Consider the following 72089-nt stretch of genomic DNA (forward strand, 5'->3'; position numbering starts at 1 on the left):
TACTGCTGGTGTATGAATCTCTCCGCAATAAGATTATACACAACTTAAGTAATTAACTTTACACGGATTGACTCGCTACGTGATCACACCCGATTCCCTGCAGTAAATGAGTTTTCCTCTTTGTTTTGCAAAGCATACCCATAGCTGATTCCATAAATGTCTAATCTATCCCCATCTTTTAGCTCATGAGTTACACGAGGGGTGTGCAATAACTTAGAACAGCCAAGTCGAAAAAAGTACTCAGGGTATGCATTTGCAGACACTGGTGATTGCTATCGTGCCCAATCTAAAACTTTGCACCGGGCAAATAATGCATTATTGACAGACGTTGTGGATTGGCTAAGTTTGGCCAAAATGTGGGCCAATACCCTACGTCAAAATAAGTATGGGAAAGGTTGCAATGATAAACTGACTGTGTCAGATCCGAGTAATGGTGATTTCGACATTAATCAACACATGAGAGGTGTCACGGCCACTTAACAACTTCATTTATTATTATTATTTTATATTTCATCAATGTTTGTTGAATTACATACTCTTAATCTAGAAATCCTCAAGTACGATATTTGACAGATGTGAAAGACAGCTGTTTAAATGTCTTTTACATGCTAATAGCATTTATAATATTTAAATCAGAGGGACATGTCAATGGTTACAAAACCAACATTAGTTATTAAAGTCGGTCAAATAGTACACACAACAACAGATACGTGAACTAAAAGATTGATAGCAGTTTGATTTGAAATAAATGGTTGTTTTTATTTTTAATGACCTTTCCGAACTTTGGAATGTTTTCTCAAAATCTAATGAGTTTTGTTACTCTTGCAACAAAAAATACACATATTCTACCATTCTCGTGAAAAGAAAAATGACAATAATTGACACACTCTAAGCATTATATTGGAATATTTTCAATGTCTTCTGGTTTCTATTTCTATTGCATTGGAATTACAAAGTCTAAAAGGGTACATGTAGATTTCTGTGGAGCTGATTGGCCAATCCATCACCTTTACCTTCACCCCGGCAGTGGCCAATTCGACCTACACAACATCTCCATGCAAGGGAAAGGACCACAGAAATAATGGTAACCTAATGATTTATCGTTGATCATCGACATTTATCCGTTTTTGCTATGAGGAAGTATTATGAAGTTTAACTACTATTTAAGATAATAATCTCTTTAGTCGTACATAACCAACGTTGAAAAACATATCCTGGAAAGATAGAGTGATAAGCACGTAGATAACTGCTTCAAATATTTACAATATATGTCTTCATTGACCCTGCCAATACAACTTTTTCATCAAAAGCAAATACCAATGAAATGGATGTACACGTCCCCTTCATCACGGCACCTTTTGGCGCATATCATCATCATCAAAATCTTCATGAGATCTTCCCTTGCATGACCGAGTGTCGCTCTGTTGTTGGTTTCTCGTACATTCTTTACGTTGGAAGCTGATAGAATGGACAGAATTGAAACAACATTATTAATAACAAGCGAAAAGAAACCACAGACAAGTAGTGAAAGTATCTAGAGGTATAATTGTTCTGGACAGTACCTTAATCTACAGTTCGATTTTCATCATATTACGTTAAAATAAAGTAATAAACAATGGTATATGTATAATAATTCATTGCAGATTATCGATATTTATCGGTTTTCGCTTAACACCAATAAAGAATACAACTGTCTTTCCTGAGAGATTGATGCACATCTGACAATAGAGAAACTACAGAGTTGACAGAACCAAGTGTTGCAGGACTGTCGATTCTTTTTGTTCAGTTTCAAAGGAAGGGCATAGGAACGAACACGTCACAAGATTGCGGACTGTTCCATTTTCAATTAAATTTATATGATTCAAAAGAACTTGATAGTGCACTTCAAGATTTCACCGTCTGTATCTGGTAATCTCTACTGTAACATACTACGAAAACAGATAATCTTCAATTTACTGAAAGCTGAATTCAAAATTGCCGTCATCCATTGCTTAACCTTATCAAAAATATTTTTAATTAAAAAATTTAAGCCAATGCACTAGGTACTCCACGAGGTTGAAATGAGCCCCAGAAGTTGAAAACCAAATTAATTCGGTTTTTTCAGTCAAAGTGTCTATCATGGAGGCGCTTTCTCAGGTGACGGGTAAGAAAACATGCTCGTTTCATAGAAAGCAAACATTATAAATATGGGAGTCTGTAGCCCTTGGGAATATCTTGGAAAGATGACTCAAAGTTGGCGATACTGGTTATAAGTAGTCTTATTATACTATTTGAGCTTCTTAAGGAAATCTAAAATAAGGTACATACCTGCAGACTATGTTGTTGTTGTTTCAAAGTCAGCTACAGGATCCGATACTGTAAAACATGAAGAAGGTTCACATAGAATAATGCTGCGAATCGGTGAGGCAAAGAGGATTGTGTTATGATATCAAGCTTAAATGCAACTGAAAGCAATTCCAGTAACATTACGTATGAAACACATTATTCTCTTTACTGTGTAAGTCTGTAAGCGGCACTGGTAGAGTGCAAAGAATATCTTCATGTGAATTTTTTTTTAAGTTGACTCGGCTAAAATTTTATTGAAAGTTTAATGATAGCACTTTTTATCAAAATGAACCGAAAACGACTATGTATACAAGCTTGCAATATATTTACTCTGATTATCGGCATTTTTTGTGAAAGACAAGCCAGATAATATTCTGTCAATAAGAATAAAAAAACTTACGGTGAAACATCTTTTTATCTTAGTTTTCCAACTCTCAGTTTTTCTCTTCATAACAAACATGTATCCCGTGTTTGCATTCATGTTTATTACTATTTAAGTGATACACAATATTAAAACCTGTGCATTGTGATGTGAAGTACATGGTAAGATAAAGGCTTGAACAAAACGTTTATTATTCAGATCAAACTTAAGGGGACATAAGCTGTAACTTGTGGCAAGTTTTTCAGTATTCTGCTTCTGTATACCAACTACCGTGTCTGACCCTAATCCGTTTGTCATGCTGAGATTTCGAGTATTCTTTTTGTCAACACAGCTTGTATGTGTGCAGTAATCATTGTTTATTATTTACAAATGAATTCTCGTCAGGACTTGAATACAATTTTCAACAATAACAATGTAGATTATACTCATATAGGTTGTGTTGATATGCTAAATACTTGGCATTAAATTACAGTTTAAGGATTCAATGCAGAAAGTGTAGGGAAATCACAAAACAAAAGTTCTGAAAAAAAATAGCCAAAAGATACAGCTTATGGAGCTTTAATAAAATGAGAAAAATAATTACCATCTTTGCCGGAGAAACCAATAGTTGTGGTTGACTGAGCTGAACGTCCCACTGAATTTTCACTCTGAATTTCAATTTCATATGCTTGGAATGTTGGTGTATTCTCTACAACGAACATTCTCTCCTGCCAGTCACTAATGACTTCAGTTTTCCAGTCAGATTCACCAGCCTTGCGATATCTTAGATTGTATCTGAAATCTGGACCATTGTGATCCTCTTCAGGTACAGGCTACAAGGTAAAATATTGAAATAATAACACAGGCCAGCAAGGGCAAGATCACGGTTTGTTGCCCGCCCATGGGATATGATGCCCGAGCCGAAGGCGAGGGTATCATCAATATTACCGTCATGAGCACCAGCCCGAGGGCAAGCAACAAATCGTGATCTTGCCCGTGCTAGCGTGTGTTATTAATTTTATTACACCGAACAAACACTTGCTTTCGAAACTTTGCTTAGAATGCAGTCAAGTGTCGATCGAGACTCGCCATAGTGAACCGTTCTATTTTTTGCTCGATCGCAATGCTATATGAAGTTGAATTAACGTCATAAAAACGAAGACAGCAGTGTTGTTCAAGCTTTTCTCGTTTAATGTACTAAACATCGTCATGTACTTCAAGTCGAGCTAATTTCTTGTACCTTTTCAAAAGCCATTGCTTTACAACAAATACCAAGCAAATGTACGCGATGATGTGGTACGCGCAGAAAAAATGCGCGGTATTCCAGAACGTGGTAGCGGGCTATATCACAGCACGCGACAGGGTTATATCACAGCACGCGACAGGGCTATATCACCTTAGCCATGTTCTATCACTTTTTGTTCTATATCACGTGAGTGAGGCTCAGCCAATCACAGTACCTGAATAATACTTGAGGTGTAATAAACAAAGAAATAGAAGTCCCTACAGTGCTACGGCCTTGGAGGTGGTACGGAAGACATAAAGAGAAGCAGCTTTCCGCCTTTCTACATTTTGAGGGATATAGCATTCCTCGGGAAAACTGATTATACCTAGGAATGTCATACGGTTTCGTGAAGAACATCGCACCAACATTTCTGGAAAAAATCATTCATTGTTTGTCCTTGATATCTTTTCCGATAAACAAATACATAAATGCCTCCCAGGATACTGTTAAATTGTCGAGCACTTAGCATAGGTTAATGTCACGCAGGTATGCCACATAATGTTAACATGCACACAAACGTTCGATGTAAAGTAGCACTCGTGATCTGCCTACTTATAAAGAATATGATTAGCCGATTGATCCATAGTAACTTTACAGTGATTTCTAATGTCTGTTTTCCGAAATATGCATTTATGACGTCAATATATCTGCTCTATTCGAGTAGGTTTGGGTTTCCGGGCTATTTTCAAGACCGTGAGCTGCATATCACTGAATGTGGCAACGTCAAACTCTCTCTTTTCTGATATACTACTAGAATGTTATCTCTTCAATGTAATAGCCTTTTAATTGGAATATGACAACATCCGAAAGGGCATGCAAATTTGACATTTTCTTTTTCATTGTAAATTTCCTGCTATTTAAAGAAGGGTCATAATATGGACTTCAAAATTCAAGACACGACTGGGACATATAGAGCAATGCTGGTACGGTAGATGGCAACATGCATGTCAAACCTCTTCAGTGATTTGTTAAAGGTATACTGTCACCTGTTCCAATTTTGCCACAGTTACCATGGAAAGAGAAAATCTAACCAATCACAGATTTTAACCGGGTGGCCGCTTTTTAAAAACAGCGCCCTCATTTGGGCATTTTGAATACCAAGGAACGCCCCTTTGACCATATGTGGGCATATTAAGATTACAGGTGACTGTATACCTTTAAGGTGGCAATATTTAAATTCGACAACCACCTTTTATTCAAGAGATCAAATTTTACACACACATAAAGTCTGCTGCTACTTTAATAATACTTGTATACACCCCTTAAAACACTATTCATGCACTAATTTGGCTTTGGCAGTAAAATCAAGCAAACAATGCCAGCAGTTGCAGTGAAACGGCATTCAATGATAGTCATCAATATTTGATCATTTTAAACTTACTAGCAATGTTACGTCCCTGTATTTAACATGCGAATAGCAAATAAACTAGTTATAAGTACAAAACAACTTATCACAGATAATATAATGTTCTTAATGCCTCCCGTATTGATATCAGTCTGCTACATTTTATCTTGGATACTGTGAACTGAACTGAACTGAACTTAAATATGAAGTATTTGAATTACAAATACAACATTAACAACCTTGTCTATACTCACATCCCATGTGATAATCATATTTGATGGCAAATCTCCCGTTCCACGTAAACGTGTAGGATTACGCTCCGGAATGGCTGGCTGAGTACTGTACTCCCCGACCTCTTCACTGGGGGCAGAGTTGCCGATTCTTCACTGGCAGATGCCAATCCATACGTGCAATCACACGGAATTTGTAGGTACCCATGGGGAGAGGTACACTGTGGTTTTATTTTGGTCACCTCGTTCCTCCATTAATGTCTTCCACTCTGTAAAGTTAGTGAAAGCAGTGGCATACTGGATGATATATACTTTTATTGGTGAGTTATTTGGTTCAGATGGTGACCAGATGAGATCCAGCTCGCTATCTGTAGCATTTTCTATCTTGACATTCAATGGTGCTGATGGTACATCTGAAAGCAAAACAAAGGCCAATGGTCATTTTCATTAAATTAAAGTACTAAGGGTTAGTTGAATTTGATTTAGGCGTATTTTGTTCTTAATTTGACTTGTAATAAAATAAGTCTTTGGGCAAGCATCCAAATCAACATCAGTGTTTTACATTTTCTAAACAAAGTATCATGTTTAAAATGCTTTTTTGCGGAAGAGAAACATAACAGACACTACTGAGAGCAATATGTTCACTTTTTAGAATGAAAACAAAATCATCGTGACCCCACACAACAATACTGGATTATCTATGACCATTCCATCACAAAGGACCTGCTACAGTGACTTTGGCCCAACTGGTGGAAAGAGGAACACCAACAAAGGTACAGAATTTTGTTGCAAAGAGCGAGTGTTTAAATTTTCTTTTTTTATTTCGAACAGTACAACATACCTTTGGCTCTGACTCTTACTGTCACACAGGCTCCATCTCGACCAAAGTGATTTTTAGTTGTGCATGTATATTGACCGCCATCACTTGTGTCTATGTTACTGATGATCAGCGTGCCGCTCGACAAAATTTGGTATCGATCGTCTGAAAGATCCTGCAAAAGAAAAAAGGTGAACTTTAACGATGTTACACAAAAACAGTTTTTACCATTACCTGTAAACCTTAATATGGCAAATCCAAAAGACGAGCAGAAAAATGTAAGGTAATTATTCAAGTAATTATTTCATATCTCAAAAAAGCCTTATTAACTTTAAGCTGAGATGCATAATGATGGATTTTTATTTCATTTCTTTACATTTCGTTTTTTACTTATCGAACTGGCGAACCAAATTACAGCAAGATGTAACCATAACCCACTACCCTATAGAGCAATAAGGAGAGGTGTCATGCCAGAGTCTCGAACTCACCATCCTCTGACGGAAAGTCCGTTACTCTTGACCAACTGGTTTTCGAAGTCACCATCCTCCGATATGGAGTCAGGTACCTTGCCCACTGCCGGCCCTTATGGTACCTCCTCAAAGTGACTAGTTAATTACGTTATTAATACTGTGTGTACTGATTTTGCATGTCTGAAACTCAGGTCTTTTAAGCCTTGGAAAACAATTGTCAGGAATATTGTCAAAGGCTGTAAGTCCCTGCTAAAGTCCACTTACCCGACCATCAAAGGTCCATGTTATGGTAGGTTCTGGAAGACCAAAGGACTTGCAATCTATACTGACGCTCTTGCCTGTAACACCGTAGATGATTGTTGGTGGTAGTGGCCTTATTTCAGCAGGGATAGCTGGGGATAGGAATAAAAAAAACTGATTTTCAAACCATTTTATGACACAGCTGACAAGAAAATGTTACAACAGAACCAAAAAGCACACACTAAGGCATTGATGTTCCATAGGAAGCGTGTGTAAAAAACTTTGTTTTCTCGGGCCAATCTAAAAATTAATTTATCTAGCCAAGCTTCTATCCTAAGCAAACCATTGAAATAAAGTCACGAAATTTTGACAAGTCAGAGAATGACCTCCTCAGATGGTTATCAATTGTTTCCAAAAGCACGTCATTTGTAGTAACTGCAAACCTTGACTTTGTAATTTTTCTGAAACTCCCACTGTAGTGTATATATGTACTTGGATCAGCAATCAAAAGCATTAATACCCTTCGTATCATTAATACCATGAAGAAAAGATAGGAAATCTTCAAGGGTCTGAATAGAAGAGACTTGTAGGTAATTCGTGGTGCTATGCTTCTTTTAAAGTATGAATTCTGCATCTGCTTTTATAAGCGTATCGTGAAGAATATATTTAAACTTTGTGTCAGGTTTAAAATTGTCTTTTAATTGTAATAGTAAAAATCAGAGGCAATCTTTCAAATTTTAAGAACATATATACTACCGATATCTGAAACTCAAAATTGCTGCTATCCCTGCTTTATCTCTTTGCTGAACAATAAGTCTTTTAAATGAGAAATATAAGCATGCAAAACTTTCAAAGAAAATTATTTCTATTGAAAGTGACAAACTCACAATGAACGTAAAGGTACAGGCTTGTCATTATTTCCCCGTGGATGTTCTCAGCTATGCACTGGTACACACTGGTGTCACTGACCATAGCTTCGATGAAAGTGATCTGATTGCCCTTGACATTTCTCCTTTGGTTAGTGTCTGTTTAGTATTTTTATAACAAAGGCAGAGCAGATTTAAATCATTACAATACATCTAGCATTGGCAACAATGAAATTAACATGTCATAATAAAGCAGTTTGGAAAGCGCGTTGTGAAAAATTGACTGTTTTAAAACAAGCCAAGCCTAGCGCTTTCAGGCAGATTCAAGAGACCCATTGGACGCACTAGGCAAAATGTTTGATATACAACAATAAACACATAGGCTGACTATCTACATGTCTCAAATGCGTTAAGTATACAAGTCAGTATACTAATCGCTTGCAAAGATCTGCATTACGTATACTCTTGTTCTGTATAGATACATGCTTTATGTATCAACTTACTGGTATGTTTCATATACAGAGATATACGTAACTTATGCAACTGCGTTTTTGTTCAATATACGTCAATATACTGCAATATACCGGATGTATATCAAGCATTTTGCCCAGTGACGATTGCCAAAATATATTTACACATGTACTAGCATAGGCTATTAGAAGTGTCTGAAAGAGAGCATTTGATTCTTGATTATAAATCGCATAACAAAAACGCATAACGCCAGGCATCGCCTTCGCATTGCGTCGAAAAAACCCTGTGCTAAAGTCATCATAAATAATAACTACGCTCATATTATAGAAATATATAGCAAAAATATAGACTAGAAATGTTCTTGTTTTAATTTTTTGATGTTTTTAGATTATGTTAATGACTGGTGACTTGTGTTAAAGACATTTTGAGTAAAAAACATAGATAACAAAGGGTAGCATTTTCTCTTCATAAATTCTTTTTTATGATATTATTTTTCAGTAATGCTACCAAAGAAAATTACAAAAATTGAAAAACGAAGCGAAAAAGTAAAAAGAATGTCGTCAAATGTCTCGAAAGGTATGAACAACATATTGAATGCTGTCAAAATATCTGAATGTTGTAGCGGTATACACTATCTGTCCTCAGTTTTCACTGACAAACAAGACGATGCTAGAGTTATGCAACACATACCCGGAACAGGTATTTCATTGCCATTCTCTAACCATTTGATATTCGGTGGAGGGATTCCTCCAGCATTACACTCCATTGTATAGTTGCTCCATGGGGGTATGGTCTTGTCCCTCGGTGTCTCTTCCCAGTAGGGGGCGGCTGTATCACATTTAGAAAGATAAAAGCATATTATTAATGTTTGTTGTCAGTTTAAAGTCATCATGTGTACAATACTGTAACTAATCCGACACATATTATGGCCACATTTGGGGGATTTGAAATCAAAATACAGAAGTTCTGTTTGGACGAAAACAGCAACATGCAACGTATTAATTTCCCTTTAACTCCAGGCCTTGGTATATCTCAATTGCAGTCGATAAATGGGACAGAATAACACATATCGAAATATTGTGAACGGGTTCATATTATTTAGATGTGAATTCCCGGGCAGACATTTACTATTGAGACCAAAATCCGGACTGCCAGGCTCAACATAATAATCTGTGTTCTATATATTTTATTAGTTTCACTTGAGTTATTAGTGGTCCTAGCAGAACTGGCAATGGCCCTAGTTTGTATCATTCGAAGACTAAGTCTTCTTTATGTTATTCTTCTATTCCTGTTTCTGCAAGTGAAGGTCGATTGTAGAACTGTAGGGGTTTTCAGATCATATGTGACCCTTTAAAATGCTGTCAGTGATCAGGCAGAAATCTTAAATATGGTCTAAACATTAAAATGTCTTCTTTATCAAAGCAATATAATGTACATTGACGTAGACAAATTTTGTGGAAGTTTTTTTTTTAGTTAAACTTCTTTTGATATTGCAAATAAGACAACAACATAGCCAGGTATTTTTGCTGACATATTCATTTTAACTCAAAGGTAAGAGCCACTGTGAACGAAACAAAAGTAACTACTATTTCAATGACAACGCACCCGAGCAATGATGGTCATATCCATGTTATGCCATGCAACGATGGCAACAATATAGCAAATATGCAATGTACATATATCACCTTCACTATCACTGTTTGTGTCTTTGTTTGTTTGTCTCACAAAAGTGGCCATAGCTGGAAATAAGGAATGAAATTATAAACCCATCTTTCCAAGAACAATGAACCATGTTAAACATTGGCAGAGGTTATCTACTCAACAAAAAGATAGAAGAAGAATCACCTTATTCCCCCGCAATAATAGCTGCGCCCTTAAAAACGAACAGAACAAGGACTTTAGGAAAAGTATCTACTGTCAAGTGTTCATATTTCAAATATAGTTTTAAAAAAATTGTAAATCTGATCCTAGCAATGATAAGCATACCCTTAGCAAAGGCAAAGCAAAAGCATTTTGATAAAGTGAATATGGCAACAAACTCCCACTGTTGACAATGACTAGAAATGTCTTCCTTGGCAACAATGATTATGCAAATAGCAACAGGCGAATGGTAACGACAATATATCTAATTTTACTGAATGACCTGTGAAACTGCGACAAATACAAAAGGCCCCACAACCTGTGCTACCTACAGTTCTTATGCAAAACCGTGGTAAGCAGGTTATATGCACTACTTGTTTTCTTTGTTTTCATTCAAATTTGATTTTGTAAAATATTAAGAAATCATGTCTTTTCGAAGACAGCGAGGTATATACACTTTAATTGTTTATGTAGAGTGCTACCACTGAAAATACTAAAATTTGCGAATAAAATCGAGAGCCAATCACGTAAGCTTTGCCGTAATATCGACTGTTCGGAAAAGGCAATAATATTATAAAAATAATCTTCCCTTCGTCAAATGAACGGTTTGAACTAAAATGATGTTCATTTAACCTCTTGTGAGAGTGTGTACAAATTTGCAAGCGGCTTTAAAATTTGTTGCACGTGAGCAACTTGCACTTGGAGGTCGTTTTTGGTTGTATATTAACAGGCAGGCGACAAAAGGTACTGGTATAGTATTAATTGATATATGACACCTACTCGAGATAATCACTTTGGATTGTACACATCATTGATCACGTGCAATGCCCAATTAAAGACTGTCACATAGAGTTATACAACTTATTTCTGCTTCCGTATTTAGCAGATCAAAAATATGGGCGCTGACAATATGGACTAAAAAATGCTTGGGCCCCAGCAATGCGTCCTGCAGCTTTAATTCATCTCCCATTCTTCTTCGACCCATTCCTTTGCCAACCTTGATTTAGATAACACCTGCATGTAAACTTCTGAAAATTTATACAGGCCTAAGGCCTATGAGAATCTGTGCACCTGACCTAGCAATAAAGTGGGTCGTATTACCTTTCATAAATGGACAATGTTTCCTGAAATCTTCAAATAGCTACTTCTCCTAAACCCTAAAACCACCAAACTTAAAAATCTGTATATGCGAAGTACGCAACACTTTCTCTAGAGTTTGCAGATAACAATGCAAGCGGGAACAAGTCCTAGGCCGTCATATTGGAGTCCCTGAAAATCTTCATGTTATCTACGAAAATCTTATATCCCATAGCCAACTGGTCATGAGACCCTAAATATTGTCATATTGGTCCAAATGTTACGCAAGCACGTTTAAATATAAAATGACAATATTACATAGGACTCAGCTCTTGGTGTTCCTAAGATTATAAATTTTATTTCCGTCAGAAGATGCATAATCGACGTTTGCATGGTCAATAACAGCATTGATTCATGACTAGTAATAAGACAGAATAAAATAGATCTCAATTAATTGTTACTTGCCATAGTCATTGCGTAAAACAATAAATTCAATCACCCAGTTTACCCTCTGATAAAAACAGTACACGCGCGCATATTATGTCAGACCCGGGCAAGTGTTGATTTAGTGTTTAATCTGTCAAAGTGTTGGCCATAAATTGGCAATTTTACCATGATAATAGCCAAGACATTTAAGAAGGGATGTATTGTGCCATCATTATCGTTACAATAGCAACTGCACTACCTTGCTTTCAATCCAGACTGAAAACCAGTGTTCCTTCTAAAAACTGGCAATTTTCGCGTATTGGTATTGACACAAGTTGTACATTTCTAAATGTAAACTCCGATCATCTTCACATTCAATTCAAACCCTCTTTCTGTGTGTCCTCGTTCATATGCTCGACGTTTTTCTCTCCTTTTCTATATTTTAGGACTGATGGTAACGATATTTTGTATCAACAAAGTGGTGGAGAATAACACTTACAGGCTAATGGCAGTGTTATTCATTATAACTGGCCCGTTAAAACAATACTTTACATGTTCTATCTTTTATTTTCTTTACTAGCGCTCAAAACACATGATGGCGTCCATGAAAATAATAGGGAACAATTCTGGTCACTCTAAGGTATATTGAAGCTTCGCATGTTGAGTCACTCAGTCGCTCGCGAGACTTTTAAAAATCGTCTTCATCTGAAACAACAGAACTTTTCAGTAAAAATCGACAAAAACCGCACTGAGATTTTTTGACCATTGTTTGAGGTTGGATAACCTGTGACCTTCTTTCATATATCAAAGAAACTACAAGGAGCTTTGGTTTTTTCTTGGCCATTGACTGATATGGCATAAAATTGATCCTAACAGGTTTAACAGGAAAACGTCTACTTACTTACATTTATCTAAGCTATTATTGGTACAGGTATGACTTCTTTGGCAGCAATTTTTTATCACATATTTTGGATGACATTGAAAACCCTTGACTTACTTTCACGTATTCAAGCAAATGTATCGGCTACAGAGTTGCTCGAATTCGTGAAATGTGGAACACTACTTATATGCTAACATGTCGAATTACCTTGGACTACCTTTCACGTCCAGTGACATGTCTCAGTTACAATTTCGTAGTGTTAATTTTTGGGTTAATTATGTTCATATGTATCGGTTAACACCTTCACCGGAAATGTTCACGTGACTTTCACCTGTTTTCTGAATCAAGATGGATTTATCAAGAGGCCACTCTAATTTTTAACTTGATTAAAAGGAAAGAGGCTGTAACCAAAATAGACGGAAATCTATTAAGTTGATGCAATCGCTGGGGAGAAACAAGAGTCGTTTGCACAGCCAACATTGAGACACTTGCAATATTGTATATGAGTTCTTATTGTAGCCACGGCTCGGTTTTGTCGTATTGGCATCTAAAACATCACAACATTAAAAATGCTTCTTCTTAAAAATGCCTCTTCTATAATTATTGTGCCGTTTGGTTATACTATGGTTTGATATTTCAGCTCACATAACTAGTGTTGAAACACTACTGTGCGGATAGAGATTTCTTGTAGGAGTGAGATTAACCTTTTTGTGTTATTCCACCTACTACCTAAAGTTAAATCTAATGTTAAACCTAACCTAATGTTAAATACACAGCTTTGTATCCAGCTTTTACCGTACATAATATTAATTAGTAAAATCCTAGGCCCTAGAATATCTTCAGAAGCCTTAACTAGCACAGCTGTGCACATTAAATGGATGGCCTAGATAAGGAAATCGTACCTTCAACTCTGACCCTAACAAGCCACCAAACTCCAGGATTGATCCCATTTTCTGCAGAGCAGTTGTATAAACCTTCATCAGAAAAGTCAACTTTCTCCACGACTAGTGTCTGACCAAATGATTCTGTAGATGCTCTGTCTACCGGCATTTCTTCATCAACACGCTCCCAGTTGATTTTTGGAGTCGGACTGCATATGAAAGAAGAAAATATGACATGCCTCTTTTAAGCAGCGTAAGTAACATCAGTTAATACAAATGTCCTTAACACCTACCGTGTGAGTTTTCCCATGGACAGTGGACACAGAACTGCCAGCGGCAGTTCTTTTTTTGGCAGCGCTGTACACTTTTATCAAATCAATATTTGTTATCAAAAATGACATGAAACCCTCTCATACTATATATTTTGAAAAACATCTAAAGAATTTAAAGACATATTTGGGTTAGAAAACCGCAATTTAGACATATTGAAAAAAAATAGGTAAGTCAAGCAAGTGATACATACTAATGAAATTTAATATACCATTGGATACACTTGTCGGCTATCTATTCCGATTCTTAAATGGCGAGGGATTGAAGGACTAATATTATGAAATTTATTTATATTTATTATAATCATGGTACGCGCAGAATTGGAATGACCCTTATTCAAAAATAAAAGAACCTTATTGCTGAAAAAAAAAGTTTTGTTATATTGTCAATAAGGAGATCAATGTGAAAATTTCACAAAATTTGACCCAGACAGATTGGAGTTAACTTTTCCAAACATGATGTAGACGGAAGATTATGAAGCTAGGAAATTCGATAATTGCGTACATTTGCATAATTGTACACTTTTTCTCACCCAAATTACGACACCATGTCAAGCAAAAAGGTTACTCCAACATATTTTTTTATCTCGTGTTAACATTTTAATACAAATTGAAAGATTGAAAAAAATAATTTTCAGCGTCACGAACAGCGTCACCTGAAGTCATAGTCTTACCATTATGAAGATTGTTCATCTCACAAAAAGTTCCTGGCGTTATTTCTTCTGCGGAGTCCCTTTCCACAAAAGTGTTCATGATTAAGAATTATACTGTCAATGGTCTTGCAGTCGTGTAAACGTGAATATAAGGGATATCTATTTGTATGCTACCATCTAGTGAATTCTCTATTTCAGCATTGCAGTAGGTTGACAACAGCTATCCCTCCGAGGAAATTATAATTTGACCCTTCTGACAATAGCATGAATGTTTAACTCAAAAATCACCTTTTTGCAAATAATCATTCAATTTTAATTAATTTGTTAACCCTAGATTAAAATATTGGTTAGGTTAACCTTTCAGCTTGTTAGAGTAAGCAACATAAGCAAGCGATGTAATCTTTGTATATCAGAAAAGCTGCACATTTTCAATGCTGGCAAATCTACGCTTTAAACAAACGCTCGGAGTTCGTTTCAAAATATCTTCACCAAAACAAATATTACCTACCAAATTTAAACACCACCTACAAATAGAATGGTACGTCCAGATCATACATAGAGTGTTGAGCTAGTATTACTTTAACTTAATCTGTCTGATGATTGCAGGATGCATGAAACTTAAGTAACAGATACCATGACTTTGAACTTGAAGTAATTTTGTGTTATTACTTTATGTCGCATATTAACCAGAGATTTGACAACTCTAAAATGTGCCCCAGTTTTGATATACCATCCAGACTAAGAGGTCATCGTGTTGAAGGGCATAACAATGAAGTTGAAATGCTTAGCCCATGCCTAGCGACTATGTCTATATGTTACTTTCGAAGAGAGAGGCATAAAAAGAGGAAGACGGCCTATTTCAGAGGTCCAGCGTGCCAGACGAATCAAGTCAATCTAGTATCGTTTAGTATCGATATTAGATTCCCGCAAATTAGGGGTAAATATCGGCGATTTTAAAGACCCGGCGTGTCGAGGCACAATGCCGGTTATTCTTGTATCGTCTAGTATCGATATGATCCAGAAATCGCGGAAAAATAGAGGGAACAGTCGCTGTTCCCACAACAGACAAGGCAAACTTCTTTGTGTCTTATCTTCTTGACTGTCAATCTTTGCTACTGTAATGATTCAAACAAAACGGAGATTGCCCAGTGTCATGCCTTTAGGTAGTGAAAGTACAACTAACAGTAAAATATAGATATACTCACTAGGCATCAGCCAAGCATTTCAACTTCATTGTCTTGCCCATCAGCACGGTAACCACTTGTTCTGGATGGTATATCAGAACTGGGGCACGCTGTTCGACTGGGATCTCTGTAAAACAGAGGGCAAATCTTGATGACATTCTTCAACATTTCAACCGATGCAACTTCACCGATGCTGACTCACTGTGCATAAAACCCCAGTCGGAATTTTGGGTTTAGTTAATATGCTAAGACCGTCGTAGGGTGTGAAGCACGTTGAAAATTATAAAACAAAATAAAAGTACTCAAACTGGAATAGCATACTACTTGTGCTCACATGCAAATATACGCTGTGTTGGGTGCAGCGCCCCCTAAAATAAAGAGCATGTTGCAAGAGTACTGTAAGCCACATAACTTTAACGTCACAAAACCCAAATAGTTACTAAATTGTTGAGCATAGGGACTGATGAACAATATATTTCATTCAATGTAATAACGTTTCGACTTGCTCACCACAATATTCATCTGGTTGTCCAATATCACAAAATTCCCGACGAATAGAAGAATCTGTCGTGTAGCACCAAGCTTTGTTCTCTCCGTCAGGGTTACGACAGTAATTGTGTTCTCCAAGGCCGGCGTTTGGATAATTCTCTGGAGTCCTGCTATGCGACTGTGGACTCTGTTCTGTCCATTCTTGACATGTATTCATATTATCAGTCATCGAAACATTGCCACGATAATCGGACCCGTCGACAGCATGATAACATTCACCGGCTGGTAAAAACACAAACATTAACAATATTAATTTTTACATGAAAATTTAATTAATCTGATTACTGCTGATAGCATAAGTCGAGCAAATGAATTACTGGAAAATCCAGTCGGGGTATCAACAGTATGCGTCATGACGATGCCATATATTCTTGAAACCCCTCCGCCTCAGGGACAATCATGTTTTTTTGAGATATTTTCAATCGGAAAGCTAGGCAGTTCAAAATCGTCGTCGGTGTAAATATATCGATTATCGATGAGAACGCTTAATTTTGAAATCTGACAGGCTTAAGGTTTATTTTAATATGAATATATTAGGAAAGGTGATCGAAAAACGAATATTTGTGATCTACTAATAGCTATCAATCGAACGCTTTGGTGACCCTGATAGTAATCTCCATAATAAATACCTAATGCGGTTAAGTGTTGAATCTTTTATGAGATCAAATAACTGTAAAGTGGTGTTAAGTTATAATAGATGGGGTTTGGCCGGCACAGTCCTCTTGCACCTTATCCAATAACAAAACCTAGTGGACTCTAACCATCAACATCTGATGAACCCTATAAAGGATAATAAAAATTTGGAGACCCCGCTATTGCCAGAGAAATTTTGATATTTTGATATCTAAATAGTTTTGCTCTTCGTGTAAAGGTTACAGTAACTCTAACTTTTGATAGGTTTATGTTCTTTTGTTGTTTGTATCAACTACAGTTTCTCGATCTACATTCTACAGCATTTTGGAACACCAAGTTTCGTTAATGAAACTCGTCACTGTGTCATATGTACTAAACTTTATGGATGAAAACAAAAATTGAAATCTTAACCTGAACTTTATTATCAACACTAACATAACACGATACAGATATACAGTCATGTCAACATTCAAGCTGATACCTTGGGTTTTCAATTTTCCGTGGGAAGCACACAAATAATCTGTCGCTGACATATCTAAGAAAACCTTGAAAAACGATTGCCAATAGTTGCAGTTACTAGGCACTTAATTACACAAATTTGGCAATGAGCACTGCTTGGTTTGGAATAACTGTCTGAGGATATATTCATATACAGTACTTAATTCATGAATTAAATCCAATTAATTGTAATATAATGGCCACTATCTATACATATACAAAAATCATTTGCATTGACAAGAGTATCAAGAAATTTGTATATTTTGTGCAGTATTGGCAGATTTATCAGTAAGCCTGCATGAAATAGCTTATTTGTTGTTAAATATTTATTGTGAGTTTGTTTACTTTGAACCTTCAAATAATATATTTTAGTAAATGTCCACTGTGGAGTAAACATAATTTGAATCAACTGTAAATGCTTTGCTATTGGAACTTTAATTAATATTATGTAATGCATTGTTTATTGTAAATAGATATTACTCTGATGTAGATCAACCAACCAACCTCATCAAAATACAAACACATCACTCGAATACGACACAATGTCGACAAAACGTGGTTGTAATAACCGCTAAGGAACCGATCAGTTTCTTTCGGCCTACTTCAACCTTCGAAAACAGGTTGACCCCTATTCCAACTTTCGGATGACAGGGTCACCCGTGAGACAAAGGTAAAACAAAATATTTTAAAAATTTAGTCATTCTGCCATGGTTAAGGAAGTATGCACTTCGAAAATTAAAGACTTAAACTTTTGCTCAAACTTTTGTTAATGAAACTTTCAACCATTCTCTTACTAAATCAAGAATAAAAATCGGGGGTCACCATGCAAATTTTGGTACTAGATAAACAAATAACCCAAGGTTTATCGATATTTAAAATTCAAAATGGCCGCCATCCCTGTGTTAAGTCTATGGAGAAAAAATAAAATTTTCGATTTTCGAAAAACTAAGCCAATGAAAAGTTTTCTTACACGAAGAGCTTTAAAATGAACCCTAATGAGTGGTATATCAGAAGAGAATTGTAAAAATTTAAGCGTCCGAATATCTGTCCCCGAGGCACGATCTACCTAGTAGTATATGAATTTCAAATTTTTATTTCAAAGTGGCAATGTATTTCACACGTTCTGTGTAAAACCAAATTTCCAGAACTGTTGTATATAAATCGATGCCAATCACTAATATCAAAGAGAGAACAGCAGTAAAGCAAAAACTTCAATAGATGTAATTAGTCTGTGGCCAGCCATCTATGAACCCATGTTTGGCTCACCGAAAGTCAGTCTTTTCGGTCATTTGTGGGTAAAGCTCTACATGTTGAAAGGAAATTTAGCTGTATATTTTGACAATCATTCTGTATATTAACGACAGAAATTCCTACACTATTTTTGTCAACGTAGCATAAATATGAATAAAAATATATATATATATATATATATATATATATATATATATATATATATATATATAAGATTTTGCAGCGCTGTCAGATACTGTAAACGTCAGCAGCTGCCTCGAAAACGAGGCTTAATGTAAAATCATGTAAAATACAAAGATCGTGCTTATAAAGCACGATCTTTGTATTTTCCGTTAAACAGTACACCTGAAGAAGCTCCAGTTTTGGAGCGAAACGTTGTGTTACAAGTTCATTAAAATACGTTCGGACCAAACAACTGGATGTGGTAGTGTGTATCAATCAAGTTTTCTATATCGTTCCACTCCACTCTCCACTGGGGATCAACTGCCCACGTTCTATTGATACTATATATATATATATATATATATATATATATATATATATATATATATATATATATATATATATATAGTATATATATATTCCATCTTTTTATCTCTAAAGTAAGCTTAATTGTGTAAATTATTTTTTTTACATTTGGCGCCAGGTAAGGAGTAATAAGTAGTGACATTGTAAAACAAAAAGCTACAAATAATCTGTCTTCCTTTAGTGTGATCTCACGGAGTTGACCAGTTCGTGCCATTTTGAACATTTCGCTGCTGAACCTCATAGCATTGCGAGTAACAATGATAGCGTCGGGTGAGATCAAAAGCGTAACGGGCTTGAACGATAGCGTCGCGGGCCGCGACGCTGCTTTGGGCTTGGGAGAACCCTGTTAGAGCCTCGTACATGTATACAAATATCTTCGGCAAAACTTATAATAATGTTATAAAACCCATCTTCAAAATGCGATCGCTCTCCGAAACGTCACAATATCTAAGCTCTTGAACGATGACGCACAGTCGCCGGTCGCTATGCTTGAATAATCGCAAAGCAAAAATTCAACATGTCCGCCATAACAAGTCTAAACCATACGGAAGGCGTATAACGTTGTACGGCGAGTATTTAGAGAAAAATAAAAAGCAAGAAGCAACGAAAAACAAAGGGAAAGACAGCTAGAATTATTAATAGCTGAACGCAATATGATATTTGTGCAATGCAAAATAAAAATAAAGAAATAAGCGTCATAAGCGTGTCGCAATGCATTCTGGGTTAAGAAGGTAAAATTTGTGTATAGCATGTTCTATGGTAGTAATACCGGAAATAGAGAAAGAAAGAAAGAAAGAAGGAAAGTGAGCAAAAACTAAGAGTTCCAGAGCTGGTCTCTGGAACAAAATGTTAATTTTCACTGACAAAGCATCATTTTAGTTCTCTGAACTATGCATTAATATTTGTTCTTAAACTAGCTTCCATGGTATTGAATATGAATTTGGGTGTTCCCTGTAACCTTTCGTGACAGGTTCAAAATAGATCTTCATGAAGAAATCACCATCAGTAGTATTAACAAAGTACCACCACACCTTTGCCTATTGAATGGACAGAAGCACAGAAAAATGGGAATTTTTGCTTGTTAAAATTACATCCCCTGAGAAGCCTGGAGAACTAAATTTTGTAAGTTGAAACCAAATCCCATGTGCACAATATCTGTGAGGACCTTTACTGTTACCGTTTAAACCATAACGCACAGCTAATGATGACAACAAATTGCCTTTTGTTCATTAAAACTTCGCCGATGCTGACTCGCCATGTATGTAATCCTGATATTAGTTAATATGCTAAGCCAGTCGTAGAATATTAATGAAGTTGATAAAGATAATACCAAATCAATGTACTCGAACAGGATTAGCATATTAATCATGCTCACATGCTATTTCTTTGAAATCGCCGATATTTACCCAACGTTATAAGCAATTTTGAGAATCTAATATGATCCTAGACGATACTAGAATGACTTAACTTGTGCCTCGGCACACTGGGTCTCTGAAATCGCCAGACTTCCTCAAACTGACTATTACTTCTATAGCAGAGGATATGCAAATGTCAAATCGCGGGTAAATGTCCTCTCTATATTTGAAATTCCACCTCCTTGTAGATCGGCCAAGCCCGACTTTGTTTTGTCTGCCTCTCTTTTCGATATAAGTCCATTTTAGAGTTCTCATATCTCAGGTGTATATATATATAAATTGTGTATATATATAAATATAAATAAATAAATAAATAAACAGATTACTTCAAGTACAAAATAATGAAATCTATCATTTAAGTTTCATGCATCTTGCAATCCTCAGATAGAGTGAAAGGATTAATAGCTTCATCAGAAACACAATTAAAGTGAGTTATAGCTCTATGAAGAATATGGCAAGTATAATCAAATCGCACAATAAGAGGGTAATCTCCGGAGAACAGCGTAAGGACCAACGAGCTGATTGCAATTGCAGAGTTAAGTCGGCATGCCCCTTGAAGGGTAACTGTCAAGTCAAAGGCGTGGTGTACAAGGCCAAAGTATCAACGGAGGACAACGGAGAGAGGGTTTATATCGGCCTCACTGATAACATCTTCAAGACGCGCTACACTAATCACATAATATCTTTCCGTAACGAGGGATACAAAAACGACACTGAGTTGTCAAAATTTGTATGGAACTTAAGAAATAAGGGTCAAGACTTTGACATTTCATGGTCAATCATTGATAAAGCATTGAGCTACTCTAACATGAACAAGCGATGTAATCTTTGTATATCAGAAAAGCTGCACATTATCAATGCTGACAAATCTACACTATTAAACAAACGCTCTGAGTTGGTTTCAAAATGTCGCCACCAAAACAAATATTATTTATCGAATTTTAACACCACCTACAAATATAATGGTTCGTCAAAATCATATATGTAAGAATGTCGAGCTAATTATCCTTTCACTCTATCTTAGGATTGCAAGATGCATGAAACTAAGTAATAGATTTCATACTTTGTACTTGTACTTGAAGTAATCTTTTTATTTATTCATAACGTTCTGCTTTTGCATTGAGCACTGTAATTTCCCATGAGGACATATATATATATATATATATATATATATATATATATATATATATATATATATATATATATATATATATATATATATATATATATATATATATATATATATATATATATATATATATATATACACACAAAATGTATACAATGTGCCCTCCCGGTTATCACCATAATGGCTTTATGGCAACCTCTGAACTTGGGCACACATATATATATATATATATATATATATATATATATATATATATATATATATAATATATATATATATATATATATATATATATATATATATATATATATATATAATATATATATATATATATATATATCAGCTTTTACTAACTAACCGATCTTGACAAGTCCGACTCTATAAATATAAGCCCATCCCCTTTTGTTTTTCCAGTCACACATTTTTTATGAGTGTTGAAATATTGCAACATTCAGTTATGGGCCAACTAACACTTTTGAGAAATTTGACAAATATGAAAATCCTGTTATCAAAAAATAGTTCCAGGAATACAATGATTTGGAAAAGAGACCGACCAGGGTAATCTACCATATAAACTTTCTCCTACTCTAGCACTGTCAATAAATGAGAACCATCGCTAGTGCAGTCAGTCAAAAATAGAGTCGCAATCGTACACGTTATACCACTGTCTATGCCTTGATGCGATATACACGTCTAGACACACACTGTCAAGTGCCAATGTACTCTTGTATATCGATCTCATTACTGTGACAGTCTCTCAAGCAAGGAAGAGACTGTGGTCAACATATGATGGAGCGTATTACTAATAGCTGAAAAGTTCAGCGTAAATAATGTCCCCATTACCAAATACTGGGAGCAAACGAGCGCCATTCACAGTTCGCCACAAAATATATACAGACGGCGCTTTTTGCAACTGATTAACAGGTGTTAATATGTGTACATGTTAGCATCGTCGAAGTTGTCGTGACAATACTCTTTCATTACATAAAGCGGTGCGATGATTCAATCCAAGAACGAAAGCCTTGTATTATATTGAAAAAATTGCTTCTGTAATTGACAAATTCATCTCGTTAATTTGCCGAAATGGACAAGTGCTAAATACTGCCAAGATATATTAATGAACTACCTGTAATTTCATAAATGTTTAAACTCAAATTTTAAAAATAAAGCAGTTAATTCAGCAATGGCCCAGCTTCAGTCCGCTGCGTTGTTAATCGTAACGCTTTGGCTTTCAATACACACTCTCAAACGAACAAACAGACGCTAATGGACTTTGAATGATCCCTTGTGGATGGCAGTATTACTTTTCCAGAAATACAGCTACGTTCTGCAAATTTCCGTTTTCATGACGACTATCCATTTAATATCCTTACGCCCTGTTTTTGTTTGTATCTTTCCACACTGTAAAAATAGCGGACAATAGACGCGTCTTTACTCGTTCAAAATGTAGATATCGGTGTTCAAATTTGAACGACTACTGTTCATATTGTTAACACGGGTGCTCATATTATTAACAATGATGTTCTAAACCTAAACACAGAGTGTTAACAACCATCTCCTTCAAGTGTTCAAAAACTCAGCATTACAGAAATTTTACAATAATGTGAAACAATTAACAATCTTTAGTGTATTTTATTTTACTATTGCTATATTAAATTAACTACTGCCTCGCTGTCCGGCCAACGTACACGTATTTTCGTGTAACGAATTTCACATTAAGTGAAAAATATCTCCTGTCTACAATTGCTGAAAGCATCTTTCACCTAAAGAAGGAAGTAAACAAAATTACTTTACACGTTTATTGCGGGTCTACATTTTGAAAATTTGAAAAGAAAATCAGAAAACCACCATGAAAGTTTTAATGTTAACATCGGCTTACAAGAGGCGTTCTACTACTTAACACTTGGTGTTCAAGTTCGGTGCCTTTTCTTATCCCGTCATGCATCAAAACAGAAGTTACGATATTTTCTTGTAAACGCAAAATCGTGATCGTGCTTAAGCAAGACCAGAAAAGATAAGTTTTCTCACAAAATAGTAAAACGTGTTAAATTTTTAAATTAGTTTTTTAAATTAATTAATTTTTTTAAAAATTAATTGCATAGTACTTTGGAATGGCTAAAATATGTGAAGAGCTTTCAGATGGTATTCGGGTCAAGTTCTGTGGCGATGACCCATGATCCGAGCGCGATCGATACGCCACAGTACCTCTTCGTAATCACATGTACACGTGCCTTTTAGTAGGCACACTCGCATGTATAACATCATTTAAACATCGCAGACTATACACTTTATCGATTAAGTACATGAGAGTTGGCCGCCAGTACTGCCGCCAATACTTTTCCGAGCGAAGCTCGGAAAAGTACTGCTTCTATCGTAGTCACAGTTTTTGTTCTGTCCGTGCCTAGATAATAGTTTCACTTGGATAATAAATCCTGATTCCAAATGTTCAATATACAGTTCTGCCAATCGCAATAATTATTTTCCTCCACAGATATACAATCCGCTTCATTATTTATTGTTGTACAGGAGCCGACGACAATATTTACCAATAGAAAATAGTACCGCATAATAATTAATTTGCATAATCTAGCGTGAAATCATTTCTTAACCATGGTTTTTCATGTGAACATTATTTAATGGCACGTGACCTGTTTTCGAAATGTTTTGCAGTTGGCAAAACACGTGAAATATTTTGCTGAAAGCAAGCAATGAGTAAAATATTTGTCACCTAGGAGCTGAGAAAGGACGCATTATTTGGGAAATAGGGATACAAGGTCCCTAAAAACAGACATTTTAGAATCACAAGATGATTTACTTTTGTGAGTATTTCTGTATAATTGTTTGTGTTTATGTATTAACTTGTAGTTGTTTTATATCTAACGATCTATGCACCGCACTGTTAGGGTTAGAAAGGACTTGAAATCAAACTTACAGAAATTCAAAATATCACTTCTTAATGTGAATAATAAAATGTTGAAACTTACGTGTTTTCACCTTTACATAAATGACAGGAGCCTGTCGAAGTTCTCCAAGAAAATCTGTAATAGCATTGCAAAAATACCCTCCATTATCTGACTCCAAGATGTTGGAAAACACGAGATTTCCGTCTGGATCTTGATTAATTCGGTCACTGTATTTCAACACCTTTGGTAAAGGTGAACTCCAGAAGACTCTAGGGGGCGGTGTCCCACTTGGTGGCTTACATTCTAACTTGGCTACTGAATACAGGTGGAAACTTTGCTTTTGCTTATCACTTAAAGGAAACCGGCCGAGATCTAAATAAACAGAATGAAATTATAACAACAAAGAGCAGTAAATATCGGAGAGCGACAGTTTTTGTTAAAAACTCTCACACATTTGCCCTTTCCCTAATTTTTTTTTTCAACAGATTGAAATCAATGCTTGATGGCACTTTTCAGCTATTGTGATGCATATTGCGAATAGGTAAATAATTAATCTTGGTAAGAACACCACTGACCCTTTCAAAATTGAGCCGATACTTGCACACAACGAAAAAACTAGGGTAACACTTTGAATTCCCTGTAAAGCTTTCCCATACCACAGCACACTGACCTGGACGTGACCACGTGGACAGCAAGATGGTATATTGCAATGTACCGTTTGGTACAACAATGAATGAACTCTTAAAGTCAATCTAAGCTGTTGAACACGTTAATAGGCAAATTTTCCTGCAATGGAAGCCCATTAGTGGCACAAGGCAACGATATCTTTCATACATTCAGTGAGAATCAAAAAGTTCACTTACGTCCTACGGTCAAAGAAATTTTCTGAGACAATGCCGTTCCAAAGAAGTTGGTGGCAAAGCATTGATATTTTCCGTCATTTTTTCGGCTAGTTGGGTTTTTAATTTTCAGAGTGCCTTCTTCTAAAGTTACAAATTCACCATCAATCCGCACCTCTTGGCCGTGAATTTCCCACCTGTACCTGTTAACATTGAAATACATAAGTCATGTTACTAAAATAATTGCAGGAGCTTTAGTGGTAATTTAATGACAGAGTTGGTGAGTACATACGCAGCCGAAAACATATAAAACGTGATACATTGTAGCCTGCAAACAGTAACCGACTTAGATTTAACATCACTGGACAAAATTTTTTGCTTCTTTAAAATGGTCATTTTAAAGGCAATAAAAATGTTCGAAAATCGGTCTGTATATCACATCCTGCTATCAGTGGTTACTTCTGGGAAACCATTACCTGAAGACACATAAATAGGTGAATATTGTGAATTGAATTGTTAAGGTGCTGTTCCATAATACGTAAGACATTGAAAAAGAATCAAAGATTTACTAACCAGCACTGCTAGATTTTTAACACTAACCTGTAACTACGGCATCGCAAAATAAGTATGCCCCATGACTAAGGATGTATCTATAATTCATCCGTACCTATCATTGTTGGAAAGCATGCCCACTAATTTGCCATTTTGAAATATGAGATGATCAATCCCTTTTCCACAGAGGAGAAACCAATTTAGTGGTTTGAAGACAACTATTTATGACTGCCACACACATTATTTTTAAGAAGGTTAAGGGTATCAAATCGCTGTTGAATTTCATGGCAAAGGAGGTTACACGCTAGACCGGTAATAAGATGGTACCATCCGAGTTTGTTGAAAACTATACCTTGAGAAGAGTATAATTTTTATCATTATCACATACTGGCTTTTATGTCAATTTACTCTCGAATTTGTAACATTCTTTACCATCTGCCCATGAACAAAGCAGTGTCTGCTTTGTAGATAGAAGATATTTTTTGACTTTGATACGGCCTGTTGTTACGTGCAGAGAAAACGAACAAAAGGGTGAACTCAGCAGTTTCCGTTTAAACAAAATTTATTACGAAAACAAAACTAATTGCTAAGTCAGGGACAGAGTACAAGCTTTAAAAGTGTACAGACTACTTATCTCAGCTGGGACGGCAAAGCTCCAGTCTCAGAGTTGTAACAGTCAGTCGGATGAATGAACAGTCCTTTGGCTTGCAGGCTTGAAGCTGCACAAAGTCCACAGTATAAATCCAGCGTTGACAGTGAAGGTCTTGAAAAGTCTTGAGAATGACTACTGCTGGAGTTTAGTAACACACAAGAGACACGATCCCAAAAGTCTGACTGGAAGCTGTGCACGTCCCTTTTATAAAGGCATATAAGAACAATCTAGAACTTTATTGACATGCTAATTACTGTTCTAAAATTATCTCCCTTACACAACTAATCAACTTTCCAGAACATTCCAAACATGACTAATTGAATTCAAGGTTGTGAGGTCATCAAGGGCAGTGACCTTGAGAATGTTCTAGACTAATTGAACTCAGGTCATGATGAGTGTGGGGGAAATGACCTACATAACACACCCCCTCTTCAAAAAAGAAAATTTTTCAATGAAAAATCTTTCTTTTACAAATGTAATCTTAAAAGTGTGAACAACAATAAGTTCTAAATACGAGAGAGACAGTCTGCAATTAAATTGTCTCTGCCTTTGATATGTCTAATGTCAAGATTAAACTCCTGTAACATTAAACTCCATCTTAGCAATCTCTGATTTTTGCCTTTGAATTTCTGCAGAAAAACAAGAGGGTTGTGATCAATATAAACCACTATTGGCTGATTTGAAGAAGTAACATAAACTTCAAAATGCTGTAAAGCTAATATCAAAGATAAACACTCTTTTTCAATTGTAGAGTAGTTTCTCTGGGATTTGTTAAATTTGCGTGAAAAATAGCAAACAGGATGATCTATCCCATGACTATCCTCTTGCAATAAAACAGCACCAGCAGCCGTATCACTAGCATCTACAGCTAATTTGAATGGCAAACTGAAATCTGGTGCAGACAACACTGGAGCACTTTGCAGTATGGCTTTAAGTGTATCAAATACCTGTTGGCATTGCTCTGACCAAACAAACTTTACTTTCTTTTTAAGTAAGTTAGTCAAAGGCTCAGTAATTGTGGAGAAATTTGGACAGAATTTTCTGTAGTAACCAGCCATACCGAGAAAGCGCATCAGTTGTCGTTTGCAGTTTGGTATGGGAAAACTTGAAATGGCACTGATTTTGGCATCAACAGGTTTTACCTCACCCTGTCCTACAGTATGTCCGAGGTAAGTTACCCTTGCCCAACCAAACTCAGATTTGGTAAGGTTGACAGTCAACATTGCTTTGCTCAGTCTCTCAAAGAACTTCCGCATGAGCTTGATGTGTTCCTCCCAGGTGTCACTATACAGGACGACGTCGTCAACGTAAGGCTGCACACCCGTCTAGCCCGGATATGACGTCGTTGATCATCCGTTGGAACGTGCCGGAGAGTTCTTCATTCCGAATGGCATCACCTTGTACTGGAACAATCCGTCTGGTGTAACAAAGGCGGATATTTCACGAGCACGATCCGTCAGAGGGACTTGCCAAAATCCCTTCAGTAGGTCAAATTTTGTCACATACTTGGCTTTTCCCACTCGGTCGATGCAGTCATCAATCCTCGGGATTGGGAAAGTGTCTGTCTTTGTTAAAGTGTTGACCTTCCTAAAGTCCGTGCACATACGATAACTGTGGTCTGATTTGGGAATAAGTATGCACGGCGAACTCCAGTTACTTTTACTGGGTTCAATAAAGTCATTGTCCAGCAGGTATTTGACTTCTTCCTGGAGATATTTCGCTTTTGTTGGATTCAGTCTGTATGGATGTTGTTTTACAGGCTTACTGTCCCCAACATCAACGTCGTGATAGATGACGTTTGTCCTCGTTGGAACATCTTGAAACAGGTGTTTATATTCGTGGAGCAGTTCTTTCACCTGTGTTGTTGTTCTGGCTGGAGGTGTGCCAACTTGTAGACTCCAGCTTCTCCAGGATTTCTGAGTTCTGAAGCTTGACCGAGCCCAGCTTTGAGTTTAGAGTATTTTCACTCAAGTCAGTTTCAGTATCACTATCTTCATAATGGCCAGAACTGACTGTACTGACAGGCTGAGTTATAGTAGGATTATCCCTATCCAAATATGGCTTAAGCATATTTATGTGACATAGCTGTTTTTGTTTTCGCCTGTCAGGTGTTATTATGATGTAATTTAAATCACTCAATTTCTTATCAATTAGATATGGCCAAAGTAACGAGCATGGAGTGGTTTGCCAGGAATTGGAAGTAGAACAAGAACCTTTTGACCTGGTTCAAACTTCCGTTTTGAGGTGCTTTTATCATATTGGTTTTCATTGACTGCTGAGATGACTCAAGATTTTCTCTGGCTAATTCACATGCTTTAGAGAGTTTCGTACGAAAATCTGACACATATTGCAAAATATTCAGACAATCATCATCGTCTGATAGGAATTTCTCTTTAACGAGCTTAAGTGGGCCACGGACTGTATGTCCAAATACAAGCTCAAATGGGCTAAAACCAAGAGACTCTTGAATTGACTCTCTAACAGCAAAGAGCAGAAAATGAATTCCTTCATCCCACTGCTTCTCTGTGTCAAAACAGTAGGTCCTAACCATGTTTTCAAAGTTTGATGAAATCGCTCAAGAGCACCCTGACTTTCTGGATGATAGGCGGATGACCTATACTGTTTAATGCCTAGCTGATCCATTACTTGTTGAAAAATACCAGACATAAAGTTGGAGCCTTGATCGGACTGGACACATTTAGGGAGGCCAATAAAGTGAAAAATTTGACTAAAGCTTTCACTATAGTCTTTGTCTGTATATTTCTCAGTGGTATGGCTTCTGGGAACCGAGTTGATGTACACATAATTGTCACATGTACTCATTTCCTGATCTTGTTTTTGGTAGGGGCCCAACACAGTCTATTAGTATCCTACTAAATGGTTCTTGAAATGCAGGAATTGGCTGTAAAGGGGCCTTTGGAATGGTCTGATTTGGCTTTCCTACCATTTGACATGTGTGACAAGTTTTACAGAAATGTGCTACATCCTGCCTGAGATTAGGCCAATAAAAGTGACTGAGAATTTTATGATAAGTTTTCCTTACTCCCAAATGACCAGCCCAGGGGTTTCATGGGCCAGGCGCAATATTTCAGCACGATAGGGCTTTGGAACCACAATTTGATGTTTTATAGCCCAATCGTCATCAACCAAAACATCTGGAGGTCTCCATTTACGCATGAGAATACCAGATTTTGTATAATAGGAAACAGAGCTATCTGAAGTTTTACCTTCATCATCTACCCTGTCAAACAAAGACAAAATATCTGGGTCTTTGTGTTGTTCTGCAATGAGATTTGATCTAGAAAATGTCTGACTTTGGTCAGCAGAAGTTTTACTGGAAGTTTCAAATCCACGAGGGATAACGGAATGATCCGTGTCAAACACCTGACTGAGAAAGGTGTCATTTAAGTCAACATCTGTGACATTATTTTTGAGAGTATTTTGATTCTCGGAAGTTTTCTTTGACATGGCTCGAGTAATGGCACATGAAGGAAATAAATCGGGTATCTCTTGTTCAATTGGCTCCGGATCCTGATCTAAAGTAGGATTATCAGTCACAAGTGGATTAGCAATGACCTTGTCCCCAGCAAGGTCATTTCCAAGAAGAAGGTGAATCCCTTCAAAAGGCAAAAAAGGCCTAATACCTAAAGCCACAGGTCCAGAAACAAAGTCTGAAGACAAATAGACATTATGGAGAGGAACAGGAATGTAGTCATTACAATCTACCCCCTTAATAAGAACTTTAGAACCTGAAAATGACTTTTCAGAAAACGGCAGGGTATCTGCCAACAAAAGAGACTGGGAAGCCCCGGTATCTCTTAAAATTTTGACAGGGGTAGCGGAAGAAAAATCACTAGAAAGTGATATAAAACCATCTGAATAAATGGTTCGAAAATACCCATAATGCTATCTTGAGAAGAATTGACCTTGACCTCATTAATTGGGGATAAGAGGGGTTTAACCTCAGACAATGTGTTACACACATTATTAGACTCTAATTGAGTTGATGAAGAAATAAAGCCGGTTGGCTTAGATCCACTTTGACCACTTTGACCTTCACGTTTTCTTTTCAATTTGAAACAATCTGACATTAAATGGCCGTCTTTCTTACAATAATTACAAGAAAGTGTACCAAACTGTTTGTCAGAAGGAGATTGAGACTTGGGATCTGATGATGTGGGAGTGTTACTTGAACTCTGTGAACTGTTGTCATTTGATTTCTACTCTCCTTTGAAAAATTCTTGGATGAAAAGGAGGAGTTAAATTTACCTGCATTGTTTCTGTATGAAAAGGACTGGGATGGTTTGCTGAGAAATGAAGATTTGTGGGTCAATGAATAATCATCGGCCAAACGTGCAGCAACCTCTAATGTATCTGCCTTTTGTTCATTGATAAACGTCTTGATGTCACTCCGGATGCACCTTTTAATTCTCAATCAAAACAAGCTGTCGTAATTTGTCATAATTCTGACTGACCTTTTCAGAAGAACACCAACGATCAAACAGTTGTTCTTTTGTTCGAGCAAATTCAACGTAAGTTTGATCTTTCACCTTCTCACAATCCCTAAATTTCTGACGGTAAGCTTCAGGCACCAATCATAGCCCTTGAGAATTAATTCCTTCACAGAATCATAATTTGAAGCCTGCTCTACTGACAACTGAATGTAAATTTCTCTGGCTTTACCCACCAAAGCACTCTGCAAAAGCATAGACCAGGACTCCTTAGGCCAATCAAGACTCTGAGCAATTTTCTCAAAATGAAGGAAATATTTATCAACATCCTTTTCTTGGAAAGGGGGAACTAACCTGAAATGCTTAGTGATGTCAAACTTGTCTGAAGGGAAGAATTTTCCTGACTGTCCAAGCTCTAAACGTTTTATTTCTAACTGCAGTCGGTGTTCTGCTAATTCTCTTTCCTTTTCTTTTTCCTCTCTTTCTTTCTCCCTTTGTCTTTCTTCCATTTGCAATTCTTTTTCTTTCATTTTCAATTCCCTCTCTTTCTGTCTTTCTTCCATTTCTAACTGCATTGTATTTTTTCTTTTTCTAATGCCTGTCTCTCCTTTTCCATTTGTAATTCTTTTTCTTTCATTTGTAATTCTTTTTCTTTTTCTAATGCCAATTTTTTTAGCTCGAAATCTGCCTGTATTTCTAATTCCAATTTTTGAGTTCGAGGGAAGACTCAGGCTCATAATCTTTTAAGGCAGACTCCTCAAAATGGCCAGAATTAACTAAATGTTTTGCAATCTTGAACTGTATTTCTCGCTTGCGCATAGATCTTTTGACATCTACTTTAAGGAAATTGGCCAGTGCTATGAGGTTGTCTTTTCTGAGGGAATTAAATGTGTCCTGATCAAGGTCATCCATAAATTCGTCTGGCTTGAATTCCGCCATGATTGAATTTCGCTGAGTTCACAGTATACAGTAGTTTTGAAAAGGTAGGCAAAATGTTGTCAAACGGCTCAAAATATTCGTCTCCCGGACGAGCCCCCAATTTGTTACGTGCAGAGAAAACGAACAAAAGGGTGAACTCAGCAGTTTCCGTTTAAACAAAATTTATTACGAAAACAAAACTAATTGCTAAGTCAGGGACAGAGTACAAGCTTTAAAAGTGTACAGACTACTTATCTCAGCTGGGACGGCAAAGCTCCAGTCTCAGAGTTGTAACAGTCAGTCGGATGAATGAACAGTCCTTTGGCTTGCAGGCTTGAAGCTGCACAAAGTCCACAGTATAAATCCAGCGTTGACAGTGAAGGTCTTGAAAAGTCTTGAGAATGACTACTGCTGGAGTTTAGTAACACACAAGAGACACGATCCCAAAAGTCTGACTGGAAGCTGTGCACGTCCCTTTTATAAAGGCATATAAGAACAATCTAGAACTTTTATTGACATGCTAATTACTGTTCTAAAATTATCTCCCTTACACAACTAATCAACTTTCCGAACATTCCAAACATGACTAATTGAATTCAAGGTTGTGAGGTCATCAAGGGCAGTGACCTTGAGAATGTTCTAGACTAATTGAACTCAGGTCATGATGAGTGTGGGGGAAATGACCTACATAACACTGTACATGTCATAAACAATTTGGATGTACTTGACGTTATTTCAATACGGCGGCCCAGATTCGACGCAGAGAATGTAGGCTATCTCATACTATCACTTCCTGGTATGGCTGTATTCACATGTGATAGACTGATTTAATGACACCCTATACCTCACTCGTAGCTATAGGACCAAGCCAAGTGGTGATAATCTCAAAATGTAATCTCTGGCCATTTTGTATCAAGCAGCCCTGACCTGAACTTCCACAAGAACGAACGAGAAAAAATAAGCCTACGGCGAACGATATAGGGGTGCTTAAATTAAGAGGAATAGTGGGTATAGTGGGTAACCTTAATTATTGTGCTATTGTGGGCTTTATAGGGCTCTTAAGTGCCAAATTTACAACCTGCGAGGGCTTTCAATACACCCGAAACGTATTCTCCTCACTACATTCTTACACTTTTAACAATTTAAAGGAATTAACATGGCTCGAAATTAACTTTTCGCCCAGGTAGTCCACTTGGGCTACCATCTTCTGAAGTTGGTAGCCCAGTGACAATGGCTGGTAGTCCATGCACATTTAGTTTAAGGATACTGTACTCGTCCGAGTATGAGCTCCCGGTTCAGCAACACAAAACAGCGGTAAAACTAGGGGCTTCTACTCGAGAAACCCCATGTTATGTGTCACGAACGCTTAATTTATGCTAATTTGTGTACATTTTTAACAATTTCTATCACTTTCAAAATCGGCTTACATATCCAAAGAAATTACAACATTAGTAAAGAAAAACAGAGAAAAAAATATTCTCATGATCTTTTTAAACTGGCATGCCTTGTTACACCCGAGCCTCTCTATGCCGTAATAAATTGATACTGATCGTCAACCATAGACAAAGGACAGCAAAAGTCAGCCATGATTTCCAAGCTTAACTGATACAGTGTTTTATATCGCTTTTTCAAATAAAACTGATCTCACAATCTCTGGATAGAGAAGTGACAAATTTTGTGAAATTTCAGCATCAAAACCCCAAAACTTGACATAAGTACGTTTGTATAATGCCGATCAACAGCATAGTGTGAACTGGCATGCAAAGACTGCTCAAAAAAGCAACTCAACATTCTACTATCAAACGCGCTGCATCTTGTGAAAACAAAAATATAGCAGTGAAAATTGTAATAGTCGCCAGAAAAACTCTTCACAGATGAAAGGACAATGGCTTCGAACAAATGAAACTGCATGTTTAGAGGATGAAAACTAACATCGTGGTCGTGAATGAAATAAACAATAGCGGACGTGACAGTGTTGTGAAACTATTTTATTTATGTAACGGACCAAGGGTCAAAGAATAAAGAAAGTACTGGGAAAACATGTCATTTTCCTCACGATACTGTCACGGGAACACCAGTGTCCCATTGTTTTACAGGCTTTTAATAGTTTCTTTAATTTTAAAGTAGTTATAGCATTTTTAACGACCAAATGTACTCTCCTAACCTTTCTGTATTTGAGTTTAATTAGGGTAGGGGCTTATACACGGATGTAAAGCATTTTCAAACATCCTCTGAAATCATGGAGTACACAAGCAGGAGTTATTCTCGGACGAGTACATCGTAATTATTTTCACTAACCAGACTAAAAAAGCTACTTTTCAAGATTCTGCCCATGAAGTGAATTTTCTAGTCATTTAATGTGAATACTTGAACAGCTTTGCTGCGCAAAAGAAAACCGGTATGTTGAACAATAGTTACACACAAAAGTTTGATAAGCTATTGACAACCCCTTTTTAAACTCAGAGATGAATGCAAATTTTGATAGTCGCCATGACAACTTTCTCTCGACACACGACACACTGTAGCTGTGCCATGAATCTTCTCTAGGGAGGAAACATAATGTCTATATAACTGTGATTAATATAGATCAAAATCAAAATGCAATGAAAATGCATTTTCATTGACCAACATTTCCTGTGTCAGCCAGGTACATCAGTTCAGACATTGAAACTTTGTCACAGTCGTCTTAAGTTTGTAATTTGCATAACAAAGTCTTAGCCTTTCTGTGTCCAGCAAGGTTTGACTGCATTTAGCTCTTTCCAAAGTGACGACATCGCACGCAAGGTATTTCTTGTCCCAGGCTTTGGAAGTCCGTGTGGGCTACCATTTCATGGACTTTGGTAGCCCCCAGGGAAAAGTTGGTAGTCTGTGGACGCGGGACTACCACTAATCTTGAGCCCTGATTAATAAATGAGGAAGAAGCATTTAACATATCATTAAGATACAAAAGAAAAACCTACGTTGGTGAAGGATTTCCAGTCGCTACACACTTGAGGATGGCATACTCTGACCTAGGATTCACATATACTTCTTGTTCGGATACTTCTACTATACTTGGTGGAGACAGCTCTGTTTAATCAGAATACAGAAAAATGTACATAGATTGGTGCAATGTCAAAGGTTCCCTTTCAAACTTTCGCTAGTATGTTTGAGACACCGGGATGTACAAGTCTCTCTAAATGACACAGTCCCCGCTCAATCAGATGTTAATTGGAGTTGTTGATTCCTATTCTGAATGGTGACACTTCTTTCTATGATTGGTGTCGAATAGTCTAGTGGAGTTGCCCTTATATTTTGGCTGAGAGTGTAATAAATTTACTTGGTAGCAATGTATCATTCTGTTCTTGAGAGATTCAAAGAAACTCATCTAAGATTAAAAGGAAACCCCTCTCATACTAAATATTTTGCAGAAAGCAGAGAATCTAAAGTTTACTATTTTAGCAATAGTTTAGTGGAAGGGTGAATGTGGTGTATATATTTGGGGTAAAAACTTCCGTTTTGGTACTATTGATAAAAAATAATGTAATTCAGTAAGTTGATTATATTTTCTGAATTGTAATATTTCATTTGTAACAAGAGCATATGCAGCAAAAATACGAATATTTTATTTTCCATTATCCATCGTCATTTGAAAATGGCAGGGTTGAAAGACCGACACTCGAAAAAGTGATTCAAGACATGATTAGCAAAATCAATATGCCTCTTATTCAAAATGTTGGCACTTTATTGCCAAACAAAATGGTCGTTTTGTTAAATAGTATTTAAGAACATAGTGTGAAAATTTCAGGAAATTGACCAAGAGTAAAATTCTTTAGGAGTCTTGAAATTGAGAGAAAAGAAAAGTCAGGAAATTGGGGTGATTTGTATACATGTGCATAAATTAGAATTTCTTTTCACGCAACTTATGACTGCTTGACAAACTAAAAGGTGCACCCAACCAATATTTTGATCTTCGGTTAACAAATTAATTAAAGTGAAATGAAAATTTGCAACAATAGGATATGGAGCATAAAAACGCTGTGTTGGGTGGAGCAGCCCCTTAAATCGCAATGGTTGGTTTTATATAGGGAATAACAAGAAACTGGTAAACTTGTTTTGAAAATATGCAAATATTGTGTTTGTATAACGTGCGGGTGCAAGTACGATATGGTTTTCATGGCAAATATTGTGAGCAGAGTGTAAAGCTTGAAAAAATCTAACAGAGTGAGTTTTTCTTATTTGTCGTTTTTCGCGACAAATTTAAAGAAAAATATGCTTCAAACGAGATTGTCTAAAAGCGCAAGAAGATTATGTCGAAATAAGTTTAAGGATTAAGCGTGTGTGTCTATGAAGAGCAAAATCATCTTTATCAAAATGATTTGACATAGAAATAACTTCGATCGATACATTCTCTCCATCGATTACCTATTTATATTGTGCAATAATATTTAAACATACTATATTATCGACTTGACAGACAAATATACCCTGTTAATGTCAGGCAGCTGTGTTAAATCGCTGATATTTATCTATCCAGTTTTATTAACCTACGATAAAGTGCGACCTGTTTATGATAAGTGCCTGACACAACAAATATATTTCTTCATGACACTTTAGCTTGACATTTGATTGTTTTCAAAGTAAATGTTTCTGTATTACGTTGGTAGGCTCATTACTTTAGTTTCTGTCCACTTGATAACTAGACAATGATAAACCTTGAACTCTGCAAATCCTCATCTAAGGCTGCATATGCAAACACCTCTGGGGGAGGGCGCGAGAATAAAACAAATTCTTCGATTTTTTCAAATGACCCTCATAACAAACTCAACGCGTTCTGTTGCCCCTTTCTAACTTGCTGGGTTTTTTGTAATCCCCGCAAAATATAACTGGCCTTATTTGAAATGAAGAGATTTCTCGGTGTGTGTGTGTGTGTGTGTGTGTGTGTGTGTGTGTGTGTGTGTGTGTGTGTGTGTGTGGTAGGGGAGGTTCTTATACCAGGGACGGGCGCACTTTTCCTCTTACAATAAATTTTCATCTTGTACAACAGAAAAACAGTGATCACATAAAAAGGTTTTGAAACAGGGTGACATCCCTCACCTGCTGCAAACAGGGTGACATCCCTCACCTGCTATGAAAACGGATTTATAATCATTATTATTGTATGGAAGGGACATTACCTGCTCCTGTTGGCAATTTCTCAGCATGTTTTGTTTTGTGTATCAACTGCAGTTTCCTGTTCCATTCCCTGCAGTATGCTAGAATTACAAATATTCTGTTGGCAAAATATTTTGAATATGTGTATAATATAGGGCCGGGCCATCATTGCATTGACTTATGTTGGCAAATATGATAAAATTAGACGACAAAGGGAAGTATTTAAAAATATTAACTGTAAAACTGTTTTTCGCAACCGAGTGAACTTCGAATTATCAAAGACGGCAGATTCAGGAATGAAGAAAAATGTCCGTTTCATTATCTGCTTTTAAAAACAATTTACTGATCAATAAGACTAATGAAGTCTGTTTCTAGATACCAGGGTGAATTGAAAGAAAACATGATTAATGCTATTTTTAGTGTTTTTACTTCAAATTGTTCTGTTTTGTTGTTTCAATTATAATGTCTTGCAGGCTTGTGCTTTGGCTATCATGAAAGCAATTTTATTCCTTTAATATCGAGGACTCAATGCCTGCTTTTAAAAACTTGTTCAGCTTGTGACAGAGTGTAAATAATACAGCTCAATGAGTATAGTTGTTATGGAATTATTAAAGTGAAAATAAAGAAAAGGAATATGGAAACTTGGGTTACGTTTTTCGGAAATTATTGAAATGATACAGGAATATGGAAACTTGGGTTACGTTTTTCGGAAATTATTTAAATGATACAGTAAAGTGATGATTGTAAAGGAGTGCTCCCTATACTAATCTATGGCTGTGATATGCGGAGGTATTGTATGCAGTGTTTATCATCTCCAACCTACCTCCATGATCTCCATCCTGTAAAAAAAAATACAAATTCCTGCAAATAAATGCAGATTCTTAGTTTTTTTTGCCATTCCTACAAATTTTGGATTACCCAGTTGTAATTGAGTTGGATACTGAATCGTCACTTCAAAGGTAATTTTGAGAAAAGATTTGTTAACGAAATGGCTACCGAAGTACCTTAAATAAAGACAGGGAAAACACTCGAGAAGAGGGTAAACCATAGACCGTCGAGAAAAACTACTGACAAACAATGATTGGCTGACTCTGTTTTCCCAAGTGCATTTCAAAGTGATCCCCTAAAAACTGTCATGGTGCCGTAAAGTTTATGTAGGGAGCCAAAATGTCCCCTAATTCTACTATCCTAGATTCAACACTGAAAATGTGGCAATGTTGATAAGTTTAAAACTACACTTTTAATCACGCTTCGGGATAGAACAAAAACTGCAGTAGATACACAAACAGAACTACCGAAACATTAGCCAAAGTTACAGCTATAATAAAACAACTCAAAACATATCGTATCAATTGGAGACAATGTCGGTCAAGTCCCATTTATGTCGTCACATCCCTTTTCATGTCTCATACATACCCTTGGTGTTTTCAAATCCCACCCGTCAAGCTGCCTCCCCGCAGGTGTTTGTGAGTGCAGCTTAAGTATGTAGCGTCTACTGCTTCGCGTGTGTCTCGTCACACTGGTACGTTTATTTTGTTAGTGGTATTAATAGTTCGTTGACGTTACATTACATTGTATAGTAATATTAAAACCTATATTTATCAGTTAAAGGGTGAAGCTTTCACAAGTCATTATAAGGCTGCACGGCAACAAATTGATGTAACCACTTTCGTTCAAAAGCGATATGTCTGGTACAGTTTGTCAATTTGTCTGAAGTAAGCAATAAGTTAGCTGACGGTGTGCAAAGGGATTAAAACTACTGACAATATTACGTACTCTCATATACGGTTACCTTTAAATTCACCCATCAATATGCTTGATAACAATTATGCAGTCCATTTTTATAACTTATTCTCTCTTCATTCACCTAGAATCTCTCGATCATACCTGATGTTCCCTTATAAGGCGTTATTAAGTTTAACATTTAATCGCCTTGGAACTTTAGAACTGGCGAGAATGGGGATCATTAAAGGGATGGAGCGAGATAACCATGTTTTTGTGTTTATTTGTTTTTGTTATTCCTTTTCGTTGCAAACCTGCAGTCTTACTGATGCGGAATAAGTAATGTCAGGGATGTAATATGTATATTTGCCAACTCAAGCACCTGCTGTAAGAAAACATTTTGCGTAGTAACAATCCTATTAAATGTCCCATTATCTCATTTGCTTGGTTTACAATGGAGCCCACCCTATCAATCTAGGATGAAAAGCAATATCTGCACGTTTCTCGACAGCCATGTACTTTCCATAAGGGGATGTACAACACATCCACGTGAACCAAGTAGTCATACCACATCAAAAGTAATTCCACTATCATTGAAACGACTCAGCTTGTGAGAAAGATGACTGTTTCCAACGGTCGCCGTGCTTTACTACAATGAACCGCGCGTTAGCGTAGTGTGCTCCCTAGCTGACTGGAACACTCTCCCAGCCATCTGTGCGATAGCCGATAGCCACTCTGGTCTACATCTCTGGGCTAAATATTATATTCAACGCGACACAGGATATTAGGACTGACGCACAAAGTCCCGAGCATCGCTACAAAGTTAAAATAGCTAATGATTTATCTAGAGTTTTTTTTTACACTGAGATTTAAAAATGCAGAAGAGAAGTAAATAAGATTGATATAATGAATACAAGAGCACGTGTTGAAAATGTCTTTCACAAGGCTTTCATCGTGAACGAGGATACACAAAAATACGCATAAACAAACACAACGAGACACTCAATATGAGAAGCAAATTCTGAGAGAGTGAAATCGCACTTTGGTTTGCTCCAGCGGTCTCTGTATAACGTTAGTTGCAGTTGGAATAATTCTCCTGATTCTTAAAAGACGACATTTTACAACACCATGAAACATGAACGCCATCTGATATTAACTCTGCTTACCTTGGCTCAACGTCGGGGTGATAGTGATAGCTAGCACCAGAAGGCAGATTTTGTTTGCCATTGCTCTGTCGTGAATGGGACTGAGTGGGCTATTTACAAGATTTCAAGTATTATTCACTGGCTGATAAGCCCATAGATCAGGTGATCAATTTAAAGATAATTGTGATCAGCCTCGTTATCAGAATGTCAATAAACGTCATCTTAAGTAGATTGCGTAGCTTACAGTTGACACTGTTCAGGAACGAGAAACACGCTTCATATAGCATTTTTATGCAGTTATCAGAGGGGAATGGTTGTTTGAACACGATTGGAACTAATTTAGGACAGTAGGATCTTTATATCGTTCAAATTTCTCAAAAGTGTAAGGTGCCCTATAGCTGAAAGTTGCAATATTGGAAATTACGTATAAGACCGAGTGTATTGGGAAAAAAGCAGATAAACATACATTTGCAGATTAAATCAACATTAATTCACCATCCAATTATGCAAAATTAGTTCTAATCGTGTTTTTTTTGTTATTTTTCAAGCGTCCGTGACGTCAGGCGTCATCTTTTGAGTCGGTCACACTGAGGCTGACAGAATCTATAAAATTCAAAACTCGAAATCCCAATATAAAAATGTAAAATATAAATTTTACCATTAAAATTAAGAAATTAGAAATCGATACTTAAAACGAGGCTGTACAAGAGATCCGCTTATTCATTTAGTTTACTCGGTGGCGTCGTATATCAGTGATCATATTATACCTTGGCGCTGTATAGACGCCTGACTAGTTTGGAAACAAAACCCATTTATTTAAACAATACGGACTATATTAAATACCCATGGTAGATATTTAAAAATTCTCTCAATTACAAGCGACATGTTTTGAAAACACAAACGTGACCCTGATTTCACTACACTATTAATTGCAGTTCTCGACATAAATTAACATCACGTTCACCTTCATTACAACTGGCCATTTTCATCTACACATTCCAAGTATTTTGAAACAAGATCGATTTTTAATACGTTGTTCGGGTCAAATTTGTTATTGAGATACTTGTTATCATGCTAATATTAGCGGCGGATGAACTCTAAGTGTTATACATTGAAAACAGCGCCTGAGCCTGCTTGCCTTGCACTAACTGGCATCGAGATATCAAATTTCACATAAGAAAATCATGTATAATATATGTACTGCTTTACAGCAAGGCACTAGGGATGTAAAGATGCAGCAGACGTGCTTTTTTGTCTTTGCAATTATTATGATTGCATCTACTGGTGCCCTTCGAGTCCCTGTATTTACTGCGTTTCTGGTTCAGTGTTGTTTATGCTGTCCTCATGTCCAAACATTCAAACTAGTGTACCAACTTGGCGTGGTGAGGGTCAAATTAACCAGAGCTGAGTTTAACCAGAGCTGAGTTTACCAGCAACTTCTAAAGCCTATGATTACGCTGAACTGCAGCTAATTAATCTGCTGTTTGAGAGAGTCTTTTCGAGTCAACTTGACAGTGTTGACCCAACTTTATTTTTGCAGTCGAAAAGACAAGGACTTGTGAACTCTTGAAGTTAATGTATTATAATAAGTATCTTTAGAAGATTTGTATTCAAGCTTCATTTTTCATTAATCTTTTCCTCACAGTGTATAAGACTTCGAGTGATTAAAACAACAAGGAAAGGACGATTTTCCCGAAATAGCTCAAATCGTGTTGACGCTGCGGTTAATGAGTGAAATTAAATTTTTTTTCGCACGAGTTTCCAATGGATACCCAATTCATCACAAGACGCTGCGAATAGTTCAGTCATTGTCGAAACTGTTTTCGTTGTATGTCACGGAGCATGATACTGCTTATAGCGTATTTAAAGCATTCATCGAACACCTTTTCACATGCTTCTGAAAAAAAGGCAGAAAATTAAACTGGTGTATAAGTATGCCCTATAGAGATTCGTCCAAGTGATGACGAGAGTTGTAAAGGATTGTTTGGCTGTTTTTGGTGGGAGCAACATTCTCATGAATATTGATAAACAAAACTTATTTATACCTTCATGTGTCTGCCTCATTCGGGTGTTAAAAACTATCAAATTTATATATCTCAGTTTTTATAGATTTGTTGTCATGTCCTGAAAGATCGTCGTTCGAGAGCTTGTGTGTTTTGCGTGTTTGCTATTTAATTAATATGGATTACCTCCTTCAGACATGTTCAAATGATCCGCATAATTTCCAACGATAACATTTAAGGGGCTTTATTTCTCTTCGTGTTTACTTTGTTTACTTTATATGAATATTTACAGCAAAACGAAGGCGTGTTGTTTTTTCAAAGAAACGTATGAATGCAACACGCACTTTTGTTGAAAGAATGAGGACAATGAGACAAGGCTGGATTGTGGTGGTTGTGACGATCACTCCGAAGCCTGTTAAGGGCCGATAAGGCCAAGGTTTTCATATTCAATGGATGTTAGAAGTAGGGAGGAAGCCAGCACTCGTAACTTAAGGGTTCCCTTCTATTGTTGATGAGTTCAAGGCTCGATTATACGTGCAACGCAAATAGGTATATATGACAATAACTAGATAGTCAGGCACAACAGTTAGAAAAAATCATGTTACATTTTGTCGCAATTTACTGCTACTGATGTTGATAGTGACTAGGAGTCAATATCACCGTCACGATAAGAGGATCATTCATCGAGTACACATAATTTCAAATGAAATAATAGAATGCGACAACTACTGCTAATACAAATAATCCACGGCGCAAAACTACGACAGTGGTGGGCAACCCCATGATAGGATCATAACAATGGGATTTAAATGGACAAAACTGTGCATTTCTGATCAATATAGCTCCATCGACCTTCGTTGCATTCAGACTTCCATCTTTGCATTTAACTCACTTGCCTCCTACACTAAGTATCCAACGCGATTGAGCGGGTCACCATCTTTTAAGGTAGTATTAACCTTGAAAATGAAAGACTTAAAAGTTGTGCTCAAACGTTCCTCAATAATACTTTTGAACATTCTCTTACCAAATTAAAAATAAAAGTCAGGGGTCACTTTGCAAACTTCGATGATAGATTTAAAATTACGTAAGATTTCACGATATTTGAAATTCAAAATGGCCGCTATCCCTGTATTAACTATATGGAGGAAAATAACATTTTCGATGTTCCAAAAACTGAGACAGTGAATACATTTCTTACACCAATATTTTTAAAATTAGCCCCTCACCTGGTATATCAGAAAAGAATTGATAAAATCTGAAAGCATGAATATCTGTCCCCCAGGCGCGTTCTACCTGAGTCTAATCAGACGTGGAAGCAGGTCTTTGACAGCGCAAAATTATCTCAACAGCACGACTGATAATAATTGCTGGCATATCGAAAGGAAAGAATTTAATTAAAATTTTGACCGGCGTCTTACTGATTTACATGAATTAAAGTGATTTTTGATACTCCAGGCAATATAAAAAATAATATCCGACAACATTTACTTTTTTATGATGTGTATACTTCGACTGTTTCACACTGTATCCTTACATGGAATTTCAACCAAATCTTTCCGTTAGTTTGCTAAACGATTGGTCGGGTCCCCTGCCTAATTCCTACCGCTGGCTGCGCTGCTGGCAAGCATGGAAATAAGACGCCGAAACATCGAACGTTGAAGTTATTTGCATGACTTCAGTTTGGAGTCTCTGATCCTGTTCTTCCATGATGGCATTTCATAGTGGATGACGATCATCTTTCTTGGCTTTGTCTCAGACGTGAGAGAAGATCCCTCCCTTCTCGTGTACGGTAGTAACTCCAAAAAGAGTGTTTTTCCGTTTTCCAGTCAATGTCAACAAAGCATGCTTGGTTCGACACACCAAAGAGTTAAAACGTACGTCCATGGGGAAACCAAACTCAGTTCGAAGGTAGCTACATGTTGGAAATAAATGAATATAAGACATTCACTGCGCTCCTTACAAACTGACCAATGACATCCATATTTACATTAGCCAACGAAGGTGCTCTGAAATTTGATTTGTTAAACGAATCAATAGGCCACTGTTGACTTCGCTCCTGAGACGTATCCAGAATAGCAGCTGCCATACATAATTAATGAATTAATCTGCACATTGAAAGCGCATTAAACTTATAACAGTAGAAGATAGTAAATAGTTAGAACAATAATATTGTCACTCAGCAATTGGCATGATTAATCTGACATCAAAAATTCATGGGTGACATTAAAGCGATGACATGTTTGAGGGGTTAAAACTGTACTATTCGTTTAAGGGTTTGCTGTCTATGAAAACCGATGCCTGTGAGGGAAATTAATGATGGAGCACATAGAAGCGGGATTTGGCCACAGATTATCATATCTCGGTTTGGGTGTTTCCATTGCTTATATTTGACATTTTTTACATTCTATAGTGGAGAGCATTCCATTTGCACTATAGTTTAACTCAACTGTTCCCAATTGTGAGTTTGACTCTAGGTACATTGAAATAATAGTATTCGCCTTATACTATGAATTGTGGTTAAATCAAAGTGTGTCCAATAGTGAGGTTGGATCTAAACTTTGTCTTGGACGTGTATTATTGAAACTTTGTGTAAGAAATTAAGTATGGATATAGGTCTTTATATAGATTGCGATCATAAATCCCCAGTGAGTGTCATACGTACGGCATGGTATTTTGGACTAATCCAGAGTGCGCTTGACTAATGCTGTTTAGTATGGAGTAATGCAGAAGAAAAGATTGATAAAGTTTGCGTTCTTCAGAAGGTAGTATTGCTTACAGTTTTTATACTTCCCTTTGCCCGTAGTTTCTCTCTTTTGATACGTATTTTGTAATCTGTCGTTATTCGACCGCTCAATAAAAGTATAATAAAAGTGTAAATTAATGATATGTTAATTTAATTCTATTTTAATTATTAAAACAGATTTATAATCGGTCAAAACTCATTTTCAGTACGCTAATTCCGCAACCAAACAAAGCAAATATTCTAACTACGTTTTTTCGATATATTTTATCTATAACCCCCATTGCAACCTTATATCAACCATATTCGGGTACAGTGTCCGACTTAAAGAAGGGGCCCCTTGGCAAAGGCTATGGAAAGCCAATAGTGTATATTCCCGCCTGTTATGGGTTTATTGCTGTTTGAAATATATGTCAACATTTATGTTGATGGCGTTGATTCCTGCCGTAGTTATTAGAACGAAACAGGAAAAGGGTAACGTGTGATATTCAGCGACCATCGTCGAATATGAAAGAGTTCCCTGAAAAGAGCATTGGCGACATGACGGATACATGGCGCTTGGCTCCCAATCGCCTATGGTAGTGAAAAATACGCGAACGGCAAAATAAACAACGCTAATTTGGAATGGTTCAAGCAATATACTCTTTCTATAATTAACATTCTGAACATTTTATACTACTCTCGTAATTACCCATATATCGTGTCAAAATGCTATCTGTATGAACATATAGCTTCTTTGCTATTTAAACGGAGGCATCATGGGTCAGTGACCAAAGCAGTGGACGCACGATTAAAGGATGGCGAGTTCGAGCCCCAGCATGGCTATGGTGTTGTGTTCTTGAGCAAGGCACTTTATTCCTTATTACTTCTCCCCATCAAGGTGTGATGGGTACCTGGTAGGACAGTGGTTGTAATGTATGCGGTTAGCTCTGCTGCGCTGATTGGCTGCACATGTGAACTTTCGTTGGCTGCACATGTGAACTCCCCAGGGAGTTGAGTAGCACCTAATTAGGTCCAGTGAGCAGGGGTAGTAATAATTGTACAGCGCCTTGAGAATAAGTACTTGTTGATATGTCCTCTATAAGGGAACCCATTATTGTTATTATTATATTAGTTTAGAGGCGGGTTTTACCTTTAGGGAGCCGACATTATTTATTGCCTAGGGGGTAGAAGGAATCTGAGGGGGTCACTCAAAAAATCGAAAGCTACAACAGGGGGTTGCTCAAAAGTGGAGAACAATAAGGGAGGGGGGCAACTCAATTTTGTTGATATGTACTGAAGCGTTTAGTGACGTTATGAATTAATACAACAATAATAGTAAAGAACAGCAATATGTATGGTTGACATATGTATGTTCATATATGTATGTCTGTAGCTATTTTTTCGTTTTGAAAAAATGTAATCTTCATTGAAATCAGTGAACTGGAATAGAAGTGTTTGAATACTGTCTCAGATTTCTGTTCCTTTAAGGTTTTTATGCGAAAAAAAATCTGAAAAATACTCCCAAAATGCCACAAAATAACACCATTTTAATCTTTACTTTTCAAACGCTCCAATGGCAGGAGGGGACATCCCCCTCCTGACCTCTCCCCGCGACCGCTTGCACGGTCGCTTTTGGTGCTTTTGCACCATATTATGGCCCTCTTGTAAAAAAATCCCACAGAGAACACTGCATGTCATCACTGCACTGGCTATAGACCTGTACATCAGCCACTGTCCCTTTTTCCGACACAGACCTGTACCACAGCGTTTAATCAGGATCTTATCAGGGTCTGTCGCAGCAGCAATCCATTTTACGGTATTGATATTTAACTTTCCAATTTTTTTTCAGGGGGGTCACTCAAAATTTCTGAAGCACAGAGGGGAGGGTATTCAAACACGTAATGGTTGGCAGGAAGGGGTTCTCGAAATTTTGGAGCAATTGCTCCGGACCCCCCCCCCAGGTGGTAAATAATGACGGCTCCCTTAGTGATATATTTTATCGCTATGGTGTGAGCTGTTGTCCAATCAGAACAACACATTGGCGTGATTGACACATAGATAAAATTCATAAACATTCGTCGTAAAAGACCAGACGCTATTTTGCTCAATATGAATTGTGGTATAGGTACTTGTGAGCGACGCATCTCGATGCCCGTGAAGCGTTGGTGAAGTATTGGTAAAGTGAAGTTCCGTTGCCGCAGGTAAGATTTATCAGTTGATGAAAGTAGGGAGCAGTATCTATGTCCCGCTTAAATTATTAGCCTGCTTTCATAGATCTTCTAGTTCAAACTGTTAAACTGATCTGTTAAACAACTCTACCTTAAAGTTGTTTTTACTTTACATCAACCTAGATTACTTTTTGCACTTCTATGAAATAATTTCCCAGTTACTGTTTCGTATAGCTTACAAGGACATTGTAGCGTAGAGATGAGTTGTGTCGCATTTCACGAAGTATCTGTAAGGGTAAATCCTAGCGTTTGGCCGTTAGATAATTTCTATACTAAATCGATCGATTTAAAAATTCAAGCCGCAACATTTTGTTCTATGTAAACCTTCGATGATCTGGACCAACCGAAAAAAAATTGCCAATCATTAAGTCTGAATTATCTGTTTATTAGACAATCTCTGTTTTCTGGTTCCAATTCATCCATTCCCTGGTCGCTGGATACACGGCTAGGGAGACGGATTATTTACAGTGGTTTTCATGACTGAGACTGATTGTGCGAAATCACGGGTTGAGCTCGGAAAAAACTCGTGATTTTTCTATGAACAGATGTGTTGTCTATAGCCGCTCTTTCTTAATTTTCACTATGATTTAGGATTCCTTATTGCATTTGTGTCTGATATGGGCTAAGGCTGCGTCCACAAACACCTCTGTCGGGGGGGGGGGGGGGGATTTCAGGTGTGGTGACTTGAAAAAAATTACAACATGGTAGGGGGATCTGAAACAATTGACATTGCAAAGGTGGGGGGGGGGGCTTGAAAATTTCTTGAATATCACACTGCTTTCCGAATATCTTCGTCTAGAACTTTCATTTCCTGCAATGTCTATTTTCGACGCACCCTTCGGGTGCAAGTTTTATGGTACATTAAACAAATTATTGATGATCAAAGCAGCCACCTTGAGAAAATAGGTTTAGGTTGTCATGATTTCTACTAACCCAACCCTATGTTGTGCAAAGCTATTCTATATAATGACTAAACGTTTCAACTTAACCTTTCCATAACAATGTGGGAGATAACTTATTTGATAACATTCTCCGTTTGACAACCTATTAGCTCTAGGTCTGTGTCAAACGTCAATGTCACCGTATTTACATTTACATTTTTATTTTTATTTTTGAGGACTTTGACTGAATAATTACTTTTTATAGTGCATAATGCTATCAATAAAAACTAGAAGCTTCGGTCCAAACAACCTTTGAATAGCAATGTGGGAGATAACTTATCTGATAACATTCTCCAATTGACAATACATTAGGTTTAGGCCAGTGTCAAACGTTCATGTCACCGTATTTATACTTTTATTTCTGAGGACTTTGGCAGAATAATTAATCTTTAGAGTGCATAGTGTCATCAATAAAAACTAGAAGCTTCGGTCCAAACAACCGTTGAATAGCAATTTGGGCGATTATAACTACTGTGTTATTCATAGTTTCCTCATAGACTACAATATATAGGGAGTCAACATTATATATTGTTGCCTGAATACATAGGTTTATGTGCCCAAGAGCAGGTGACAATTTTCCGACGCCAGGAGAGCATATTGTCCTTTGCTGCTAGGGCACATAAACCCATGTATTCAGGCAATAATATTTTTATTACATGCCTCTTCACAGTTAATGCTATTATGACATTTAGTTACATGCAGTGTATTTTCAAACAATTTTACCATTATCGACCATTACCAAGCAGATTGTAACGAAACTCAAAATAGCAGCACTAGTGCGCGCATAGATATTTTTACATATAGCGTTAAGCATCGACAACGTCGAAGGGCTTCACTTGTCCGAGTAACCATGGAGACCGGTCAGTAAATCGTTCACCGGCCCGCTAACTCCCAGATGTTCCTGCTAAAACCAATTTCAAAATTTATCATTCAATAAACACGAACACGAACACTAAGTTCATGGAATAATTCATTGGGTTAAAAAAATTATATCTACTGTTCGGACTGGTGATAATTTTGCTTGCGTTAAGATCGCCATTTTAATGAAAATATAAAATATAAAACACTCCTTTTGATAATAAAAATATGGGAAAAGAGCAGGCAATTTCGCCTTTCAATGTTTTGCTATTATCCAGACATAGCTACAATCGTGTTAACGTGTCGGTTAGTTCTGGAAATTAAAGTGTTTCACAAGCCTCAAGGGATAATTCCTTTGTAACAAGACGTATCAACTACGGAGCTACTCTCAATTTGTAGTCGTTCGTCTTGCTCATCACATAGAGAGAAATAACTTGTCAGCAGATGCTTCAAAGAGTGCTGTAATTTAGCAGTAGTATGTCTTCCTTTTCACGTTATGATAACTGATATGGTCTATCATTCAATGACGTATGCCTTGATCATCATATAGATAGGCGGTGCCAAATTCGTCGGTTTATCAACCTATCAATTCTTCTTTATAAATACATGATTCTATTTGAAAGTGTAATATGATGGTAGACGATGAAGGTTTCGTCCTTGGACCAACAGCTCATTGTGGATGAAAAATCTAAACTACAGATAGTTTTGCTTGCGTGAAATGGAGCTTTGTTTAAATGCCTTAATTGTCATATCTTCGCCTTTTGTTAAATATTTCAGTAACTTTTCTGCAAAAATCTTCATCCTGTAGACTTGTCTTAATTAAATAGGCTGCGTGACTTTTCTAAGGGATACGCTTTCAAAGCTGCAATTTGCATATGTAAATATAAGCGAGATGAATGATCGTCAACATATCATAAATAAACATCCGTCATAGACGAATGAAATATGACTTTCCGTTATTATTTACTTCTACTGACAGATAACGTCGCTTGCGTGTATATTAAATATGTTTATTTTCCTCTTGACCAAGGGGCATTCACGATGTTCGACTAGCCTTGAATACAATCTGTATTTCGGTAATTCAAAATATTTCATGAAAAGATGACGCTAGGTGTTCTCTTTTTTCGACCTAGTTATATTGATGCTTCATTTTAAATTTGTCAATAGATCACACATCAATATTGAGTGCTCATATTGATATATCAAATGAATTTTCATCATCAGGTCATATGTCAACGCTTTGTAGTCCGAAATGTACCCGACTCCTCACGTATCCTGGTCATACTTGGGTCTAATATAGCTTAGATTTCGGTGAGTACTTTTATTTTCATTTCTGTAAAGAGCCACATATGATGACATAATACGATTTGGTAATACATACGTTTATCATGCTAACGGTTTTGGGAATATGGTTGATTTTATTAGATATTGTTCTTCAGGAATCGCAATGATGCTTGCACATGTACTGTAAATGAGCTAGAATAAGTGGATTATTGTTTCCGTGGTAGGATCGATGTCTAAAGTTGAAAAGGAGTTTGGTTTTATAGTAACCCGACCAATTTGTATTCTCTGGATGAATAGCAATACTTTGAAGGATAAAGCTAAGTCGTCGGTGTCAATTTGGAAAATAATGAAACATTCAGTGGCAATAGAGTTTTATCGTTGCTTTTCGTAAATGAATGTAAATACCAGAAAAAGTAAAAATAATTCCCTTCATTATATCATAGGTATTGGTACCAGGACTCATTAGACAACCGCCGGGGCTGCCTTTCATAAGCAGAAGGTGCATTTTTGACGTCTTCAAAACACCTACAAAACGATACACGTGCAAGAGACGCCCTTCTCTGGGGTCATCTACATGTCAGAGGTACAAGCTACCAAAGCCTTTTGTCGTTTACAAAACCGTTTCCTTGAAAGTACTAAAAATGAATGATTCTAGGAATTTCTTCACAAATCAAGCGCCATTTAACGAGGAAGGCATTCAAAACCTTAACGACTTTGATAATGAGTCAGTCTACGACAGACACAATCAAACCATCTTTTTTGATAGGTTTTCAATCAAATATTTTTTGGGCTTAGGAATCGCAATATCGATAGGAGGTTTGGTCAATAACTTCTCTTTTCTTATTGTCATATTGAAAATTAAGGAAATGCAGACAAAAAGCAACATGCTTTTAATTAATTTAGCAATGTCTGATACGTTACTGCTGATATTTTACATGACGTTTTTCATGACCCTGATTGTTAATGAGGTACTGACTAAAAGGTCTATAGAACTTTTAATGTGGTCAATATCCATAGTTCTCATCACAATATCGGAGTCAAATTTTACAATTCTTCTACTTGCCATTGAACGATTTATTGTAGTTTGTCATCCCTTGAAAGTAACCGTTTATTTGAAAACAAAGGTTATTGCCACTGTCATCTTTATTACATGGTTATTAAGCACTTTCTTCTCGATTGGCGTGCCTCTTTATCGCTTGAAAGCAAGTTATCTTATTTTGGTGTCTACCTTCACAGTACCTGGTGTAATGTTCGTTGATTTATGTGTCGTGCCAATACTATACACTTTAGTTGCAAGAGAGATGACCAGAAGAAGTAAATGTGAAACTCTGCCAATATCACCTTCAATGATGAAAGATTTAAGGCGCGTTTTTAGGAATGTTTTGGTGACGACCGTTGTGTACTTCATCGGTATTTTCCCTCACACCATTTTAGAAATGTTCCAAAATATAAGAAGAATAGAAAATTCCTACTCTGGTTCATTTGCTCGCTCCTTTTCAGATATTGTAAAATTGTCTACAATATGTTTGGTGTTGATTCAATCTTCTGTTAACCCTTTCATTTACTTGATCTTCAACTCTAAGTATAGGAAAGCTGCTAAGAAAGTTTACTGTCCATGCTTTTCTAAAACGCCAAGACCAAACGGAGGTTCTCCAATTCAATTTGCAGAAACGTCAGTCGCAACTTCTGTAACTGTTACTACAACTAACCTGTAGAAAGTACCTTAGGAATCAAATGACCGCGTGAAAATATATTTTATTGAAGGCACCGACGATTGAAGAGTCTACCGATAGTTTGCCAATGTCCCTGTCTGAGGACTTAGCTTTAATGATAAATAAACGTTTTGGAGAATATTGCAAAAACTGGTACTCAGCTCGCCAAGGCTAAAAGGAAGTGTCTGAGTTAAGAAATACTCAATCTTGATATCGTACAGCTGAGAAATTGCAGCAAATGTGTCAAGATATCAAGACACTTGAAAACGAGGCGCAAACTCCATTGTGTGATCTCTCACCTGATAAAATCAAACCAAAGAGTCCCTGTATTGCGATTGCACTGATCAACAGTGCCTGTGGTGGTCTAAATAGTGTAGATCAGGAACCTTTCTGGCGATAAGGATTTAGCGACTAATTAACCTAGCAGAAAAAAGAACATTCGAAAGGTAAAATCACAGAGGGGGTAATCAAAGTCATCGTATCGAATGCCCTCATTTTTTTAGAGAAACTCTGAAAGCACAACAGAACCGACTCCGGCGCAATGGTACTAAACAGTTTCTGCTTTGCGTTGTTCATTCTTGACAATGTTAATGCAACCGACGATTACATTTTAAATTAAACGTTGTATCTGGGTATGTGCTGAAGGTGCGTAAAGAGCTTTGACAAAGTTTAAAAACAGACAAACAGATTCCGGTTAGACTTGTTAGCACTTCAATCAGTGAACGCTGATTTAATCTCACAGGTCGCCATAAAGCAACTAAAAATGAGCATCTCCTTATGAAGTGCCAAGAATACGAAAATGAAATTTCTAATCTGCATCAACACAGCCTGTCGACAGTGACATTATTGACGATCGGTGCAGCTTCTAACAACAAAAGACAACTCGACAATCGTGATAACGTCTGTAGTTAGACATCGTTCATTGGGGATTTGCTCATACGTTACTTTTCAGTGAATATGAAAACTGAGTATTCAAAACTCTATCGAGTATCATGATTAATTAGCTGCGCCACTTCATCATTACCAACTTTTAGAGCAAAAGACAGTCCGGCGAATTTACTATTAAAAGAGGAAAATTGGGGGAAATGACTGTCGTTGAATGACAAATTGATTTGATAGTACTTTAGCTGACTACACACAAATTACTTCTTGGGGATATTAACAAGATATATCGTGACAAAGTTACTGTGCTCAGTATCTGCCAACGAAATGACGATTTCGATCAAGACATTCTCTCTGAAATAGACTAAATAAACAGTGAACTTGTCAAAATGTCCACTAAAGATGACGCTCCCGTCAGATTTGATAATGACTGTAACTTTATATTCAGCGCTAAATCAGTGGAGTCATCTTTTTTTAGCACTTAACGTGTACTGGGTGTGGCAAACCTCTTGTCAAAGTAAACTCGATCAACAAACGTTACACAGGGAAACCCTCGAAATTGAAAAGAAGAAACACTACCGCATTATACGTGAAAAACGTTTACAAAATACGTGAAAATCATGAACAAGAACTATAACTCGGCTAGATATTCAGACAAGTATCTTATTCTAACGTGAACTGACAAAGATTACGCGTCCTTCCGTGTCATTACTGTGGTCAATCCGTTCACATACAATGGGTATGCAAAGCGGAACTCCGATCCACTGCTGGACGTGCTGACCCGAGGGCCATAAGAAGTAAACATAAAAAGGAAACATTCAACATATGACGATTGAAATAGATCAGGTTACTTAATATCTCAATAAAGACCAAGGACCAGCAACAGGGGGTTAGCGGTGCTGAAACATTGGTTGATATTAGTAATTTCACTGAGATTTTATTAATTGGAAATCACTTAATCAAAGAATAATAGAATTGGTAAAAAAGGCGGACGTGGTTAAGTTATATTAGCCTCAACATGAGTTATACTATTTGATATTATTTAAAATTGTCAGATTTAGAAATCATGCGGCTTAAATTAACCTACTACGTAATACACATTATAGACCCTTTATATTGTACATAATGTTGGTGTGCATTTATATGTATTTGGAAATGTGAAATCTTTACACTTGAAACTGGCTTTATATTTTAAATGATTTTATATTGATGTCTTGATGTCAAGTGACCATATTTACGATATGTACATTTTACATCAATTTTAATTTAGATTGACTTATTTTCCAACCAACCAGTCAAGTCTCCACAAAATTGTGTAATCATACCAACGTGTCCAACAGAGTACTTTTTGTATGTATTTGTTCCTGAGTTCGAGTTTTCTTATCGTTTTCCTATCATTTTGCACACGATAGAAACTATAATGCAATATGTATCTTATCGTCTAACTCTTAAATGTCATTTGTTACTTAATTTGAGCTCGTTCTTTTTCTTTCTTACTTTTTACTAGCTCCACGGTCCATGTTTTTTGAATTGATGTTTTCAGTATTTATATTGTTGCCATAAAACTTTGGGTAAATATTTTCAATCGAATTTGTAATATAAATGCTTCTTTTATCGGAAAATGTGTAAAACGAGTGAAACAACGAGCCCTGATGGATAGTGACATTTGAATGCTATGCATGAGAGGGATGCTCTGTTCAGTCAAGCGAAAAGGAATGTTTCCAAAACAGTCAAGTTTTGGTTAGCAAGAAACAAAGTCCTTCATATGATTGATAGGGCACAGCAAGAGGTTCAAAATCTAAAGCCTGTGTGTCGTATTTATAACAATGCCTGGAGACCGATGCAACAAAGTCATACTCCGATTGAGACTGATCGTACTCCTGTCACAGACATATCTATCATTGCTAATGCTTTAACTGCCTTTTCTCAAAGATTTCCAGAAAGGTGAATACTTCAGTAGAAGGCAATTATGATTTTTCTTCCTTATTCGAGCACCTCAACGATAAGCTCAGGGTTTCAGTATCGAGGTTTCCAAATCCTTGATTGTTGAGTTCTAAGTTCTAAGTTGACATGGACTGATAATGTACGGATAATGTACGGGCAAAGTTGCTGCGTTGTGGGCGCACCTCTTATTTCAGTCTTTTACGAAAGTAACTACTGGTACACACGGCGCAATTTTTTTTCAAGAATTCATTCATAAAGGAAATGGTTGTATCACTGATAAGTCTTATAACAGACCAATTTCAAGTCAACAAGCAATTTTGAAAAAAGTCATTCAAAGTGATGTAAAATGTTCTTTGTATTTGTTTTTGTCTTATAAGTGTGTATTTCACAATACTTGGTCCTGTTTTCTAAAGAACCACTACGGTCTAACTTCATTGATACGGTTTTTTAGGAGTTACTTGAAAATGTTAAAACTGGTTGTTTTCCAGGTATTTATGGAACTCTCTGATAAGGCATTCGATATTGTAAATAACAATGAAGTACTTAGAAAATTATCTTTATATGAATGCTTGTAAATGAGTTAAAGTAGATTAAATCCTTCCCCTCAGATCTTTTTCAAATTGTTTGTCACATATGTAAGATATCTGACTTTGAAAGTGTATTTTTAATGTGCCTTGGAGATCTATACTGGGTCCGCTGCTTTTCACGATTTTCATTAATGATTTGGCATTGACATTTGCCATTCATGTCAACTCTGTAAATATAACCTAGATATGTGTACTGATGACCAGAGTCTCCTTTTTCTGGCATTTCGCTCACGAACGTTAGCCAATCACTCGGTAATGACGTCACTTCAGTTATTTATAACGACAACCTTATACAGGTATATAGTGTGTGCAATGTAATATTTAGTGTAATTTTAACGACAATCATCAATTATATGTCCATTGTACAAAGACTTCCTGAGGGTTGTTTTTGCAATTCACATTATGATGTGCATGTACATTTTCAACCCTACAGTCATATTGTGAATTTATTGTCTAATGTGATTTTACATCAAACATAAATTAGTATTTCAAATCCAATGTCGTTCTCGTATGTGTGACGATGTGAAAAGCCAATCCGAATGGCATTTACTATAATTGCGTTTTTGACAAAATATAAAACAAAATGTTTTCTTGTTCTAGGTACACTAAGGTGTACAAATAGGAATCAATAAGAACAAACACAGTAACTGTAAATCGCGATGTTATAGAAATCCAAATTGGATGAGATGAAAAAATCAGTGCAATTCTTTTACAGAAAATGATTTTCAAAGTCAGGCACTGAATAAAAATACATCTACATGTACCCATTTTGAGGTTCGTCTCGAGGGAACATGAAAGTCTGTTCCTTTTCTTTTCTTTTCTTTGGAGGCGAGCTTTTAATTCCGTCACTTCTGAGTGGTACGTTTCACACAGATACAATAATGCCAGTACACGTCAATGAATATCTAATTTCTCTAGAAGCTGGGTATTTACACAATAAAACTGTTTGGAAGAGCGAACTTGGCATTAATCGTGTCTCTGCTTCTGATGCGAATTGAAACAAAGAAACACCTGACGATGGAAGGAACTGTGATAGCATGCACACTGTGTAGTTGCTTAACTCTTGCGATTCTCTTTCAATCCCTTTATTATCCATAATTGAGGTCATTCCTAAAGTGTATTCTTCTCATTAATCACATTTGCAAACACATACACATATATTCATTGTTTGCTTGAAAACGTCGGTAATGGAAATGATCACAGGCTAAAAGACATCGCACGTCTCGTTTTCAAAGTCAAAATGTCTTTTTCTTTTACACACGCCTTTCTAATTCGTACAAAAGTAAATCAATGTTTGCTAATGTAACCATCAGTAAATAATTAATCTCCAACAACATCCCTATTTTTATGGTTTGTAAAAACTCTTATATCAGTACTGACGGATAATGCATCTTGCTGACATAAAGTTTATATTTTTTTAATTTGCTCATCTATACATGGACTATACTAGTGATGCCTTCTTTTAAGGTTTTTGTTAAGCTCGTGTTTGAAATGCACGGAACACAAAGAATTAATATTAGTAAAAATTCTTTCCGTTGCAAGACCATGTGTGTTCCTTATGTTCGAGCTCTGAAATGTATTCGTACAATATTGTTGTCTGATTCGATTTTTAATGTATTTTTACCTAATTGATCTGAGGAACTCATTTTACTACACGTCCATTTGCCCCGTAGATAAGACCATGTTCATTAAGCTTTCCCTATTAGATTTCCGAAAGGCTTTTTGCATCTTATATGAGCTCATGGCACATGATATCCTGAAATAAAACGTCTACCAAATCCTTTCCTTGCCATTTACAAAACAATTTGTGAAGTGTGCGTGCCCACCCAAGGCGCTATGAGATATGAATCATTAACGAACCAATGAGTCACTGTTGATTTCGCTTCTTAGACATCTCCAGAATAGCAGCTTCAATACATAATTAATGATCTGATCAGCACAGTGAAAACATATTGAATTGAATTGAATTTAATAGAAGAAAGTGACAATAATAACGTCACTCAGCAATCGGCATGCTGACTCTGATGTTTACATTTCAACTGATTCAGTACCTAGGGACATTAAAGCAATGAAATTTATAAGGGATAAAAAGTGTACAATTCATTCCAGCGGTCGTTGTGTGTGAAAAGAGATTCCTGCGAGGGAAATTAATAATAGAGCTCACAGAAACTAGATTCGATTACGCATTTTGTTACTTTAAACACAAGAATCGCAGCTACCATGCATAATTAACGAACTAATCAGCACAAAAAACACAAAGTGATATAGCTTCAGTAGAGAGTCGACATTTGTAACACTGGCACTCACAATGAGTCTAATGAATTCGATGTTCAAAATCGAATCAATGCAATACGTGGTGACATTAACGCGATGAAACTCCTAGGTGATCAATAATGAAATGCTCACCCGGCTTTCTCTGAAATCGCATTTCTATATCAAACATTGAGGATGTAGTGCAGAGAAATGGGGTTCGAGCGGAGACGGCTATATCTTGTGTTAGTCGTATTGATGAAGAATAAGTACATTGAATGAAGAGGTTTCACTATGTGATGTTGTTTAACTCAATTGTATTCAATTGAGAGAGTGGATATATACTTGGAAATGATAGTGTTCACCACTGAGCTTTGGTTAAATTCCACAGTGTAAATCACTGAAAGTAAAAGTTGTTTTAACGTCCTTTGTTTTCAGTGATCAAATTGTATCTTATAGGAAAGAAATGAACGTGTTCAACTGTATGCTGTTGTTTAACTCGGAGTTTTCAATAATAAGTGAGATAAGTGACGAGATATCAATCATATCAGGTCAGTTGGTGCCGGCAGTCTGCTTCAAAAAATTTCAGCTAGTCAAGTGCCCTTGCTGATAACTTTGACAATGTTAGCTGTAATTTACTGTGCTCGTACTCTCTGCAAGCAAGGCAGGGTATCCAAGACAAGCGTGTGTATGCTTGTCGTCTTTGGCTCGCCATTACTGAAGGCAAAGTCAGAATGGCGATGTTCAAACATTTTTTTTCTTGAATACGTTAGTGCATTACATACAAAATTTGTGAAAATTAAAACATGCATGTATTTATCTGGGATTCGCTTGGTCTTTATGAGACGATGTAACAGGCCCAGCAACAATGAACGTCAGGTATCGACTGTGTACTTTGTCTGGCTTGATGCACATTAATTATGAAGTGCAAGGTCAATACTATGACATTATGCAAATTTTGTACCTGTCTCTCACCTTGATCAGGGTCTTTTCCAACCAGTTGTCTTCCTTACACACTCTAAGAAAGCCCCTTTACGATACAATGAACCGCATAACCACATAAACCACAGACAACATTACAACGACATTTCATTAAACTCCAGCGTATACCAGTCAAAAGCACCCTATAGTTTTTCTCATGTTTCTACTACTTTCCCACACTGATTTTCAGTTTACCAAAACAAATTCTAGTTCGAGCCTACGTCCAATTTCACATGAAGTACAGGCTGTAAGTGGATATTCACCATTTCTTGTGTACGTATATCCAAAGAAAAATATTTGCAAATTATAGCGTTAACCCCGTCCCAGGCAGCTTTATAAGATATTGCGTTACAAGCACGACATTATGCGATAACCATTATAGTGAAAGCTATAAAGTGTAAATTTTATCAAAGTCGAGTCAATTTGCCTGCGAAAGTTATTTCAAATCTAACATTTGTCAATTTGTGTGTCAGGTGATGTACAGTTGTATTTTCAACTTGCTTTGAGTACACAAAAACAGAAAGCAGATTTCTGAAATGAGAGCATGTTGCTATGGGATATTACAGGGCCCGTGGTCGAGCAAAGCGAACTATAGGGATACTCTTGGTGCTTACTCGGATATTCAAGACGAAAGCCGAGCAGACGATGCCAAGTTTGACCTCATATGGTGATTGTATATAATTAAAGTCAATTCGGGGATGGGGGTTCCATGAAATCAGATTTAAACTTTTACGCTTCTGTTAAGGTAAACGTCATGTTCTCAAACATTCGATTTGTTCTATTGTAATACTCCCTGCTCAGTTTGTTTCATTGTAACACTCCCTGTTCCAAAACGCCCTATAGTTTAGCGCCAACCTTCTACGCTAGTTGACTGCCCATTTTAGCACTCGTATAACTATTTAACCACAGGAAGCATGAGCTCTCGTCCAATTGGAACGACACCCTAGCACTTATGATACAACATAACTTTATTAACATAACTGTGAATTATTGAATGGATTGAAAACCATTTTCGTTGCCGCTGATGTCAAATCATTGCAGAAAATATTCAAGCTAACATCGGACAGCTTTATCGATATTATTAAGCAATACCCTCCACTTCAGACTGGTATTCACAAGATTTTGGCACAGTGCACGGCATACAGAGCGTACCGCTAGTTGAATAATGATCGGTGGTCGTCGAACATAAATGAACACCTGGAACTGAACATTCTTGACGCAAAGGATACATACTGCTCAGCTCCCACTGTTAGTCGGCTATGACGGAAGAGAATTAACACAAAACAAAACGTAATAAGGCTGATTTCACGAAATTCAATACATTATTACTGCAGCTCTTCAAGCAACATCATTAACGTTTACGATATTCTCGCTATTATATCAAGTTATTAAATCTTTTAACAAGTTTTAGGCGGATTTTTCCTGCCATTCAAATGCTCCTTGTCTCGACATTAAGCATTTGTACTAGTCGAGGCGCCCGCTTTAGCTTCAGTAAATCATTTTTTCTACCGTCTGCTTTAACTCCCACCAGTGTGACTGACACACTCGTATACATTTTTCCTCGTAATAACCCTGCCGCTATTTTGTTTGATGCAAGTTCTAGCATAAGTACTTATAAGTACAAGCATAAGTAATTATAAGCAACGCATCCCCTGACTATTTGAGGGTCAGAAGACCTCGACCTTGTCAATGACGATATTGGTAAAGTTTGTTCTGTAGTTCCAGGTACGATTTGGTAGTTTTTTGAAGAAGGAAACAGATCTGCTGTCCTGGTAGTACTCTATATCTTATTTCAGTGATGTTCTTGTTCAAGCAATAAAAGTGAACTCTTAAACAGCTCTTTCTCCCAATCATATTTCTTTAGATTAACATATATTACTTGGTTTATTTCTCTGGATTTGCAAGCAATTTTTTCGCATACTTAACAGCGACATTAAGTTGGAAAACGAGTAGTGCAGGATCAAAAAATACGTGTAAGGTTAGCTGTGTTTGTTTTGTCCCTCGTATTTGTCAATGGTATTGCCACCTATTTTATAAAGTATAAGACTATCACATTTGGTTCTCTGAAAGTCTTGGGCTGTCTTGATCAGCGAAAGAAAATCGTCAATATTAAGTCTACGTTAAATTGTTAGCATAACCTCAATGTTCCTGTTTCTAATTCATTCATTCGCTGGTCGAAGAACCAATCTCTAGAACACGCGACTGAACATAATAGACTATAGTTTCTTTGCCGTGTGTGCACACTCAGAGACTAAACGCAGAAACCACTATCCTTGCGTTTGCTGTACATGCCACATGCGTCGTCCTTACCTGATTATTGTTTCACTTTCAGTGTTTAGGTTTCTTGATTGCAAGTGAGTCTGATACGGAAAATATCTGAGAATACTTGATAAAACAAAACAAACAAGCAAACAAAAAGCAGAATGAATATCTGTTTGCAGTTTTAAGGTAACTTTTTTGATACTGTCATTTTGTGTCAAAATATCAAGGAAAATCCACAATATACATACCAGTGTATGTACAGTGCAAGTATATCGCTGCGTTTAGTATCAAAAAATGCAGCATATACTCTGGACTTTACCTAAGTATGCTAATGTCATTTTGCCTTTGGTCACACACACTTGCAAAATTACTATGCTTCAAGTGAAATTTCCATTTCCATCAAAAAGAAGCGAACTCTTTGTGATTAAAACAAGGTAATGTAAACGTGTAGCCTTCTTTAACCTTTCATTGCTTTGTCGTTGTTCCTAAATAGTCAAAATCGTGCTGGCCCGACGGTTAATTAGTAAAATTAAAACGTGTTTTCACGAGTCTCTAACGGAGTTAATTTGTCACAAGATTTTGTGAATATCTCATTTTCCTGATGTTTTCCGTTACTCATCGTAAGGTTTGATCCTGCCTATGCGTCCGTCAGTTCATCACCCTTTCATTTTTTTCCCTATCAAACATCTTTTAAGAGAAAAATCCCATTAATAGATAAATAGAGGTTGCAAGTAATATTAACCCATGTGTAATTTGACAATAAGACGATGAACATTCATTTTGGGGTCGATTTTCTCATTAAAGGTGAAAAATAGCCCTACAGCTTCACTGATTTGACATTGAGAATTTGTTTGAATCTGCATATTTTTATATCAACGCTTCTTAGCCTTAGCTGTTTTTTCTACAAAAACCTTCATTCTTGAGACTCCTTTTCCAACAGCAAATGTACAGGCCGGAATGATGTCATTGAATTATATTCACGTGGTGTTGTAATTTGCATATATACTAATATAAGCTGAAATAATGTTCTTTAAACATATCATTCATGTAACATCAACGTAATTCAAAGGGTGAATGAACTATGATTATTTCGGGTTTTCATGTCGGTGTGGCAAAGGAGATGATTCTATGCGGCAAATGATATAAGCCTTAGCGTCCCCAGTCCACATCATCATTGCAAGCCAATAAAGCACCATCATGATTGCAAGCTGCTTAGAGCGCCATGAACATTGCAAGCTAACAAGCCACTATGCTACCTCCGGAAAAGCAGAACAGCACACCCTCTCCCTATGGCCACGTGAGGCCAGGGGATCCCCAGAAGCGTGACATCTCCCTCAAGCCAGAAAAATTGCCACGCCCACCTGGGTTGTGTGCCACAGATGTATCATCTATCACCAAAGGCATATTTTTTTGTTTATCTGCAAACGACACCAGCAACAGCAGGTGCCCAATAGGTGGTTGGCCGACTGACCTATTAGGACCATTCCTGAGGCAACAGGAGGTACTAACCAGCTGGCAAGGCCGCTGATTGGTTTGCACCTCCTCTAGTCATCCAGTGGCTGGCTGGACCATTCCCTTATGCGCACCTCTCCTGAGGCAGCCGGAGGTATCAACTAGGTGGCAGGCCTGCTGACTGATTTGCATCTCCCTGGTCATCCTGTGGCTGGCTGCGCCATTCCTTGCATCCCGCAGTATTACCCGGCACCAAGAGCTACCACTGCAGCAAGGGATAAAATAGATCATGGACAAAATCTATGGCAAGACGGTGAATGTGATGAAGGTGAATAATGTTATTCAGAGGAGGGACCTCACCAAAGGGATGATCATAGCCTTAGAAGTGAAGAACTGATTTAAGCTGAACGATGTTTCACGAGCCCCAACCGATCATCAACACAAATTCTAGGAGGAGGAGGAGGAGGAGGAAATATCTAAAGAGGGTGACAACCAATGCTAGGGTAAAACGGTGGGGTTGGTCTTGTGTGCCAGAAAGGCAAGGGGACAGAGGTTTGTGCCTCAGGCTAGACCGTTTTACGATTTGTGTGTCTGTTCGTCAGCTATTACAGAAAAACTTGGTTTGGTGAGAGTGAGTTCGGTGTTTTGTGCCACGAGGGCGACATGAAGAGGTTAGTTCCTCAGGACCGTTTCAGGATTTGTGTGTCTGTTGGTGGCTATAACAGAAGAAAGAGCGGTTTGGCGAGAGTTGCATCTCACCTGCCACCACAGACAACCAACACTAGTAGCACTCGTTCCCAAAGGCAAGTCTCTCACAGAGTTACCATAGAGCAAAACTACTGCGCAACCAACATTTTCGACAACCACTGGCATAGGACACCCCTTTGAGGAAACAACCGGACAGTCAACACTTTCAACCAATGAAGCAAACCTGCCACACCACTGTCGTATAAAGGGAGCAACACCATTGTCACCTCGTACTATAAATATGTGGCTCTTATGGTATCTGTGTTCTGATTTGCATTCACTCCTATGTTTTGCTTGGATCTTCTGAGAGGCTGATCCATGACACACACAAAGACATACCAACAATACGTGCTCAGACAGGAAGAAAACTGAAAAAAGCTACCTGGGACGAGCAAAAGTTGGCAGCACTCATTCACCAACTCGCACGGCTCCCGGACATCATCTGTTTCGTTATGTTCTTTAACCAAGTCATGATATTCTTTAGCGTCATCTGGTTGGCAATGATCTTTCATCAATGCCAGGCGCCCCAAAGCACCGTTTGCTACCAAAATTGCACAGCTCCTAATTGTCATCTGACTGGCTGCTGTGTTTCAACAATTAGTAAACTCCTGGCAAAGCTGCAGTTGGTGTAGGCCATTTCACAAGTCCCACTGTTCTTAGGCATTATGTACCTGGCAGTGGTCTTACCTCAATTAATTATAGTGTAGATTTCCCCAGAGCAACTCTTTTTTAAGGCAAACCCTGGGGCTCAAGACATCAAAAATACACCAGCAGAGAAGGTTCAAAACTAAACACCTCAAAGTTTCAGCAACCATGGGGCCTGACCGGCAAAGGCCTCGGCAGTTCAAGAACGACTACGGCCAGGGAGACTTCATAAAGTCTTTCCTGATCAAAGGGAAGAAATTCAAGCACTTCGTATTTTTCCCACTGGTCAGGAAAGCGGAACGACACCACCAAACAATGTTGAGAGCCCTCCTGGGTGAAAAAGAGGCTTAAAACGGTTGTGTTCTTATTATAATACGAGAACTGATAGTTTGCATACTACTGACATACGTTCAAGAAGTTGACATACTAATGAGTGTTGTTATTTATATTCGTAACGATTGCTTACATAATGGTCACACGAAAGCAAATTAACACGACCCGGAAAATCTTGTCCGTTACCCTGTACAAAGGCCACAGTGTTACGGAATGAAACTTGCGTTCAGACGATGAAACCTTTCAACTCATATGGTGAATTGTATAGATTACCTTCAATTGGGGTAGTTCTTAATTTGGATTCAAACATATACGCTTTTTTAAGGTAAGCTTCATGTTCTCAAACATTCAATTTATTCTATTCTAACACTTCCTGTTTCCAAAACATCCAGTAGTTTTGCCCCAACCTTTTTTGCTAGTTGACGGCGGCTTTTATCATAGCTATTGTACCGCAGCAGGCATGAGCTCTCGTCCATTTGGAAAGGCACCCTTAGCACTTATGATACAAGGTAACTTTAACAAAACTGTAAATTACTGAATATTTAGATCGTTAACCGTTTTGGTTTCTGCTGATGTCAAATCATTGCACATAAAATGTTCAAACTATTTCGAACTGCCATCAAAGATATTGCTGAAGTCTCTTTTTCTTAGCTTCAGGTAAAATTTAGTTGTTGATGAATGAACGAAGTGGTGCTACTACCCGGGAGTAATATTTATTTGATTTCGGAATCGTTCTGCTTCAAACTATGAAACTGAATTTTTGAACAGCTCTATCTTTAAGTCGTTTCTTTACATAACTCTACATTTCTTTGTTTTCTTCTCGACATTTCCCCTTTTTTCGCATACCGTAGAAATGACATTTCAGCGAAAAATGGAGAATTGCAGCATATAGTAAATATTTGCAAGGGTAACTGCCCTTGCCCCGCGACCTATCAATTTTTAGAATTTAAAATCAAGCCGTCACATTTGTTCTATGAAAGTCGTGAGCTCTTTTAATCAGTAGAGGAAAATCGCTTTCTAAGTTAAATTTCAGCATAACCTCTTTGTTCCTGATTCAACCTTTTCCACCCATTCTCTATAATAATTGTTCGAGTGTCTTCTTGAAGTGATGTTAGACAGGCATCCTAGAAAACACGGTAGTGCATGCTGGTAAGTCCTGAAGATTACTGGAGGTCGTTGGGAAACATTTTCTATTTTTTCCTTTGAATATGCGATAAACGAAGGTGACCACGATCAGAAATGTCTCGGGATAATTGCACGAGTTTAATCACGATCATATTAATTTTTGTCAAAGGTTAACTACTATGCTTCGATTAAAATTTCAAATTTCATCAAAATATGTTTTGTGATTAAAACAAGGGGATGTAAAGGTATAGCCTTCTTTAACTTTTATTTGCTTTGTCGTTGTCCCTAAATAGCTAAAATCGTGCTGCCGCGACGGTTAATTAATGGAATTAAAACGTGTTTTCACGAGTCTCTAACGGATGATTCATTTGTCACAAGATGTCGTGAATGGCTTTGCCATTTTTCTGATGTTAATCGTTACTCGTCGCAAAGATTAATCCTGGATGTGCGTCAGTCAGTTCATTACACTTCCAGTTCTTGTCTATTGAACATCTTTTCAGAGAAGTATTTTATTAATACATATTTATAAATAGAGATCGCAACAAACATTTTTGCATGTTTAACATTATGATCAGACGATTAGCGATTCATGTGTGGGCAGATTTTCCTATTTTTATGTGAAACAATAGCCCTATATGTTCACAGATATGAAATTAAGGATTTGTTTAAATGTATAAATTTTCGTATCGTCGCTTCTTAGCAGAATGTTTAGCATTTTGTTCAAAAATCATGATCCCAAGAAATTTCTTGTCCACCTTCAAATATGCAGGCTTGCATAACCTCATTCAAATATATTCTTGTGATGGTGTAATTTGCATAATACTAATATTAGCGGGAAGAATCTCCTTTAAACATAATGTAACATCAAAGGTGAATGAACTTTGATTATTTCGGGTTTTCATGTTCTTGTCCTTCAAGGTGACGCTGTTTTGAGCTTAGCGACGACTTTTTTGTTTTTGTTTTGTTTTTGTTTTTTTGTTTTTTTGGGGGGTGCCTCCTGTTTGCAAGGGATTACCAATACGCGACCCGTAATTCCATCGAAACTTAAACTCTCTTATCATAGAACATTTACAGCACTGACTTCAAAGAAAGAGTGCGTTTCATTGATCAGACTAAGGTTTGGTTACGCTGAAAGATGACTGGCGAGACACCTAATAAACTAATTTGCACATTAAATGATCCAGAATTCTATATCATGATATACATTTAAGCTAGGCGCTTTTAAATTCACCAGACTTATAGATATCTGATTGATACTTAGGTTTAATAATGCTGTTATTTTGGTGATGATTTTGAGCCTATTTTCATTCTGAATTTCTGTAAGTAGTGTTTATATCAGAACATAATGTATATATACATTTTTACTATATAGGTGCATTGGCTGATGCATTCATTTAATTATGCGGACTGTTTTTCAGTAGGAAATGTTGGTTGTTAGCTCATTTGCATTCCCAATCAGGCTTTAGAGATAAAACGCAACAAGAAATCAGGTACATAATTTAAAAATTCATTTTATAAACGGATATTTAATTCGTGGCATGATTTTGCAAGTGACACCATAAAATTTCTAAATTGTCCCTCGCCCCTTCATGTAAACGTTTGCGTATTCAAATCGAAGTACAATACACAATGTGAACGCCACGAGCATATCGAACGTTTCACTGTCAAACAGAATACCCTATGCTCATGGCAAACGTTTACTTAATGGACTTCAAATAGTGACGTAAATATGAACTTCATCAGGCAACACTGATGTCCAGTGACTAGTTAATCATTGATACTTCCGGTTTAGAGTATCTCAGTATCCCCAAACTGTGTACATGTATATTGGTTATACTACTGGATGGTAAGACGTCACACTTCTTTCGGTCTGACTTCGTGAGGAATCAAACCTCTTGCTTAAATTGATGAGCAAAATGAAAGACGTCAAAAACATTTTGGTCAAAATCACAATATGTATAGTATCGATAGAGCAATCGGTTGCTCTAATCGTATCTAATTGATTTTCCAAAGAGTTGCAATGTCTTGCAAAAGTATCGGAACGACGTTAGCGCGAGCTTGCCGAGTTCGGACTATAGAGAGACTTAGATGAGTGCCCGTGATCGTATACGGCATGACATTCTGCCCGCTATTATCATGTTCTAGTGATGCCAGGCGTTTTCCTGTCGTGTTCAACGTGAAATGGCCAAGTCTCACGTACATCTTTTCCGAATGCAATTTTACCCTCCTTTTGTTGTAGATTTGATATTCAATGCTGGCATACCTTTCGTGTTTATTTTAAAGAATTGTACAAACTGCACTCGAATCACAAACGACGGCAGATGTTGCAGACTCGCTTCAATGCCTACAAGATTCAGGCTTCTGAAATTAACATTAATTTTCTTTTTACAACTACCGTGTACCAGTTGTTCGAAAACAAATTAAAAGTTTCAAGATTTTTTTTATCACTGTGTAATGACTGATATCAAAGCAAAACTGTCCACTCAATAAACTGACACAGAAGTAAAGTAAAGCAGTGTGTGTTTACCGGTAGCTTGACGCATCAGTGGTCTTCATTTAGTTGTCATAACAATTGCCGATGCAGCCTGATATATGAAGTAGAAGCACTTTCGATTTCACCAAAACAGCTAAGATCCACTCCAGAAACAAAGATATATTAGTAAGAAAGGTACATCTTTCTTTTATTAGGGAATGTTATTCAGCACATCAGAAACAACAAGCAAAGTCTCGTGTTGTTCTCTGTGTCATTCCCTTAAATGTGTAAAATGAAGACATCTCTCCTCTCCTTCATAGATAGAGCGCCCTCCTACTGCGTATTCAATCAAACAGAAACGGACTGGGATTATGGTGGTGTTTTAAATGCGTCGGTCTAAAAGAACTCTATCAAACTTCATAATTTGATTTGGATTTTGTTATCGGAGCACTTGCGATCTCGTGGAAGGTTAGCCAATAACTTATCCTTCGTCAATGTCATATGGAAAATGAAAGAGATGCAGACTAAAAGCAATATTATCTTAATCAATTTAGATTTCTCTGATATGCTATTTCGGATTTTTACATGTTTTTTTTTCATGTCTCTATTTCTGAATGGACCCGAGTGGAAGGTCAAGATAAAAGATCACCTCTTTAATTTACGTTATTGTAATTACGATATCAGAGTCCACTTTTACAATATCTCTGATTGCCATTGAACGATATATTGTAGTTTGCCATGCTTTGAAAGTCTATGTTTATTTGAGAAGAAAAACATGTTTCATCTTCATCTCGATAACATGGTTGCTTAGCATTTCCTTCTCAATCTGCTCCCAGCCGTTTCGTTCTGAAGTCATAGAAAGCCTAAAATTGCTGAGTATCTTCTTAGTACCTGGTATTTTGTCTATTAATTTGTTTGTCGTGCCGATACTATAAATTTTAGTTGCAAGAGAGAAGACTAAAAGTAACTTTTTAACCCTGCGTTTGTCAAGTTCAACGTCGAAAGATTTAAGGTGCTTTTTGCAATATTCCTCTGACGACAGTCGTGTATTTTGTTGCAGTTTTCCCCGTACACAATTGTACAGTTGCTGCTAAATTTTGTAATTATAGAGTTTTTCAATTTAGGGTTTTCTTATAATATTATTCTACTTATTGCAATTCCTTTTACAATTTGTCTGGTGTTACTTAAATGTTAAGTTATCACCTTGATCTATATTGTGTAACTCCAAGTTAAGAAAAGCTACTCAGGAGGTTTACTGTCTTATATAGCTTTACGCTTTGAAAATCTAAGATTTAATGGAAACTCGAGAAAGAAACTTGCCGAAAACTCTGTCAGTGGCTTCTGTAAAAACTACCGACGGTATATTCTAATCATATGCAAATGGAAAGCATTAAGATAGAATGAGCCTCGGGGACAGATTATTTCCGACTCTGAAATTTTCTCGATTCTTTTCTAATCTATCATTTGTGCGGCTTGTTTTAAAGGTCCCGGAGTAAAAAAGTCAGTGTCAGTTTTTGAAAATGTATAATTATACTTTCCTCCATGGAGTTAACACAGGGGTTGTGGCCATTTTGAATTTCGGATAGCGGTAAATGTTATGTAATTAGTTTCTCAACCGTAGTTCCAAGCTTCGCACTGTGATCCTTTCATCTTATTCTTGATTCGGAAGGCGAATATAAAATATCATTGAGAAAAGTTTGAGCAACTGATTAAGTCTTTCATTTTCGAGGCGCATATTACTTTTAAGCAAGATAAACTCGTATCTAGTAATGGTTTTTCAATATCCTTACTTAAAGACCATGCTCTTTATTATCAGTAAACATTTTATGGCATCGCAGAGGGCATCATCACGTTCTTTTACATGTCACGTGAGTCGTGTTTAACCAATGGCAGTGCACGCTGAATGAGTGAGGTGTAATAAAATAGTATAGTGTTTCTTTTATGATCACGATGTGTATGTGCAGGAAATACTGCAGCTTTTGTACTTTTCCATAAGGGCGCAATTTCACAAGTAGGGCACCCGTTTATTATGTAACATGTCAAAACGCGTAGGCATGGTCGAAATCAGCAAGCAGTGATACTTCTTTTCATATCCTTCAATTAGCACATTTAGGCCTGCACCAACCAACTTTGGTTTGAAAATAAAATCATGAAAATAATGCATAAAATTCGCAGCTTTGGGGCTTTAAAAACTTTCGTCGATTGCAAATCTTGATCAAAGTAAACGGCGCACTCACAAGCACTGTCTGGTCGCAATGTCGGCAACTATGCGATCAAGAATTTAACTCTTATCGTACTGCATTAGCGCATGCGTAACAGTGAAGCGCTTATGACCTCCTTCTACATCCCGTCGCGTAAGCGTATAATAATATATGTTTCTGTGGTGACCATTCAAAGAAAGATAACAAGAAAAAATCAGCCCCTTATATTCTATATAGGCAAATTAAACAGATCAGTTGAACCTACCCTAATGAGGTTACCCCTATTTATTTATTCACAAACACGCAATCTAAATAGTGGCGATATTTGCAGAGTGGTGGATAATATTAACCTATTTTGTGGAGATACAAACTGCATATGCATTATGGATGATGCACTACCATGAAGCATACATAAACGTCACAGTTCCGCTCTGTACATGGAATTTTTTAAGCCAGATGATGTTGAAACAGACGTCAACCTTTTTATTATGCTCAACTGGAATATTCAGAAGCAGTTTAAAATAAAACACGGAAGACTAGACTTAAAATAAAGTATATATACACACTAAATTCCAAACTTAGTTACTTGAAATATTAAAGGTATATAGTCAGCTGTAATCTAAATATGCACATATATGGTCAAAGGGGCGTTCCTTGGTATTCAAATGCCCATGTGAGGGCGCTGTTGTTAAAAAGCGGCCACCCGCTTATAATTTGTGATTGGTTTGATTTTCTCTTTCCATAGTAACTGTGGCAAAATTGGAACAGGTGACAGTATACCTTTAAGAACTTTACTGACAATCTAAATTTAACATACATAGTGGTACCTCCATTCGTGCGACCCTTCCAACAGGCAATGTTCTACAGTAGTAAAATAGAAGACAATATAATTATGTAAAAAAAAATAAATAAAATATTTGGCAGGATAAAATGTTTTACTAGACCCACGGCATTGGAACAGAATGAAGTGAGTCCTATGTTTAAGTCCTTGATCGTTCAAATATAACATGTCCTGTTTGACATGGAACTCACGATTTCGTAGCTTGTAGATTGGTACACTTTGAAGATTTGACAGTGTTATTTGTAGGTTTTGTAATTTGTCGTGCTTCTCTAATTCAGCCTATCGTAACAAACCTTACTGTTTGAGTCGTGGTGGCTTGCAAGGTATTTACCAAAATTATTACAGTCTTCTCGCTAGCAGATATTTGAATAGTGCGATTTTTGCATGTCAAGGACACCTTACCACTCTCCTTTCATTTGCAATACATTGCAACCATAGGTAAAGCTCCTCTAGTAGATGTGACGTTGTATACTCTTTGAACTTGCTCAAAATCAGTGTTCTCTTAAATATTCTTTTCGCGATCAACGTTATCAGTGATCAACAGGAGATCATGTAAGTAGTTTCACCGAGGGTGGCACTTAACAATTGACTAGTGGGATGATTGATGTCGTCATAAAAGTTTATTTCCTTGCCCAGCAGGACATCCACCATGGAATCGTTCAACTTGGTTCTATAAAATGCGAATTCGACCCATATTCTACTCGATGCTAAGAAGTGTGAACATATAGAATTTCAGAAGGTCAAAAACCAACAAAGTAATTTAAGACTCTTTGCGGAATATTTTTTGAAATGGGTCTTAACCAAGCATGTTGATGTGAGTATTGCCGAGTTGCACATCTATTTGGTTGCCATTGATACTTTTCTCGAATCGGCGGTTACAACTCAAGTTCATGTGTAGCTCATCATAACCAAGCAAACCCAATTAACTGTTCAAGAACCCAACCCCTGGTAGTCAGTTTTGCTTGCTTGTTTGTCTTTAATGAATTTTATTTGACGTGGAAGAATGATCAGCTTGACTTACAAAAGTCTTCTCCAAGTGGTAAGTAAAAAATGTTGTCTTTATATTTTAATTACTTACTTTATGTCAAAACAGTACAAGGCTTAAAATGTGTGAATCAACTTTAGATGGACAGTCCTCTATATTTACTATTCTCACATTTAATATCGTTACCATCGCCTATATCCATGATGCTGATAGGGCTTTCATTAGACGTCAGCAGCTGGCAAAACTGAAAAGCTGTCTAAGCTTCTTTCGCTAGCTATGATTAAGGAACAGCACCAAAAGTGATGACAACGTATCACAAAATATCAGACAGTTAATGTAAATTGCTGATTTTTGAGGTCGACGAATATTTCATCAAATTGTTTGAAACGTCGCTATATCAGGGACTGACCGAAGTTTAGCTCGTCATTTGTGAGTGACGCTACCGTCAGGCATATTTTGCCTGGCCGGGATGGACCAAAACGAAGGCCTGTGGTCAGCAATCGATTCATCATTGAGAACCATTGTTCCATTGACGTGTTCAGTGTGTCTGCTTGATTTGTAGAAAGTGTATGGGATGTCTTTCAGTTTATGTATAGCGGAATGTCGACACTTGCC

The 72089-nt window shown here is 37.0% G+C and overlaps 1 protein-coding gene across 1 annotated transcript; it reads right to left on the minus strand.

Moving 5' to 3' along the window:
- Nucleotides 1-471: 471 nt before the first annotated feature.
- On the minus strand, nucleotides 472-40142 carry LOC139124122 (neuronal cell adhesion molecule-like). Its single transcript, XM_070690266.1, has 15 exons — nucleotides 40040-40142; nucleotides 34979-35087; nucleotides 25470-25648; nucleotides 24688-24978; nucleotides 16211-16471; nucleotides 15722-15827; nucleotides 13556-13743; nucleotides 9101-9238; nucleotides 7961-8098; nucleotides 7098-7225; nucleotides 6388-6538; nucleotides 5571-5959; nucleotides 3291-3519; nucleotides 2308-2355; nucleotides 472-1458 (listed from the first exon to the last, which is right to left on the minus strand). Exons 1-12 carry the CDS (start codon nucleotides 40098-40100, stop codon nucleotides 5730-5732), a joined length of 1980 nt encoding a protein of 659 aa, XP_070546367.1. The 5' UTR covers nucleotides 40101-40142; the 3' UTR covers nucleotides 472-1458; nucleotides 2308-2355; nucleotides 3291-3519; nucleotides 5571-5729.
- Between the last annotated feature and the right edge of the window lie 31947 nt (nucleotides 40143-72089).

The sequence above is a fragment of the Ptychodera flava genome (assembly GCF_041260155.1).
Source record: "Ptychodera flava strain L36383 chromosome 23 unlocalized genomic scaffold, AS_Pfla_20210202 Scaffold_23__1_contigs__length_28996876_pilon, whole genome shotgun sequence".
Taxonomy (NCBI): Eukaryota; Metazoa; Hemichordata; class Enteropneusta; family Ptychoderidae; genus Ptychodera; species Ptychodera flava.

Bases quoted from the DNA above. Each gene is read 5' to 3' on its own strand.
- LOC139124122 (XM_070690266.1), bottom strand. From the start codon at position 40,100: ATGGCAAACAAAATCTGCCTTCTGGTGCTAGCTATCACTATCACCCCG. The intron at 9,239-13,555 runs GTACGATTTCCT...AATGTGATACAG, and splicing joins TGTTAGGGTCAGAGTTGAAG to CCGCCCCCTACTGGGAAGAG. The intron at 7,226-7,960 runs GTGAGTTTGTCA...TCCTATCCCCAG, and splicing joins CCTGTACCTTTACGTTCATT to CTATCCCTGCTGAAATAAGG.